The sequence below is a fragment of the Hyla sarda genome, chromosome 2 (assembly GCF_029499605.1).
Source record: "Hyla sarda isolate aHylSar1 chromosome 2, aHylSar1.hap1, whole genome shotgun sequence".
Lineage (NCBI taxonomy): Eukaryota > Metazoa > Chordata > Amphibia > Anura > Hylidae > Hyla > Hyla sarda.
The window spans coordinates 274642354-274714442 of record NC_079190.1 but is presented as its reverse complement, the minus strand read 5'-3'; the positions used below and the strand labels follow the sequence as shown (position 1 = coordinate 274714442).

At 42.7% G+C, this 72089-nt stretch overlaps 1 protein-coding gene across 1 annotated transcript; it reads left to right on the top strand.

Annotated features, from left to right (window-relative positions):
• The first annotated feature begins 24041 nt into the window (after positions 1-24041).
• Positions 24042-69683, top strand: STK40 (serine/threonine kinase 40). The gene is made up of 11 exons (XM_056557138.1): positions 24042-24249; positions 42237-42355; positions 45104-45189; positions 47086-47229; positions 53967-54194; positions 54373-54425; positions 57048-57163; positions 59252-59396; positions 64041-64160; positions 65077-65158; positions 66185-69683. Exons 2-11 carry the CDS (start codon positions 42244-42246, stop codon positions 66428-66430), a joined length of 1332 nt encoding a protein of 443 aa, XP_056413113.1. The 5' UTR covers positions 24042-24249; positions 42237-42243; the 3' UTR covers positions 66431-69683.
• The last annotated feature ends 2406 nt before the right edge of the window (positions 69684-72089 follow it).

The window sequence follows — 72089 nt, the reverse complement described above, 5'->3', positions numbered from 1 at the left end:
GGCCGAATACTTTCACTATGCACTGTGTGTGTGTGTGTGTGTGTGTGTGTGTGTGTGTGTGTATGTATATATATATATATATATATATATATATATATATATATATATATATATATGTGTGTGTGTGTGTGTGTGTATGTGTGTGTATGTATGTGTGTGTGTGTGTGTGTGTGTGTATATGTATATAATTTATTATATAATATAGCTCTGCTGCATCTGTACTTGCAGAAAATGATAATATGAGTGAATAGTATGAGATTTGAGCCCACTATCTGTGTGGGCATAAACAGGATCTCCAAAACCTATGAGCTGACATTTTGGTGTCAGGCTCAGTCGACACATAAAATGACAGCGGCTCTTTGGTAAAGAATGTTTGAACATTGACAGTCAGTGTTGTGTTTGGAAAGTGAGTCATCTTGCTGACTTGCAGGCCAGGCCACGTCAGCGCTTGCAAATACCACACAGAGAAAAGACCTGTGACGCATAAACTCCTAAGTGCCTGCTGAAGTAGTGCACATGGCTCAGAGGGCAAGCCTTTGTATGTCGAAAGGCTTTCCCAACCAGCGTGCCTCCAGCTGTTGCTGGGGATAGCTGGTCTATACTGTGTAGACCAGTGCTTTTCAACCAGCGTGACTCCAGCTGTTTCAAAACTACAACTCCCAGCATGCTCGGTCAGCCGAAGGCTATCCGCATGCTGGGAGTTGTAGTTTTGCAACAGCTGGAGGCACGCTGGTTGAAAAGCACTGGTCTACACAGTATGGACCAGCTGTCCCCAACCTGTGGTTATCCAATATGCTGGGAGTTGTAGTTTCACCACAGATTAAGACCACTAGCATATACTAGCTATTTATACCAACATATCATCTTCCTCTTTCTCCTCATATTTTTGCATTCCATGAACACATTCCAGGTATGTAACCTAAGGTATGCAGTAAAATGGCTGCTGTTCCTTTTCATTTCTTAAAATGAACCAAAAAGAAAAAATAGGAGTCGCTTAAATATAATAAAACTAGTACAGTGGTCCCTCAACATACGATGGTAATCCGTTCCAAATGAACGATCGTTTGTTGAAACCATCGTATGTTGGGGGATCCGTGCAATGTAAAGTATAGGACAGTGGTCTCCAACCTGCGGACCTCCAGCTGTTGCAAAACAACACCCAGCATGCCCGGACTGCCAACGGCTGTCCGGGCATGATGGGAGTTGTAGTTTTGCAACATCTGGAGGTCCGCAGGTTGAAGACCACTGGTATTGGAGGATATACTCACGTGTCCCCGCCGCTCCGGACTGCCACCGCTGCCCTGGATGTCGTCTTCCATCGATGTCACCGCGTCCCCGGGGTGTCCCCAATGATCCGGCAAGGCCTCTGCTTCCCCGGCATCCTCGCTCTCCGTCGCTATGCACGCCGCTCCTATTGGATGACGTGATGACGTGCGCAGCGACGTGATGACGATGGAGAGCGCCGACGATGCAGGGAATCCCGAAGAGGACACACCGGAGCCCCGAGGACAGGTAAGTGATTGTCAGCGGACCACACAGGGCACCTAAACGGCTATCCGGCGGTAGCTGAAGCAGTCTGCACTGCTGGATAGCCATTTATGCGATGGCCCCGACATACAAAAGCATCGTATGTTGATGCTGCCTTCAACATGCGATGGCCTCTGAGAGGCCATTGTATGTTGAAATGATCGTATGTTGGGGCCATCGTAGGGTCACTGTATATTTTATTGATATACATTAAAAACGGGTATTGCATGAAATAAAAAAGGGGAGAAACAGCATCACAGAAATTACAGCGACATCACCGGTACATCTGCCAGAAACTGGATTGGTAGTATGTGGGTAAGCGTAACACTAATGCACACTAATGTACAAGAAATGCATCAAATGGCACAATATAAATAAATGTTCACATAACTACACAGTGCAATAATGTAAAGTGCCATATGCATTAGGTGCCAAATTGCGTAGAAGACATCAACTGTTATATGTAAGTATACAGGATGCAGTAAATGATACTCACTAGGTTTAGCAGCAAACAATTGCGTGGCAGAGACCAGGAAGGCGCCACTCCAAGGTGCGTTTCGGCACGCAAACCTTCGTCCAGGAGTCCACTTGTGTTTTTGTCTCTGTGGCTTATTTCTTAAAATCCACAAGGCCGCTCCTAAAAGAGCTCCCCGGTGGGACCCCCTTCCCATAATCTTCTATGGCACCCGACTCTACTCCTGAATGGGGTGTGTCAATCACCACACAAAGTTGTGGGCGACACGCTGCCTGCATGCATCTCTATGGAGAGCTGAAACAATGCACTCTGGTATCTCCCATAGAGCTGCAAGGAGGGGGCGTGTCGGCAACAGCTTCATGTGGTCGACACACCTCATTCAGGGAAGAAAAAAAACGGGCCTTCATGGAGGGGGTCCCAGCAGTTGTACACCCAACCCCCCCCCCCCCCCCGATCTGATATTAGGGGATACATTTCGGAGTACTTCTTTCAGTTATACACTTCATTGACTTATCATCAAGTTCACATAGGCATGTGCCCTGCAAGACCATATGTTTTTTTGTAATTTGTTATAGCTTTTTGTTGTATCTATTACAAAAAAAAATATTTTTTTGTCACTAAAATGTATAGCTTCTACAAGGGAGTGTGTAAGGCCTTAGGCTAGGTTCACACTACTGAATTTCCGGCCGCACGTACATTACTGTCCCCACAGACTGCAATGTATTCCAGACGGATACTGCCAGAAGAATGAGCAAGATCATTCTTTTGACAGTGGAACTGCCGCTGTAATTCCGTAGTGTGCGCTGTGCAGCGGAATCCCATGGCTGAATTCTGCTGCAGAGGAATTTCAAAGTGGTATTACACTTGGAAATTCCATAGTGTGAACCTAGCCTTATAGTATCAGAAATCAAATAAGCGTTATATATTGTCTCATGACCTAAACTGAAATTATATTAGGATCTATGGCGCTTTTAGTTCAGATCATTAGAACTGCGGCCGTGACTTGTGGCAGTATTACACTTGTTCGAATGCAGTCTATGTAGATCCTGAGGTACAGACTACTATGCTATGTACTTAAATGATATCCAGCAATATTGTTTACTACACGGCCATGCATCTAGAGAATTGTTTAGGTATCCCCATTAGAGGGGGAAAAATTAAATACAATAAGAAATAAAACAAGACAATCCGATTACATTTTTTTTATATTAAAGATTGGTAAAAATGCCTTTTTCTCAGTTCTATTTTTTTTATTTGAGTTTTCTCAGTTTATTTTTACAATGTGGTGACAAGAGAATGTGGTGGTTATCGCAGTATATGGCTGAGCAGGTAGTTCCTACAAGACATCATAGGAACCAGTAGGCGCCCAAGAGCACAGCGGGGGATCGGTGCTGAATTTACAAGAGCCGTGCGACTTTTGATAAATTAGGCGCACAATAGATCGGCCTAACGCTCTGTAGTTTGGTCTATATTGATGTGGGACATAGACAGCTTTGATAAATCCCCCCAGAGAGTCACTGGCCACTTCAGAGCAGGAAAGAGAGGGGATTTAAGTGACTGCACATGGCATGATTTTTGGTGTCAGATGGGTTGGTCTGAGCATTTCAGACTGGTTCCAGATGACAAAAAGGGAACAGTAAGGCTAGGTTCAGACTACGGAATCTCCGGGCAGAAAATTTCCGCCCAGAGATTCCGAGTGTGGCCAGCGATGACTGAATCTGTCGGCGCTTGGATCGCGCGGACACTGCAGTCTCCAATAGACTGCAATGTGTTCCGCGAGTATTTCTGCCTGAAGAAAGAGCAACCCCTTTATTCAGGCGGAAATTTCCAAGCGGATTTTCTGTTCACAAATTCCGCTTCAAAAATTCCAAAGTGTGAAATTGCGAACGGAAACCCATTCACTACACTATACATTTTAGCAAGCGGAATTTCCACCTGCAATTTCAAAGCAATTGCAGGCGGAAATTCCGTAGTCTGAACCTAGCCTAACTCAATTTACTACTCATTACAACTAACGTATGGAGAATACCATCTCTGAACGCAGACCACGTCGGATCTACAACATGATTCAGATGGGCTCGGTAGCAGACCACAGTCAAATGACATCCAGATTTATCTGCTATAATTTGGCAAACTAAAGATACCATAGCATGCACAGTAACATCACCACATAGCAAATACCATACAGTGCACAATATATCAAAGTCTACCACACAACCTGCAATAAAATGCATGTAACGTAAATCATGTCAGAACTTTACCCTTTTGCAGGGAGTAGTTCTTGAGCAGATCATTGACTCCCCTTCTCACCATCTTTACATGCACAATAAAAACACTTAGCTTAAGATGGACTTGATTTTTACAGAGCACGTTGTAGTCTTTGGGTATGTATGACTATTCTTTGCAGCTGGAATGAATAAAAAACAGCAATGCTTATTACCTTTCTTTCTCTCTTGATGTATTGGTTGGGGGGAGAGTTATCAAAACCTGTACAGAGGAAAGGTGAAGTTACCACACCACATAGATATAGAAATTAACAACATAGCTCAAATTTCATATGCTTAATAAAGCCTTCAGTCTTTCATAGCTATGGATTAACATTGGTAATTTATATGTTAAACATTTAGTATCTTTAGGCTAAGTGATGTTATGGCATAAACGATCATAAATTTATATATAATGCAACGTTTTCACAACACATACATTATTAATAACAATGTCTTTATATGGACGAAGCATACTTATTTGTTATATACTATATTGCAACCTCATTGTTATACTGTTCCTTTTAATTAACTCCTTAAAAAAACAAAAATCACGTTAAACTGAAAGGTGAAGCAGTTATAACTAATCAGATTGCGTCTGTAATTTTTAAAAGGTCTCTAAAAATGTAAAGAATCTGGTTGCTATGGGCAACTGGTCAATGTTTCCTCTGCACAGGTTTTGATACATCTCCCCCTAATTATTTTTTGGTTATTTCTTATAGGAGATTTTACTATGCAATATCAGGATCCCTTTACTGGTACATTGCAAGACTAGATTTTGTGTATGATGCCTGCCAGTGAAAACCTCAAATGCAGCCGGGTTCACACTACGGAATATCTGCCCCCGCAGGAAGTCCAGGCAGACATTCCGTGCACAGCAGGCGCTGACTGAATCAGTCAGCACAAGGACTGCTCGGAGAAGCACCCTTTCCATAGACTGCAATGCATTGTCAAGCGGATCCCGTTGAAAGAATGAACATGATCATTTTGGCTAAGTCTGGAAATTCTGCAGTGTGCATGGTGCAGCAACATAGAATCCCATTGAAGGCTGCTGCACCTGAAATTCCCCACTTGGAAATTTCAAAGTGTGAATGTAGCCTAATGGCATGTACAGGAGGAAGACCTGGGAAGCCTTCTTTAGGCATCCAGTTGCCCCATAAGCACCTGCTGTGGCACTGTTGAAATGATAAATGGTGTCTCTTTCCTGTGTCCTTGCCACAGTCTGTATTGACTGCAGAATTCAATGGCTAAAATAGCTGGAATCAGTCATCTCCACTCACAGCCACAACTATGATGTACTTTTATGTTATAGGAAAAACTTATAGTATGTCACAGAGCTTAAGGGGGCTAAACACTAAAATAATAGTACATTTAAAGAGGTTCCATCTTACTGATTTTAATGTACTTCTGAGAAAACAACTATTAGGGTGCATTAACACTACGATTGTGCAATTCAGGGCGGTAATGTGAAAACCGGCTGCTGTATCCCTGCCATTCCCGTCAGACCAGCGGCAGCACAGACACACACAGGACCTCTACCCAGCTCTACAGTACCACAACAAGCATTATCTTGGGCACTGTAAGTGGACCTGAGGAAGGCATGAGTTCATGCCGAAACGCGTTGTCCCCGTTATACCAATAAAGGCATTTTATTGTCCTGTGCTGCTCGAGTCCTCGCTTCATGTTCTTGTTGTGCAGCGGCTCCGCCAAACCGGCTTTTTTCTGCCTTATCTGTCTACCATTACTATCAGCCCCCATTATTGGGGCCCGATACCGGTAGGAGCGCAGCAGCCAACTAACGCCATTGACCCAGCCCGTGCTTATCGCCGCACCAACCAATCCACGGTTGTACAAGGTGGGTATCTCACTGTGGTGTGGTGAAGGGCACACACCAGCAGATACCCCTCATCAGGCAGCGCCCCCTGTGTTTTTTATCCTTCTCCAAGCATGTTGGTACATGAGGAGGGACTCTATACTGGAGTCATGATAAAGCTTTCCAGAAAGTGTTTGTCAATCAGTAGTAAGACCTGCTTCCCAATGAATAATAGACGCCAGCCCCTGGTCCTGGATGAAGTCAGTTTGGCCTGCAGATGTTTGATGTGGGCTGACTCATGCTGGGTGTTGTCTGTGGTAACAATATCAGAATTCAGCCCACACACACATGTAGCTTGAAAAACTGTGCTTATGCTTTACTAGATAAAAGCTTGTTGTACAACCATAGTAAAATCATGTGCTTTCGAAATCACATCTGTGTTATTAGGATTTTTTTTAGAAAGAAAACATACAAAATGTACCCAACCTCTCTTATTGATAGATATGATTATATAAGCATTAGTATCTCCAGATGGATAGGCATACAATGGCACATGTCGCCAATTTGGTCCAATGATAGAAAAAAATTTCTATTAATAATCTAAATAAGCGCTGTAATTTCGAAAAAATGTTAACATGTCAAAAGTTTTGATCGGCAGGGTAATGAGTGTTCAGACCTCCACCTATCAGGAGAATGAGGCGGTAGAAGTTTGCGCTGAGTGCGTTCTCTCCTGGCTCCGTTTCATGTGATCGAGACACACTCGCAAATAAACTAGGGAGCAATCACATGACACAGAGCAGGGAGGGGAGAATGTGGCAAGCGCGGTTTTCTCGCTTATTCTCATTTAAACTTTTGAAATGTCACTAGGATTGCCGCAGTGTTTCCCAACCAGGGTGCCTCCAGCTCCTCTAGCACATCTTTCACACTACCTAATAAGTAATCTGTCGACCATGTTAGCAGTTTGTATTGACCATCTGTATGTCATGTTTATATACAGTGGAGAAGAGATGGCCTGGGGGGGGGGGGGGGGGGGATAAATATGGGGGAAGCCCATTGAGCGATTACTTGATTAAAAAGAACACAATGAGATTTCCAATCTGAAAATAGAGAAATAAACTACATAAACAACACCCTGTGATTCATTTTGGAGTAAAGACGCACAATAAAACCCTCCCCATAGCAATCATGTTATCTAGGACACAAGATTTCATCACAGGTAATTTCATGTAGTTTTCTCTTTTTCACACCCAAGGTAATGTATTTGCATATTAAACTATATTGTATATATAGTCTTTCTAAGCTTTTCAAATAAATCTCCCTATATGCGATAAGATGAATAAACATTGCCTTATTTGCTTACTATCTCTCTCTGGATAGTAAATATATGTTTTGGAATATATAATCCAATCTTAAAGAAAATGTATAGGGACGGCACTAGTGATACAGTTTATCAGTCTATTGTGAGTGTTCTCAATGCACTCCGCTTGCAGGTGGATATATGACCTCCACTCTGGAGGTATAATTATGAGGGAAACCTTTGTGTCTGGAGGTGCTCAACATATATCAGAAGATAGCAATTGAACATAATAACTGTAGTAGAAAAACAGATACGGGGCACTCACACTGTGACACTTGAGCGAAGGCTGTCGGCTGAAGGTGTTCTCAGTCCCGGATTTCCATGGCGGGGAGGCGGCAGATGCCAGCCACGGACCGTATCATGCCCACTGGCGCTTTGTCAGGCCGTGGGCGTGATACGGTCCGTGGCTGGCATCTGAGGCTCCCCTCGTTACATCTGCCGCCTCCCCGCCATGGAAATCCGGGACTGAGACTACCTTCAGCCGACAGCCTTCGCTCAAGTGTCACAGTGTGAGTGCCCCGTATCTGTTTTTCTACTACAGTTATTATGTTTTGGAATGTTGTAACAATATGTGCAAAGTTATGAAATTATTGAAATCACAGGATTGATAGACATGTTGCAGATGGAAACAAAACCCCATAGAGATTGACTAAAGTGCTGGCTACTGGAGGAGGTATTCTCCCGGGTACACGTTTATGGCTAATCCTATGGACATCCCATAAATTTCTGTCATCAGACTATTCCTTTATATGATCTTGTACTAAACCGGAGTCACTGTACTAGTCCACAGTGGCACAATCCTAGAGGCTTCTTCTCTTTTTTTTTTTTTTTTTTTCATTAATTCAACTTTTTGTGTGATTAAAAAAAAAAGTATAATTGTATAGTCATATGAGAATATAAAACAATGTGAAGATACAAGTACATGAATAAAAAAACAAATCCACAGATCTTGGCATAACAAGTACAAAAAGCACCCAACTGTTTTGGAACATTTTAACAATATGTGCAAAATAATGGAATTATGGAAATCACAGGATCGATAGATATGTTGCGCCCAAACAAGGCCGTTTTTTTCAGGTGCTCCTGACTCTTGAATTTATTAAAGAAAAGCCACAAGAATCTTCAAAGAGTCCTGAGTATGACTTATTAAAGGACAAATCTCATGCCCGATCAGTACAGAAAAACTTATCCCCTATCTGCAGGATAGAAGATAAGCTTTAGATCGCAGGGTCCGAGTGCTGTGGCCCCTGCGATCGTCTTCACGGAGCCCCGGCTCTCCCACAGAGTGGCACATCATGTCCCCTCCATATCTCTTTATGGGAGAGCCATTCGGCAATCTTCGGCTCTCCCATAGAGATATATGAAGGGGATGTGGCGGCCCCCGCTTTGGGCAGGGGTCATGATGCACCACTATGTGGAAGAGCCAGGGCTCCGTAAAGATGATCGCTGGGGGCCACACCGCTCAGATCCCCAGCGATCTAAAACTTATCCTCTATCCTGCGAATAAGGGATAGGTTTTTCTGTATTGATCGGGCATGAGACTTGTCCTTTAACCCCTTCCTGCCCCAGGACATATGCATATGTCCAAGTTGCTAGCTTGCTTGCACAAATGGACGTATGCATATGTCCTAGCAATTTCCTGTTCACCAACAGCCGTGCCGCGATACAATCGCGAGTCACTGTTGGTTGCTATGGCAGCAGGAGGTAAGATGATGATCTCCTGTATGCCTGCTACGGAAGCCTGTGAGATCCAGCCAAAGGCTGGATTACACAGGCTGTAGTGTCTGAAGCTCATCAGGTCATACTGTGCTGTAGTACAAATGTAAAAAGTTTAAAAAAAAAGATCAAAAGGTAACATGTTTTGCAAAAATGATACCATTAAAAAGTACAGCTTGTTCCACAAAAAATAAGACATCACTCAATGGCGTCGGATGAAAAATAAAAAAGTTACGGCTGTCGGAATATGATAAAACAAAAAAGGGGAAAAAATAATTTTGCTCAGAAAAAGAACATAAACAGGTTATCGCCATAATCGTACCGACCCACAGAATAAATATAACATCACTTTTACCACACAATGAACACCATTAAAAAAAAAATAATTTAAACGCTAGAAATTTTCCAGTTTTTAACAATATTTGGGAGTTTTTCAAAAAATGCTGCATGTGTCCACAAAAATGCACCACTTATATAAAGTACAATGGAGGACATTTATCAATGTTTGCTATGGTAAGCAAGATGTGTATGCATTTTTTTTTTTTGCTTTAGTTTTGCATTTGTATTGCATATTTATCAAACTGTCCAAGGGGCTTGATAAATTTGGCACAGATAATCAAAAATCAATAAATTACGTATGTATAGCATTTTTTATTGCACAGATAAACAAAACTTAAAGAATGACTTCTGAACATCACTTATAAAAAACACCTTGTCACGTGTTATTATTCTGCCCAAAATGTTTGTAAATGTAGAAAATATATAAAGGGGTGTCGTTAAAATATAACATTTATTCATACAGGAATATAAAAGCCACCAGATGGAACAGTGAAGTTTCCCAAAGGTGCTATAGAGACAGAGAAAAAGGAGATCCTCAATACTCCAATATTCCAGAGTTGGCGTAATGAAGAAATTGTTAGAATAAAGAATTATTACTATACACTCCTGATAAATATGCAGTGTGCATTTATTCTGGAGAGCACTATATACTTTTTTTACAAGATGAATTACACCGTTCCCAACGCGTTTCTGTCCGCATGCTATAATGCAAGGCGCATGGAGACATCCTCAGGGGAACCTGGTGAAGTCAGAATAATAGTTCCATAATAATTCTTAAAACAAGGGTGGATCTATATAGTTTAAATGTAAATGTGCACTCCTTAAATGTGTATACAATAACATCGCACTGCTGTCAAATCATCCACGCAGGATCATCCCGATGCCAGGAAGAATAACCCATAGTTTGCATAGGGAACCAATTCACATCGCTTGAGCAAGGTATGCGATGCAAACCCGCAGTGGCAGGATGCCAGGGAGGTCTCCCGGCGTTCTGGTCAGGCTTGTGGTGATATCTATCAGGAGTGTATAATAATAGTTCTTTATTTTAACAATTTCTTCATTACGCCAACTCTGGAATATTGGAGGATTGAGGATCTCCTTTTTCTCTGTCTCTATAGCACCTTTTGGTAACTACACTGTTCCATCTGGTGGCTTTTATATTCCTGTATGAATAAATGTTATATTTTAACAACACCCCTTTATATATTTTCTACATTAATGTTTTGTCACGCCGAGCGCTCCGGGTCCCGCTGCTCCCCCGGAGTGCTCGCGGCATGCCTCTGTATGCAGCGCTCCGGTCGGCACTGCTGCTTCATGTCTCCGGAGGGGAAGCGATCCGAGATACAGGACGTTCCCGCTCTCTAGAGCGCGCGCGCGCCGGGTCTCTCAGATTTGTTCCTAACACTCCCTACACTATATAAACCCACTTCCCCTTCCTGTCCCTGCCGGATCTTGTTGCCTTGTGCCCTGAGAAAGCGTTTCTGTGTGTACCATTGCCAGTGTATCCAGACCCTTGCCGTTGCCCCTGACTACGAACCGTTGCTGCCTGCCCTGACCTTCTGCTACGTCTGACCTTGCCTTTTGCCTGGTCCTTCTGTACCGTGCCTGACTCAGCAGTCAGTGAGGTTGAGTCGCTATCGGGTGGAACAACCTGGGGGTTACCTGCCGCAGCAAGTCCATCCCGCTTTGCGGTGGGCTCTGGTGAAAACCAGTAACCCCTTAGATTCCGTTCCCCTGGTACGGCCCACACCATCACCTCACTGACACAGAGGATCCACCACCCTTGTCCTCCCCGCGTACCAGTCCGGATCCTGACATGTTTTACACTGCTCAGAAAAATAAAAGGAACACTAAGATAACACATCCTAGATTTGAATGAATGAACTAATCGTATGAAATACTTTCGTCTTTACATTGTTGAATGTGCTGACAACAAAATCACACAAAAATGATCAATGGAAATCAAATTTATCAACCCATGGAGGTCTGGATATGGAGTCACACTCAAAATCAAAGTGGAAAACCACACTACAGGCTGATCCAACTTTGATGTAATGTCCTTAAAACAAGTCAAAATGAGGCTCACTAGTGTATGTGGCCTCCACATGCCCGTATGACCACCCTACAACGCCTGGGCATGCTCCTGATGAGGTGGTGGATGGTCTCCTGAGGGATGTCCTTCCAGACCTGGACTAAAGCATTCGCCAACTCCTGGACAGTCTGTGGTGCAACGTGGTGTTGGTGGATGGAAAGAGACATGATGTCCCAGATGTACTCAATCGGATTCAGGTCTGGGGAACGGGTGGGCCAGTCCATAGCATCAATGCCTTCCTCTTGCAAGAGCCGGTGGTGATGATGGTATGGGGCCGGCCGCCGCACCCAGTGGTTCTGGCATAGGGGCACAACTTCAGACTCTGTCCCAGGCTCTTTAACCTGAATAGCCAGTATTTTAAAGGAAGAGGAGGACAGATGGGGTTCTGCTTTGTTCCATTTGTTATGAGCCCCATCAATGAACCTGTCCAACAAGACTTTGTTACCCTGATCGGGAGTGATACCGTCTAACTTTTGAACAATCTCTAGGGCATTTTGTAAGGCTACCACATAAGCTCTTAGTGTCTCACCTGGCTTTTGTCGCCTCTCGTACTACCGGAGGCATACTTCTGAGGGAAAATGTGATTCAAATAACTGGTATAACCCCTCGAAGATCTGCTCTACCGTTGCCTTTTCAGGGACGGGCCAGGTGCGGACTTCCTTAAGTGCTGGTCCTTGTAGTTGTCCTGTGAGCAGCGGCACCTGTTGATTAGGGGGAAGAGAGTAAAAGACAAACAAGCTCTGAATATTCTCCTTGAAATCCCTCAGGGTGAAGGGGTCTCCGCTGTAGGTAGGAAGGACAGGCTTTTCCAGGAATACTGGTGCGGGTGCTGAGGCACCCACGTGATTGACATGGACTGCAAGCGGGACCGGCAGGACTCCTACCGCTGGTGAAGCAGATGTTGGTGATGAAGGAGTACTTTTGCTTGAGAGCTGGGTGCTGACATGTTTACAAACCCTTGAGTGTGCTGTCGCTTTAAGAAGACTTGAGTGCGCTGCCTCTGCAAGAAGAATTTAGTGTGCTGTTCCTTTAAGAAGAATTGAGTGTGTTGTCTCAGCAAGAATTGAGTGCGCTGTTTCTTTAAGCTGTCTGGCAATGTACTGTAACAAGTACCTGCAAACTTTACTGGGCACCGAGGGGTTAATGCTGAGGGCCACCGATGCTGAAAACTTTTTGCAGCAAATTATGGATTTATGCAGAGTCTGTGCTGCAGTCGGTACTTGCCGGTATTCTGTAGAGACTGATGCAGCCGCCGGGATCCTCACTATGGCTGCGCCCAGGGAGCTTCCTGTTTGGTCCGGTTGGTAAATGCTTCACTGGACGGATTCTTAGTTCCGGCTCGCACGCCGAAGAGGCGTGACCGCTGGGGACTGACTGGCCGGAGCTGCGACCGCTCCCGCGCGTGGGAAACACCGGACTCTAACCCCTTCAGGTACGGACTTGACACACTTAGCAATGGCAATTAATAAACTTTCTTTCACCTTCCCCACTATTTTTATCCGCACCACAATAAAAACAAACTTCAGTAACACAGTCCAGTACACTTTGCTGGCGCACACTTTTCCGCGACTCGATGCGGTTTTGAATTAGACACAGTTCAGACATAGGGGGAAGGACTTGCGGCCACTTGTATATGGCGCACACCCGTATACTGTTAATGGGTGGCCTGACTTCACTTGGCTTGGTGGCTAAGTGGTTAAGGCACACACCCGTATCCTGTTCGTGACGCCAAGATTGTGGTGACCCACGGGTGTATGGCGGGACCACAAGTGTAGCGGTGTGAGTGGTGGGATCAGATGGTATTAACAGCGGGGCTGGATGGTATTAACCCCTAGTGTTCATGACGCCAGTGTGGTTTTCGGGTTCCGGAACAACACACGCCCGGATTGTCCGCTATCCCAGTAGTAGCTAGTAGTGAAATGAGAGTCCACAACCAGTTATGGTCAAACGGAGGCTTTACTGAGTATAAGACAGATGGAATTATCTTCACAGCTAAGTCCATATTTCCCAGAGAGGTAGCCAGGACCCAGAAGGACCTTGCAGCTTGCTGTAGCAATATACTTTTAATTAACTTGACTTGAGATTGGACTCGACTTGACTATATGCAGGACGTGACTACTTGTAGTGACACCAGACATAGACTTGAGACTTACTGGAATGATTGAAGTTTTTGTTGGGGTCTTCCAGATGCTGATGAATTGCACTGAGATCTATGGTGGTTGCTGTGCTCACCAAAGACTTGATGCTTGCAGCAGCAGAGCTATTAGCAAAGAGACAGAATTATAATGGCCGCCCCTTTATATAGTGGGGGGGGGCTGGACTAAAGCCCATTGGTCAAGTTGCGGGTCATAGGTTAAGCTGGTGCGCTCCAGGAGAACATGTGACAACAAATCATGTGACTGCATAACATAACATGTGACAGACTTACACAGGTCCCTTGTACTAACTATACATAAGGATCCTGTCTAGGCATTAAAAAACCAACAGGGGGAGTCCCTGCAGGGAAGTCCAAGGTCACTGAGGGACTCAACTTGACAGGGCCTAAGGGTAGTAGAGGACCATGTCCTGTACTGGGACATCACAGTATACTCTAAAAACCGATCGAAAAGTCCCATCAAAACAAACATGGTACTGATGAAAACTTCAGATCATTGCGCAAAAAATGAGCCCTATACTGCCCCATATATGGAAAAATAAAAAGAATTATAGGGGCCAGAATAGGAAATTTTAAACCTACTAATTTTCGTGCATACAATAAATTTTTTTTAACAGAAGTAAAATAAAATCAAACCTATATAAGTTGGGTATTATTTTTATCGTATGGATCTACAAAATAAAGATAAGGTGTCATTTTTACGAAAAGTGCGCTGCGTAGAAACGAAAGCCACCAAAGGTACAAAATGAAGTTATTTTTTTTCAATTTAGCCCCACAAATATTTTTTTTCTGTTTCCCCATAGATTTTGTGGTAAAATTATTTATGTCATTACAAAGTAAAATTGTAGGTGGAAAATGGAAAGCGTTATGATTTTTAGAAGGTGAGGAGGAAATAACGAAGGTGCAAAAATGTAAAAACCTGTGGTCATTAAGGGGTTAACAGATTATGAAAAACTACAACTCACATCATGCCCAGACAGAAAAGGGCTGAATGCGCATGCTGGGAGTTGTTGTTTGGCAAGATCAGGAAGAAAAAAAAAAAAAAAAAAACATGTGCAGAAAGGAAAAAAAATGTGACCCTACAAGACTGTGGTCCTCCAGACTCATCCCCGGCACTAATAAAAGCAAATGTCCGGCAGTGAGAAATTTCATTTACAGCTTGTGTAAGTTGTTTTCCTGAGCCAGGTCTGACATTGCTTATATAGTTTTTTAAGCGTGAAGTGACTTTTGTGCGAAAGTCGTCCTTGATAAATTCAGGAACACTGCATGTTCCAAAATGAAAATAGCATACCAATGCAAGATTTGTGGATTTTGCTTTTCTCACTTCTCTGTTAGTCTCCCATAAATGCAAAATGTCTCACATGCAAAACTTTGTGAGACAAATATAAGCAAAAAATATAATCAATTAAAAAATAAATAAAAAAAATGCATAAATCCTTTGATAAATGTCCCCCAATATGTCACAAAAAAACAATATCAGAATCGCTCTGCTCAGAAAAAGCATTCTAAAGTTATTACCATTTAAAGAGACACATGTCAAATAAAAAAAAAAAGCCTGGTCATTAGGGTAAAAAAATGGGTCCATCCTTAACCTCTTAAGGACGTAGGACGTATGCATACGCCCTGCATCCCGAGTCCTTAAGGACGTGGGGTGTATGCATACGCCCGTGGGAATTGCGGTCCCCGCCACTAGCCGGCTGGGGACCGGATCGGGATGACTGCTGATATCTATCAGCAGGCATCCCGTGCATATGCCCAGGGGGGTCCTGAGACCCCCCCATGCCGGAAATCGACGGTCAATTCAGACCGTTCAATTCAGATTTTCGGCGGATCCGGGTCATACAGATATCCGGTGACCCGGTAAATCAGGGGGATCGGGGGTGTCCAAGTCACCCCCGGTCCCCCTGAAGGGATAGGAGTTAGGTGGCAGGGGTGCCAGCCCTCCTATCTCTGCTATTGGTCGTCAAGACGCGACGACCAATAGCAGATCGGGGGCGGGGGGTTAAAATTCGGTTCCCTCGTCCTGCCCACCGACGGTACTCCAGGCAGAACAGGGGAACTGTAGCGTGACCGGCGGCAGCAGCAGTGGAGGTCCCTTACCTGATCGGCGGCGGCGGGCGGCGTGCGGCTCCCTCGTGGCTTCCTGATGAAGACTACGGAAGCCGGTGAGTAGTTGCCTAGCAGCATCTGGGGGGGGGGGCGCTAAACTTTGGAGACCACATACAGTGCTCTCTAAACTGTAGCCCCCCCCCCCAGATGTTGCAAAACTACAACTCCCAGCATGCCCAGACAGCCGTTTGGGCATCCTGGGATTTGTAGTTTTGCAAGATTTAGAGGGCTGCAGTTTGGAGATGACTTTGCAGTGATCTATAAACTGTAGTCCTCCAGACCTTGCAAAACTACAACTCCCAGCATGCCCACACAGCAGTTTGCTGTCTGGGCATGCTGTAATTTGTAGTTTTGCAACATCTGGAGGGGCACAGTTTGGAGATCACGCTGCAGTGGTTTCTGAACTGTGGCCCTGCAGATGTTGCAAAAGTGCAAATCCCAGCATGCCCAAACAACAAACAGCTGTCTCGCCATGCTGGGAGTTGTAGTTGCGCACCTCGAACTGTTGCATAACTACATCTCCCAGCATGCACTTCGGTGATCAGTACATGCTTGAAGTTGTAGTTTTGCCACAGCTGGAGGCACCCTGGTTGGAAAATACTGAGTTAGGTAACAGAACCTAACTGAAGGTTTTCCAACTAGTGTGACTCCAGCTGTTGCAAAGTACAACTCCCATCATGCACGTTCTATCAGTACATGCTGGGAGTTGTAGTTTTGCAACAGCTGGAGGTTTGCCCCCCCCCCATGTGAATGTACAGGGTACATTCACACAGGTAAGTTTACAGTAAGTTTGCTGCTTCAAGTTTGGGCTGCGGCAAATTTTCTGCCGCAGCGCAAACTCCTAGCGGTAAACTCACTGTAAGCCTGCGCCAGTGTGAATGTACCCTAAAAACAATACACAACACTACACAAACACAAAATAAAGGGTAAAACACTATATATACACCCCCTTACACTGTCCCCCTGTCCCCCCCCCCCCCCTCCCGCCCAAGAAAAATAAAAAACATTGCACGGCAGTGTCTCCAAAACGGAGCCTCCAGCTGTTGCAAAACAACAACTCCCAGCATTTCCGGACAGCCACTGACTGTCCAGGCATGCTGGGAGTTTAGCAACAGCTGGAGGCACCCTGTTTGGGAATCACTGGCGTAGAATACCCCTATGTCCACCCCTATGCAATCCCTATGTAGTCCTCAAATGCGCATGGCGCTCTCTCACTTCGGAGCCCTGTCGTATTTCAAGGAAACAGTTTAGGGCCACATATGGGGTATCTCCGTACTCAGGAGAAATTGCACTACAAATTTTGGGGGGCTTTTTCTCCTTTTACCCCTTATGAAAAGGAAAAGTTGGGGTCTACATCAACCGGTTAGTGTAAAAAAAAAAATTTTTTTTACACTAACATGCTGGTGTTGGCCCATACTCTTTATTTTCCCAAGAGGTAAAAGGAAAAAAAGACCCCCAAAATTAGTAACGCAATTTCTCCTGAGTACGGAAATACCCCATATGTGGGCGTAAAATGCTCTGCGGGCACACAACAAGGCTCAGGAGTGAGAGCGCACTATGTACATTTGAGGCCTATATTGGTGATTTGCACACGGGTGGCTGATTTTACAGCGGTTCTGACACAAACGCAAAAAAATAAATACCCACATGTGACCCCATTTTGGAAACTACACCCCTCACGGAATGTAATAAGGGGTGCAGTGAGCATTTACCCCCCACAGGTGTCTGACAGATTTTTGGAACAGTGGTCTGTGAAAATGAAAAATTTAATTTTTCATTTGCACAGCCCACTGTTCCAACGATCTGTCAAATGCCAGTGGGGTGTAAATACTAACTGCACCCCTTATTAAATTCTGTGAGGGGTGTAGTTTCCAAAATGGGGTCACATGTGGGGGGGGGGGGGGTCCACTGTTCTGGCACCACAAGGGGCTTTATAAATGCACAAGGCCCCCGACTTCTATTCCAACCAAATTCTCTCTCCATAATCTCAATGGCGCTCCTTCTCTTCTGAGCATTGTAGTTCACCAGCAGAGCACTTGATGTCCACACATGGGGTATTTCCATACTCAGAAGAAATGGGGCTACAAATTTTGGGGGGCATTTTCTCCTATTAACCCTTGTAGAAATGTAAAATTTGGGGGAAAACCAGCATTTTGGTGAAAAAAAAAATTCTTTACACGTCCAACTTTAACGAAGTCGTCAAACACCTGTGGGGTGTTAAGGCTCACTGTACCTCTTGTTACATTCCCTGAGGGGTGTAGTTTCCAAAATAGTATGCCATGTGGGGGTTTTCTTCTGTTCTGGAACCATAGGGGCTTCCTAAATGTGACATGCCGCCCAAAAACCATTTCAGAAAAACTCACTCTCATTGTCGCTCCTTCCCTTCTGAGCCCTCTACTGCGCCCGCCGAACAATTAACATAAACATTGTAAAAATTGAAAAACTGGGTCTACAAGAACATGCGAGTGTAAAAAATGAAGATTTTGAATTTTCTCCTTCACTTTGCTGCTATTCCTGTGAAACACCTAAAGGGTTAACACACTTACTGAATGTCATTTTGAATACTTTGAGGGGTGCAGTTTTTATAATGGGGTCATTTGTGGGGTATTTCTAATATGAAGGACCCTCAAATCCACTTCAAAACTGAACTGGTCCCTGAAAAATTCAGATTTTGAAACTTTTGTGAAAAATGTGAAAATTGCTGCTGAACTTTGAAGCCCTCTGATGTCTTCCAAAAGTAAAAACTCATCAATTTTATGATGCAAATATAAAGTAGACATATTGTACATTTGAATCAATATAAAATTTATTTGGGATGTCAATTTTCCTTATAAGCAGAGAGTTTCAAAGTAAAAAAAATGCAACATTTTCAAATTTTCCATCAAATTTGGGAATTTTTCACAAAGAAATGATGCAAGTATCGACGAAATTTTACCACTACCATAAAGTAGAATATGTCACGGAAAAACAATCTCGGACTCAGAATGAAAGGTAAAAGCATCCCAGAGTTATTAATGCTTAAAGTGACAGTGGGATTTGCAAAAAAGGCCTGCGTCCTTAAGGTGAAAATGAGCTGCGTCCTTAAGGGGTTAAGGAGTTAACGAAAACAATAAAAAGCAAACAATAACATGTTTCTGGGGTTATCTCCCACTTCAACAGAGAGAGACAGAAAAGTTATAGGCGTCAGAGGAAAGAATTTTTAAGCATAGTTTTTTTTTTTTTTTTTAGTTTTTTTTTTTAAAACTAGTAAATAAAAAAAAATAAATAAAAAAAAACTATGGTAAAAGGGTATTGCTGTAATCGTACTGACCTGAAGAATTAAGAAGTCAGTTTTACCCCTACCCCCAATTAAGCTTTTTTTTTTTTTTTCCAATTTCACCTCATAAACCTTTACAAAGTAAAATTGGTCCTGCAAAAAACAACCCTTTACATGGCTCTGTAAATGGAGAAATAAAAGAGTAAGTGCTATGAAAATGTGAGGAGGAAAAAAATAAACCACGAAAACAAAAACTGTCTGTTCCATAAGGGGTTATCCAAGATTAGAAAAACATAGCTTTCTCTGAAAAATAGCGACACGCCTGTCCTCAGGTTGTATAGGGGTATTACAAATCTGCTCCATTCACTTCTATAGAACCGAACACTCACAAACTGAAGACAAGAGTGGCGCTGTTTTCTGTAAAATATGTTCTTCTAATCCTGCATAACCTTTTAAGTTATTTAACCCCTTAAGGACCATGGACGTAGGTGTATGTCCAAGCGCCCTGGTAGTTAAAGACAAAGGACGTACGCCTACGTCCGTGGGAATTTTGGTCCCTACCGAATAGCAGATTGGGGGTGGGGTTAACTTTTGGTTTCCCCGTTCTGCCCACCCACAATAGGCGGGGCAGAATGGGGAAACCGAAGCGGACCGGCACCGAAGTCCACTTACAGCGGCGGAGGCGACGATCAGCGACGGGGATCAGTGGCAGCAGAGGAGGGCGATGCGGCTCCCTGACCGGTGAGTTGCCTAGCAACACCTGGAGGGCTACAGTTTGAGACCACTATACAGTGGTCTCTAAACTGTAGCCCTCCAGATGTTGCAAAACTGCAAATCCCAGCATGCCCTTCGGCGATTAGTACATGCTGGGAGTTGTACTTTTGCAACAGCTGGAGGCACACTGGTTGGAAAATACTGAGTTAAGTAACAGAACCTAACTGAAGGTTTTCCAACCAGTGTGCCTCCAGCTGTTGCAAAAGTCCAACTCCCAGCATGCTGGGAGTTGTAGTTTTGAAACAGCTGGAGGTTTGCCCCCCCCCCTCCATGTGAATGTACAGGGTAAATTCACACGGGCAGGTTTACAGTGAGGCTGCGGCAAATTTTTTCCCGCAGCACAAACGTCTAGCGGGGAACTCACCGTAAACGCCCGCCAGTGCGAATGTACCCTAAAAACACTACACTGTCCCTTACACTGTCCCCCCCTATAAAAATGAAAAAGTATTGTACGGCAGTGTTTCCAAAACGGAGCCTCCAGCTGTTGCAAAACAACAACTCCCAGCATTTCCGGACAGCCACTGACTGTCCAGGCATGCTGGGAGTTTAGCAACAGCTGGAGGCACCCTGTTTGGGAATCACTGGCGTTGAATACCCCTATTTCCACCCCTATGCAATCCCTAATTTAGTCCTCAAAAGCGCATGGCGCTCTCTCACTTCAGAGCCCTGTCGTATTTCAAGGAAACAGTTTAGGGCCACATATGGGGTATTTCTGTACTCGAAAGAAATTGCACTACAAATTTTGGGGGGCTTTTTCTCCTTTTACCCCTTATGAAAAGGAAAAGTTGGGGGCTACACCAGCTTGTTACTGTACAAAAATAAAACATTTTACACTAACATGCTGGTGTTGCCCCATACTTTTATTTTCACAAGCGGTAAAAGGAAAAAAAGATCCCCAAAATTTGTAACACAATTTCTTCTGAGTACAGAAATACCCCATATGTGGGCGTAAAATGCTCTGCGGGCACACAACACGGCTCAGGAGTGAGAGCGCACTATGTACATTTGAAGTCTAAATTGGTGTTTTGCACAGGGGTGGCTGATTGTACAGCGGTTCATAAACGCAAAAAAATAAATAAATACCCACATGTGACCCCATTCTGGAAACTATACCCCTCCCGGAATGTAACAAGGGGTATAGTGAGACTTAACACCCCACAGGTGTTTGACAAATTTTCGTTAAAGTTGGAAGGGAAAATGAAAACAAAATTGTTCACTAAAATGCTGGTGTTACCCTAAATTTTTCATTTTCACAAGGGAAAATAGGAAAAAAGCCCCCCAAAATTTTTAACCCCATTTCTTCTGAGTAAGAACATGTAAAGTGCTCTGCGGGCGAACTACAATGCTCAGAAGAGAAGGAGCGCCATTGGGCTTTTGAAGAGAAAATTTGTATGGAATTAAAGGCCACGTGTGTTTACAAAGCCCCCATGGTGCCAGAACAATGGATCCTCCCCCCCACATGTGACCCCATTTTGGAAACTACACCCCTCACGGAATGTAATAAGGGGTACAGTGATCATTTACGCCCAACAGGTGACTGACAGATTTTTGGAACAGTGGTCCGTGAAAATGAAAAATGTAGTTTTTAATTTGCTCAGCCCACTGTTCCAAAGATCTGTCAAACGCCAGTGGGGTGTAAATGCTCACTGCACCCCTTATTAAATTCTGTGAGGGGTGTAGTTTCCAAAATGGGGTCACATGTGGGGGGGGGGGGGGGTCCACTGTGCTTGCACCATGGGGGCTTTGTAAACACACATGGCCTCTGACTTTCATTCCCCTGACTGACCATTTCCAAAAGCTCAATGGCGCTCCTCCTCTTCTGAGCAGTGTAGTTTGCCAGCAGAGCACTTGACGTCCACACATTGGGTATTTCCATACTCAGAAGAAATGGGGTTACAAATTTTGGAGATCATTTTCTCCTATTACCCCTTGTAAAAATGAAAAATTTTGGGGGAAAAAAAGCATTTTAGAGAAAAACATTTTTTTTTTCATTTACACATTCAAATTTAACAAAAAGTCGTCAAACACCTGTGGGGTGTTAAAGCTCCCTGTACCCCTTGTTACGTTCCTTGAGGTGTGTAGTTTCCAAAATAGTATGCCATGTGTTTTTTTTTTGCTGTTCTGGCACCATAGGTGCTTCCTAAATGCAACATGCCCCCCCCCCCCCCAAAAAAAAAACAACAACATTTCAGCAAAATTTGCTTTCCAAAACTCAAATGTGACTCCTTCTCTTCTGAGCATTTTAGTTCGCCCACAGAGCATTTTTTCATCCTAACATGGGGTTTCCATACTTAGAAGAGATGGGGTTACAAATTTTGGGGGGCATTTTCTCCCATTACCCTTTGTAGAAATTGTAAATTTGGGGAAAAAAATGCACTTTAGTGAAAAATCTTTTTTCTCATTTACACATCTGACTTTAACAAAAAGTCGTCAAACACCTGTGGGGTGTTAAGGCTCACTGTACCCCTTGTTATGTGCCTTGAGGGGTGTATTTTCCAAAATGGTATGCCATGTGGGGGTTTTCTGATGTTCTGGCATCATAAGGGCTTCCTAAATGTGACATACCCCCCCAAAAAAACATTTCAGAAAAACTCACTCTCCAAAATTCCATTGTCCCTCCTTCCCTTCTGAGCCCTCTACTGCGCCCGCCAAACACTTGACATACACATATGAGGTATTTCCTTACTCGAGAGAAATTGGGTTACAAATTTTGAGAGGATTTTTCTCCTTTTACCCCTTGTAAAAATTCAAAACCTAGGTCTATAAGAACATACGCGTGTAAAAAATAAAGATTTTGAATTTTCTCCTTCACTTTGCTGCTATTCCTGTGAAACACTTAAAGGGTTAACACACTTTCTGAATGTCATTTTGAATACTTTGAGGGGTGCAGTTTTTATAATGGGGTCATTTGTGTGGTATTTCTAATATGAAGGCCCCTCAAATCCACTTCAAAACTGAACTGGTGTGTGAAAAATTCAGATTTAGAAAATTTTGTGAAAAATTAGAAAATTGCTGCTATACTTTGAAGCCCTCTGATGTCTTCCAAAAGTAAAAACATGTCAACTTTATGATGCAAACATAAAGTAGACATATTGGGGGAGATTTATCAAAACCTGTGCAGAGGAAGAGTGGTGCAGTTGCCCATAGCAACCAATCAGATTGCTTCTTTCATTTTCCACAGGCCTCTAAAGAGGCCTGTGGAAAATGAAAGAAGCGATCTGATTGGTTGCTATGGGCAACTGCACCACTCTTCCTCTGCACAGGTTTTGATAAATCTCCCCCATTGTATTTGTGAATCAATATATAATTTATTTGGAATGTCTATTTTCCTTAGAGAGCTTCAAAGTTAGAAAAATACAACATTTTCTATTTTTTCATCAAATTTGGGAATTTTTCACCAAGAAATGATGCAAGTATCGACAAAATTTTACCACTAACATAAATTAGAATATGTCACGAAAAAACAATCTCGGAATCAGAATGAAAAGTAAAAGCATCCCAGAGTTATTACTGTTTAAAGTGACAGTGGTCAGATGTGCAAAAAACACTCTGGTCCTACAGTGAAAATTGGCCTGGTCCTTAAGGGGTTAAAGGGGTACTCCAATGGAAAACATTTTTATTAATTAAACTGGTGCCAGAAAGTTAAACACATTTGTAAATTACTTCTATTTAAAAATCTTATCCCTTCCAGTACTCATCAGCTGCTGTATGTTCCTGAGGAAGTTCTTTTTGAATTCCCTTTCTGCTCTGGACAGTTCCTGATATGGACAGAGGTGTCAATAGAGAGCACTGTGGTCAGACAGAAAGGACATTAAAAATAAAAGAACTTCCTGTGGATCCTAGCATACAGCAGCTGATAAGATTTTAAATAGAATTAATGTAAAAATCTCCAGATAATTGTTTTTTGCCACAAATAATATACCTATTTATGATTTCACACTCCTCTCTCTCGTATTAGTTATGGACTAACAATAATAGTAAACAGGGACGACGTCTTCTCATTCACACGAGGGCGCCCCCATTTAAAGCACGGCATTCAGCAGCCAATCACAGGCGCCTCCATTCACAACACAAAACAACGCCGCTCCACGATGACGTCACTACTCCGGGGAGTGTGGGTGTGGCTTCCATAGGTAACAAATGCACCGCTAATAACCAATAGGAGGAGCTTTCCCATGGTCAGGCGGCGGGCTGGGCGATGGTACAGGCAATCTGATTGGTTACGGCGGAGACTGCGTAATTTCCGTTGTCAAGTGCGCAGCGATGGAGAGCCGGGCTTGATGGTCGGCGGAGGCCTGCCTGTGTGTCTCGCATTCCGCGCTTATCACTGAGCATGAGTCCGGTGTGAGGTGGAGCGAGTGCCGCGTACCAGGTGAGCGCAGAGCGGCCTGTGCAATGCTCGGGCAGAGGGAAGGTGGTACACGGCTGCAGGTAGAGGGGAGTGGGTTCGTCCGGGTGTGCAGGTGAGAGAAAAGAGCGGCTATGCCCCCGGGGGATCCTCTAATGCAGCCCACACTACGTGCTTTGTACTGGGCATGTGTGGGGGACGCCGGGCTGGAGAGGTGATAGGGCTCTCTGTATGTGATCTGGTGCAGTCTTTACAGGAGGTGATCTTCCTGCAGACCAGTGCACTGTATAGAGATCTGATCCCTCACTATATGTGATCTGGTGCAGTCTATACAGAAGGTGATCTTCCTGCAGACCGGTGCACTGTATAGAGATCTGATCCCTCACTATATGTAATCTGGTGCAGTCTATACAGGAGGTGATCTTCCTGCAGACCAGTGCACTGTATAGAGATCTGATCCCTCACTATATGTAATCTGGTGCAGTCTATACAGGAGGTGATCTTCCTGCAGACCAGTGCACTGTATAGAGATCTGATCCCTCACTATATGTAATCTGGTGCAGTCTATACAGGAGGTGATCTTCCTGCAGACCAGTGCACTGTATAGAGATCTGATCCCTCACTATATGTGATCTGGTGCAGTCTATACAGAAGGTGATCTTCCTGCAGACCGGTGCACTGTATAGAGATCTGATCCCTCACTATATGTGATCTGGTGCAGTCTTTACAGAAGGTGATCTTCCTGCAGACCAGTGCACTGTATAGAGATCTGATCCCTCACTATATGTGATCTGGTGCAGTCTTTACAGGAGGTGATCTTCCTGCAGACCTGTGTACTATATGTAATCTGGTGCAGTCTATACAGAAGGTGATCTTCCTGCAGACCGGTGCACTGTATAGAGATCTGATCCCTCACTATATGTGATCTGGTGCAGTCTATACAGGAGGTGATCTTCCTGCAGACCTGTGTACTATATGTAATCTGGTGCAGTCTATACAGGAGGTGATCTTCCTGCAGACCAGTGCACTGTATAGAGATCTGATCCCTCACTATATGTGATCTGGTGCAGTCTATACGGAAGGTGATCTTCCTGCAGACCGGTGCACTGTATAGAGATCTGATCCCTCACTATATGTGATCTGGTGCAGTCTTTACAGAAGGTGATCTTCCTGCAGACCAGTGCACTATATAGAGATCTGATCCCTCACTATATGTGATCTGGTGCAGTCTTTACAGGAGGTGATCTTCCTGCAGACCTGTGTACTATATGTGATCTAGTGCAGCCTATACAGAAGGTGATCTTCCTGCAGACCGGTGCACTGTATAGAGATCTGATCCCTCTCTATATGTGATCTGGTGCAGTCTATACAGGAGGTGATCTTCCTGCAGACCTGTGTACTATATGTGATCTGGTGCAGTCTATACAGAAGGTGATCTTCCTGCAGACCGGTGCACTGTATAGAGATCTGATCCCTCACTATATGTGATCTGGTGCAGTCTTTACAGAAGGTGATCTTCCTGCAGATCAGTGCACTGTATAGAGATCTGATCCCTCACTATATGTGATCTGGTGCAGTCTTTACAGGAGGTGATCTTCCTGCAGACCGGTGCATTGTATAGAGATCTGATCCCTCACTATATGTCATCTGGTGCAGTCTATACAGGTGGTGATCTTCCTGCAGACCTGTGTACTATATGTAATCTGGTGCAGTCTATACAGAAGGTGATCTTCCTGCAGACCGGTGCACTGTATAGAGATCTGATCCCTCACTATATGTGATCTGGTGCAGTCTATACAGGAGGTGATCTTCCTGCAGACCTGTGTACTATATGTAATCTGGTGCAGTCTATACAGGAGGTGATCTTCCTGCAGACCAGTGCACTGTATAGAGATCTGATCCCTCACTATATGTGATCTGGTGCAGTCTATACAGGAGGTGATCTTCCTGCAGACCTGTGTACTATATGTGATCTAGTGCAGCCTATACAGAAGGTGATCTTCCTGCAGACCGGTGCACTGTATAGAGATCTGATCCCTCACTATATGTGATCTGGTGCAGTCTATACAGGAGGTGATCTTCCTGCAGACCTGTGTACTATATGTGATCTGGTGCAGTCTATACAGAAGGTGATCTTCCTGCAGACCAGTGCACTGTATATAGATCTGATCCCTCACTATATGTGATCTGGTGCAGTCTTTACAGAAGGTGATCTTCCTGCAGATCAGTGCACTGTATAGAGATCTGATCCCTCACTATATGTGATCTGGTGCTGTCTATACAGGAGGTGATCTTCCTGCAGACCGGTGCACTGTATAGAGATCTGATCCCTCACTATATGTGATCTGGTGGAGTCTATACAGGAGGTGATCTTCCTGCAGACCTGTGTACTATATGTGATCTGGTGCAGTCTATACAGGAGGTAATCTTCCTGCAGACCAGTACACTGTATAGAGATCTGATCCCTCACTATATGTGATCTGGTGCTGTCTATACAGGAGGTGATCTTCCTGCAGACCAGTACACTGTATAGAGATCTGATCCCTCACTATATGTGATCTGGTGCTGTCTATACAGGAGGTGATCTTCTTGCAGACCTGTGTACTGTATGTGATCTCTTACAGTCTATTCAGGAGGTGATTTTCCTGCTGACCAGTGCACAGTACAGTGGTCTGATCCCTGTACATAGCAGCTGCAGGCTCTTAGTGCTGTGTGTAGGAGCAGCTTAAAGGGGTACTCCAGTGGAAAACTTCTTCTTTTTTTTCTTTTTTATCAACTGGTGCCAGAAAGTTAAACAGATTTGTGAATTACTTCTATTAAAAAAAATCTTAATCCTTCCACTACTTATTAGCTGCTGGATACCACTACAGAGGAAATTCTCTTCTTTTTGGAACACAGTGCTCTCTGCTGGCATCACGAGCACAGTGCTCTCTGCTGACATCTCTGTCTATTTTAGGAACAGCATATGTTTGCTATGGGGATTTTCTCCTACTATGGACAGAGATGTCAGCAGAGAGCACTGTGCTCGTGATTCAGAAGAGAGCTCTGTGTTCCAAAAAGAAAATAATTTCCTTTTGTAGTATTCAGCAGCTATTAAGTACTGGAAGGATTAAGATTTTTTTAATAGAAGTAATTTACAAATCTGTTTTAACTTTCTGGCACCAGTTGATTTAAAAAAATAAAATAAATTCCACTGGAGTACCCCTTTAAGGCTGCAGATTTTCTCCATTGACTACAAAAGGAAAGTCAAAGTCAGCAATAAATCTGCAGCTGCTATGTTTTAAATCCTATGTACTCCAATAATACAATCTGCTATGGATTCAATTCTGTGGTTTGGAGAAATGCTGCAGAAAATCCGCAGTATTGTACATTTCCTCTCGTCCATAGTAGCAGGCCTAAGGTGTGGGAATTGCTGATCATTGTAGTCTTCTAGATGTCAGGCAGACTGTTTGGATCAATGTGCTTCAATAAAAATGGCGCGGTAAGCACTCTTCATTGTCGCTCATTGCCTTTACTGAACTATACACTTAATTGTATTCTACATGGCTGCTAATGGTTCTGTGCAGTTTCATTGGAAGCAGGGGGAACAAAGAATGGTCCTTGGCGTCACCAACACTCCAAGCTTTTTTTATTGTAGCTGTTCAGTGCTGTACTACAAGTCTCAGCACACCACTCATTACCCATTGCTTGTGCAGGCTAGGAATCTGGAATGTTCTACCAGCCTTGGCTTCATCTACTTTCACCTACAGGGAAGACATTTGACATTTCAGAGGAATGAGACACGGAAAGTCTCTGCAATCTTGTTCTTGTCACCACAGACCAAATGACCCAGTCACTTATTAAAGGGGTACTACCGTAGAAAACTTATTATTATAATTTTTTTTTTTTTTACAAATCAACTGGTGCCAGAAATGTAAACAGATTTGTAAATGACTTCTATTTAACAATCTTAATCCTTCCAGTACCTTTTCGGGGCTAAATGCTACAGAGGAAATGCTTATCTTTTTAGATTTCTCTGATGTCATGACCACAGTGCTCTCTGCTGACCTCTGCTGTCTGTTTGCTATGAGGATTTTCTCCTGTTCTTAAAATGGACAGCAGAGGTCAGCAGAGAGCACTGTGGTCATGACATCAGAGAAATCTAAAAAGATAAGCATTTCCTCTGTAGCATTTAGCCCCTAAAAGGTACTGGAAGGATTAAGATTATTAAATAGAAGTAATTTACTAATCTGTTTAACTTTCTGGCACAAGTTGATAAAATAAATAAATAAAAAGTTTTCCACGGTAGTACCCCTTTAACTATAGTAAGGGCCGTATCATGTACACAGTCTCCTTATTAGGCCTATCCGACCCATGATTGTAATAGAAAGGTTTGCCATATATTGTCATTTAGGTGAGAAATATTCAGTGTTTTCCTCAGACAAACCTGTAATGTATAGGCCAACTAGTCTATGGAGACTACAGTAAAATGGCTGACGGTGAGTGGAGCAATCCCTCTGAATGCATTGTAATACAAATGTGGAGAGAGACTATCCACACAGGAATGAGTCTGTAAGGGTCTGTTCACATGGCGGAATTTGGCCTCAAATTAAAGCCCATAGACTTCTCTGGGATTCCGCACTCCCATTCAACCTTCTGAAATTCTGCAAGCGGAATCCCAGAGAAGTCTATGGCCCAGATTTATCAAACTATGTGAGAGTAAAACTGGAGTGATTTTTTTTCACAACAACCAATCACAGCTCAGCTTTCACTTTACCACAGCTCATTAGCTGAGATGTGATTGGCTGCTGTGGAAACATTTCTACAGTTTTACTCTCACATAGTTTGATAAATCTGGGCCTATGGGCTTTAATTTGAGGTGGAAGTTCCGCCGTGTGAATTGACCCTGACTCCCCAGCTGTTGCAGAGCTGCAACTCTTATGCGCTGATATGACATGCTGGGACCTTTTAGTTGTGCCACAGTTTGGGGAACATTAACCCCTTAAGGACCCAGCCATTTTACACCTCAGGACCCGGCCATTTTTTGCACATCTGACCACTGTCACTTTAAACATTAATAACTCTGGGATGCTTTTAGTTATCATTCTGATTCCGAGATTGTTTTTTCGTGACATATTCTACTTTAACATAGTGGTAAAATTTTGTGGTAACTTGCATCCTTTCTTGGTGAAAAATCCCCAAATTTTATGAAAAATTTGAAAATTTTGCATTTTTCTAACTTTGAAGCTCTCTGCTTGTAAGGAAAATGGATATTCCGAATAATTTTTTTTTTTATTCACATATACAATATGTCTACTTTATATTTGCATCATAAAATTGACGTGTTTTTACTTTTGGAAGACATCAGAGGGCTTCAAAGTTCAGCAGCAATTTTCCAATTTTTCACAAAATTTCCAAACTCACAATTTTTCATGGACCAGTTCAGGTTTGAAGTGGATTTGAAGGGTCTTCATTTTAGAAATACCCCACAAATGACCCCATTATAAAAACTGCACCCCCCAAAGTATTCAAAATGACATTCAGTCCGCGTTTTAACCCTTTAGGTGTTTCACAGGAATAACAGCAAAGTGAAGGAGAAAATTCACAATCTCCATTTTTTACACTTGCATGTTCTTGTAGACCCAATTTTTGAATTTTTACAAGGGGAAAAAGGAGAAAATGTATACTTATATTTGTAGCCCAATTTCTCTCGAGTAAGCACATACCTCATATGTCTATGTAAAGTGTTCGGCGGGCGCAGTAGAGGGCTCAGAAGCGAAGGAGCGACAAGGGGATTTTGGAGAGTACGTTTTTTTGAAATGGTTTTTGGGGGGCATGTTGCATTTAGGAATCCCCTATGGTGCCAGAACAGCAAAAATCCCCCACATGGCATACCATTTTGGAAACTAGACCCCTTGAGGTACGTAACAAGGAATAAAGTGAGCCTTAATACCCCACAGGTGTTTCACGACTTTTGCATATGTAAAAAAATTTAAAAAAAATTTCACTAAAATGTGTGTTTCCCCCCAAATTTCACATTTTTGCAAGGGTTAATAGCAGAAAATACCCCCCAAACATTGTAACCCCATCTCTTCTGAGTATGGAGGTACCCCATAAGTTGACCTGAGGTGTACTATGGGTGAACTACAATGCTCAGAAGAGAAGGAGTCATATTTGGCTTTTTGAGAGCAAATTTTGCTCGGGGGCATGTCGCATTTAGGAAGCCCCTATGGTGCCAGGACAGCAAAAAAAAAACACATGGCATACCATTTTGGAAACTAGACCCCTCGGGGAACGTAACAAGAAATAAAGTGAGCCTTAATACCCCACAGGGGTTTCACGACTTTTGCATACGTAAAAAAAAAATAAAAAAAAATCACTAAAAGGTGTGTTTCCCCCCCAAATTTCACATTTTTGCAAGGGTTAATAGCAGAAAATACCCCCCAAAATTTGTAACCACATCTCTTCTGAGTATGGAGGTACCCCAAAAGTTGACCTGAAGTGCACTACGGGCAAACTACAATGCTCAGAAGAGAAGGAGTCATATTTGGCTTTTTGAGAGCAAATTTTGCTCGGGGGGCATGTCGCATTTAGGAAGCCCCTATGGTGCCAGGACAGCAAAATAACCCCCACATGGCATACCATTTTGGAAACTAGACCCCTTGAGGAACGTAAGAAGGCGTAAAGTGAGCATTTACCCCCCACTGGTGTCTGTCATATCTTTGGAACAGTGGGCTGTACAACATTTTTTATTTGCACAGCCCACTGTTCCAAAGATCCGTCAGACACCTGTGGGGGGTAAATTCTCACTGCACCCCTTATTACATTACGTGAGGGGTGTAGTTTCCGAAATGGGGTCACATGTGGGGTTTTTTTTTTTTTGCATTTGTCAAAACCGCTGTAACAATCAGCCACCCCTGTGCAAATCACCTCAAATGTACATGGCGCACTCTCCCTTCTGGGCCTTGTTGTGCGCCCCCAGAGCACTTTGCGCCTACATATGGGGTATCTCCGTACTCGGGAGAAATTGCGTTACAAATTTTGGGGGGCTTTTTTCCCCTTTACCTCTTGTCAAAATGAAAAGTATAGGGCAACACCAGCATGTTAGTGTAAAAAGTTTATTTTTTTTACACTAACATGCTGGTGTAGACCCCAACTTCACCTTTTCATAAGGGGTGAAAGGAGAAAAAGCCCCCCAAGATTTGTTAGTCAATTTCTCCCGAGTACGGCGATACCCCATATGTGACCCTAAACTGTTGCCTTGAAATACGACAGGGCTCCGAAGTGAGAGCGCCATGCGCATTTGAGGCCTGAATTAGGGATTTGCATAGGGGTGGACATAGGGGAATTCTACGCCAGTGATTCCCAAACAGGGTGCCTCCAGCTGTTGCAAAACTCCCAGCATGCCTGGACAGTCAACGGCTGTCCGGCAATACTGGGAGTTGTTGTTTTGCAACAGCTGGAGGCTCCATTTTGGAAAGAGTGGCGTACCAGGTGTTTTTCATTTTTATTGGGGAGGGAGGGGGCTGTGTAGGGGTATGTGTATATGTAGTGTTTTTTACTTTTTATTTTATTTTGTGTTAGTGTAGTGTTTTTAGGGTACAGTCGCACGGGCGGGGGGGTTACAGAGAGTTTGAGCTGCCGCGCAAAATTTGCTGCATTGCAAACTTGCAGCCCGATACTCACTGTAAGCCGCCTGCCCATGTGAGTGTACCCTGTACATTCACAGGGGGGGGACCTCCAGCTGTTGCAAAACTACTACTCCCAGCATGCCTGAGAATGTTTGGGAGTTGTGGTTTTGCAACAGCTGGAGGCACATGGGTTGGGAAACACTGAGTTAGGAAACAATGTTTCCCAACCAGTGTGCCTCCAGCTGTTGCAAAACCACAACTCCCAAACATTCTCAGGCATGCTGGGAGTAGTAGTTCGGCAACATCTTTAGAGCCAGATGTTGCCGAACTACAACTCCCAGCATGCTTGGAGTTGTAGTTTTGCAACATCTGGAGGACTAGTTTGCAGACCACTAATACAGTGGTTCCCAATCTGTGCCCTTCCAGATGTTGCAAAACTACAACTCCCAGTATGCCAAAACTGTCCAGGCATGCTGGGAGTTGTAGTTCTGCAACATCTGAAGGGCCAGATGTTACAGAACTACAACTCCCAGCATGCCTGGACAGTAAGGGCATGCTGAGGATGTGTAGTTTTGCAACATCTGGAAGGGCACAGTGGTCCAAAAACTGTGGACCTCCAGATGTTGCAAAACTGCAACTCCCAGCATGCCCAGACGCCAAGGGCTGTCTGGGCATGCTGGGAGTTGTAGTTTACAGGGTCCTATTATAGCAATGCATGTCGCTTTACGGCGACGTGCATTGCTGTAAAGGGCCCGACCGCGGCTGAAGATCTACTCACCTGTCGCCGCCGCCGCCATCTTCCTCGCCGGGATCCGGGTCTTCAGGGACGAGGTAAGTACCGGGGCCGGTCCCTAGCACTCCCCCGTCCCCCGCCTCGTCCTCCGGTCTTCCTCCCGTCCTCTCCGGACTTTCAGGGGCCGGGCAGGACGGGAGGAAGTAACCGCCCCCCCTCCTGCGATTGGTCGGTTCACTAACCGACAGATCGCAGGGGATCGGAGGAGGTGGCCGGCTTGCCACCTCGCTCCGATACTTCAGCATGGTCCTGGCTGTCTGTGACAGCCGGGATCATGCGAAATTACCGGGCGGTCGGGTCCCAGAGACCCGATCAGCCCGGTATCGCCGCAGATCGCAAGGGCGATTTCCCTTGCGATTTGCGGCGATCGCCGACATGGGGGGCCTACATGGCCCCCCTCGGCGTTTGCCCTGGATGCCTGCTGAAGGATTTCAGCAGGCATCCAGTTCCGATCTCTGCCCGGCGAGCGGCAGAGACCGGAAAACGCCAGGACGTACGGGGACGTCCTTGGTCCTTAAGGCCCAGGGTGCGGGGACGTCCCCGTACGTCCTGGGTCCTTAAGAGGTTAAAGGAGTACTTCCGTGGAAAACTTTATTATTTTTTTTAAATCAACTGGTGCCAGAAAGTTAAACAGATTTGTAAATCACTTCTATAAAAATTTTGTAATCCTTCCAGTACTTTTTAGGAGCTGTATACTAAAGAGAAATTCAAAAAAGAAATGCCACTCCTCTGATGTCATGACCACTGTGCTCTCTGCTGACCTCTGCTGTCCATTTCAGGAACTGTCCAGAGCAGCATATGTGGCCGGCACGCCTCCTCCATACATCTCTCTACATCGAGGGGGGGGGGGTCCCTGCGATCAAACCCCCCTGCGATCAAACACTATCCCGTGTGGATAGGGGATAAGTGTAATTCCGCTGCAGTTGTCCTTTAAGGTAGTGACCGTGGCCCCGATTCATCAAACTGTGTGAGAGAACAGAGAGTAATTTTCCCACAGCAACCAATCACAGCTCAGCTAACAAGCTGAGGTAAAGTGAAAGCTGAGCTGTGATTGGTTGTTGTGGGAAAATCACTCTATTTTTTTCTCTCACACAGTTTGATGAATCTGGGCCCTTCACAATTCCAAGGCTGCGTTCACATGGGCGTCTAGACCCGTCCCATTCTTCTCCCGTCAGAAATAAAAATGGACTTTAAAAAAAATAACGGATCCGTTATTGTTCAGTTAGTAAGCCAAAATGCTCAGAAGTAAAACGGATCAAAAAACGGATGCAAACATGATATTTAAGGCTCATCCGTTGTCCATAGACTTCAATTTTAAATTAACTTTTTTGGCGGAAGAAAAAATACTGCATGCGCCGTTTTTTCTGCCATCAACGAAATGGAAATGAGTGCAGAAAGGGTACAATGGGATATAAACGGATTGTAAAAAAATCCCATTAACAAGGATGGGATTTTTTTTAAACAGTGTTTAATCAGTTAACAGCCTGCAAGAACAGAATCGAAACGTGGATAAAAAAAAACGGACAGACGGCCGTGTGAAAACACCCTAATAGACAAAACTGGTGACAAGTTCAGTCTACTGTATTGATGTAACGAGTACGTGCGACAGTAGTCTCCTAACACATGAAGCTTCTGGAATGGTGGTGCGACCAGTTTAAAGGGGGCAGGTCCTCTGACAGTGGTTATTCCAGAACTGTTTACTCAGGTGTCATTTGGTAAACTGTACATTATGACAACTAGGTTACAATAGGGGCCATCTGGAGGGAGGTGGCTGTATCCTCACAACACAGCAGAAATGAGCCAATATATCTGTATATAGTTTTCTCATGGAAATCCATGACACATGGGTATTCATTGCTGCCTTAGTGGGTTGATGTGTGGTGACAGTCCAGCTTCCTATCTTTACTCATCTGTACCAGAAACACAGTGAACTTAGTTTCAGTTTTACTGTGGTGTCCGTGGGTGTTGTAGGTCTGTCTTCAATGATCCCCTTTTATCTTTTTTTTTTCTTCTCATATTGAAAATAGAAAAATAAAACTGACATTTTATTAGGAAACCTAGATATGTGTAATATTCTGGGCATTCATATGACATTTAGTTTGTACTTACATCAGAATACCATCAATAAGTGTTCTGGTATATACCGCAGCAGGACTATAGGCTTTGATAAGCTGTCATTGGTCTGCTTTTGGTCAGTATAGTTTATATCTATTTACTATGCTTCTATGCCCTTGATGTAGCTCTGATATTGAGTAACACCTGACTGAACTGTGGACGCAGTGCTTTGTTGTTGGTAACGTGGACATACGGAACAATTCCAGTATATGCAATAACATGATGATTCACTGAATCACGTTGCATGTCAGTAAACTGCCTTAAAGGGGTACTCCGGTGAAAACTTTTTTTTTTTTTTTTTAAATCAACTGGTGGCAGAAAGTTCAACAGACTTGTAAATTACTTCTATTAAAAAATCTTAATCCTTCCAGTACTTATTAGCGGCTGTATACTACAGAGTAAATTATTTTATTTTGGGTAGGGATGTCCTGATACCAGTATCGGTATCGGGGCCGATACCCGGTATTTGCATGGTATCGGGGACTGGTCTAATGTCCCCGATACCATAGCAGATACCTGGTGGAGTGCTCCGCTGCTTCTCTGATCCGCATCATGCTGCAGCCCTGTTCCGCCGTCCCCTTTACTGCCGCTGCTCTATTCTGCCGTCTGAATCATGTGGTCTTATGGAGGAGCATGTGACACTCACGTCACTCCACCTCCTCCCCTGCGCCCAGCGTAACACAACGGAGGAAGGAGTGATGTGTATGTCACATGCTCCTCCATAAGACCACATGATTCAGACGGTAGAACGGAGCAGCGGCAGTAAAGGGAACGGGACAGCGGAGCGGCGACAGGCAAGTAAGCAACTACAAGTGGGTTCCTCCTGGCTAAAAGGGGGGTCTTGCTGGCTAAAAGGGGGGTCTTGCTGGCTGCAAGGGGGGGCGGGGTCTTGCTGGCTGCAAGGGGGGGCGGGGTCTTGCTGGCTGCAAGGGGGGGCGGGGTCTTGCTGGCTGCAAGGGGGCGGGGTCTTGCTGGCTGCAAGGGGGAGAAGATGCCTGACTGCAGGGGTCCCCCCCGCTGGGGAACCCCGTGATCTTGCACGCCGCACCCCGATTTAAATCAGTCCCCGGAACGTGTTTGCTCTGGGTCTGATTACTGTCGATCACGCCCCCGCCCATAGGGAGGGGGAGTCACGCTGTCATGCCCCCTCCCATAGGCTTGCATTGAGGGGGCGGAGCGTGACATCACACGGGGCGGAGCCTTGACGTCACAATGCTCCGGCCCTGTGATGGACAGTAATCAGACCAGGAGCGTCTGATTTTAAACGGGGTGCGGCGTGCAAGATCACGGGGGTCCCCAGCGGCGGGACCCCCGCGATCAGGCATCTTATCCCCTATCCTTTGGATAGAGATAAGATGTCTAGGGGCGGAGTACCATTTAAATGCACTGCGTAAAAATCAATTGTTCCAAAAAAAAAAAACTGCCAAATTATTATTATTTTTTTTGTGACTGTACATTTTATTGTAAAATGAAAGGGGTCATTACAAAATACAATTGGCTGCGAAAAAAACAAACCCTCATATGGCTATGTGGGTGGAAAGCTAAGAGTTATGTGAAGAGGGAAAAAGAAATTTGGCGGTCTCCTGGTAAAATGAAAGCTGAACCGTGATTGGTTGTTACGGGTAAAACCAGACAGTTTCGGTCTAGGTCAAAATGTTACTTTTAAGTCCAATTGATCACATACAAAGAAAAGTATTGAGTATAATGCACATTCCAAATATATTGGTTGTGGTAGAAGTGTTTAGTGTCTTCCAATTCACCAGAAGAAGCCATTTTCCATATGAAGTACAGTATTCTAGGCAGACTTGGGCATTTTGCCTTCCGCCTGCCTGGAATTTGGTTTGCATGGAATAAAAGTGTTCCCACGCACCTCTGTGAGGAAATGTAAGAGGAGCTTTGTTCTACAATTACGCTCCTATAAACACAGCCGGCTTGGCTTTCCACACACTTCATTCATTAGGCAGGCAGTCATTATGTTGATGTATTGTTGGGTAGCACTTTAACCTCTTCACTGCTGTAATAACTTTATTATCAGACTGTAAAGTTCTAAGAATACTTTACAAGTGAGAATGTAGGCCGCTGACAAACGAAAAGCCTCAAAATATTTCATTGCCTGGGTTAGTTTCTTCATCAGTTTATAAAGGTAGCTTGCGTTTTATTATGATTGATGTGTTTTTTATGTAAATTCTTCCCGGCTGGAAGCTCTGCCCAAAGCTTTTGGATCTGCGACTCTTGTCATGACTGACAGCAGAATTGTCAGATGCCACCCTGCCCTCTTGTTGGCAAATAGAACGTTGTCTTGGGAGTAAAGATGAATTTAAAGTGTAACTACTGTTTAGAAAGTATATCTCAGCCAGTCAAACTTTCTTTTTAAAGAAAGCCGCTGGAATCTGATTGGTTGATCTAAGCTCAAGGTGTGATAAATCCCCTACATGTCAGACATTGTTATTTAAAGGGGTACTCAGGAAGTAAAAAAAAAGTTTTCAAATCAGCTGGTGCCAGAAAATTATTCAGATTTGTAAATTACTTCTATATAAAAATCTTAATCCTTTTAGTACTTATCAGCTGCTGTATACTCCACAGGAAGTTGTATAGTTCTTTCTAGTCTGACCACAGTGCTCTCTGCCGACACCTCTGAACATGTCAGGAACTGTCCAGAGCAGGTTTGCTATAGGGATTTGCTCCTACTCTGGACAATTCCTGGCACGGAGAGGTCTCCTCATAGACTCACCGAGCTCCAGCACAAATGTAAACAAGGCCTAAAGAACCACATTGGTTAACCCCTTAAGGACTCAGCCCATTTTCAGCTTAAGGACTCAAAAAAATCTTTGTTTTTGCACTTTTGCTTTTACCTCATTTTCTAAAAATCATTACGCGTTCAATTTTGCACCTGCAGACACTTATAAGGGTTTATTTTTTGCGTCACCAATTGTACTTGGTAATTACATTACTTATTTTATAACATAATCTGCAGCAAAACAAAACTATTTGTGGGTTAAAATGAAAAAAAAAAACAAAAAACGCCGGCTTCCATTTCTACGCAGTGCACTTTTCGGTAAAAATAACACATTATTTTTATTCTGTAGGTCCAGGCTGCAAGTGGAATTTTGCCTGCTAAATTTTGGCAGTATGGGTGGGCCCTTAAAGGGGTACTCCGCCCCTAGACATCTTATCCCCTATCTGGGGTCCCGCTGCTGGGGACCCACGGGGATCACTGCTGCAGCACCCCGCTATCATTACTGCGCAGAGCGAGATCGCTCTGCACGTAATGACGGGCAATACAGGGTCCGGAGCATCGTTACGTCACGGCCCCGCCCCTCGTGACGTCACGGCCCGCCCCGTCAATACAAGTCTATGGGAAGGGGGATGTCATGAGGGGCGGAGCCATGACATCACGCTGCTCCGGCCCCTGTATCACCCATCGTTACGCACAGAGCGAACTCTCTCTGTGCAGTAATGATGGTGGGGTGCCGCAGCAGCGATCCAGGGGGCCCCAGCAGCGGGACCGTGGTGATCTAACATCCCCTATCCTTTGGCTAGGGGATAAGATGCCAGGGGCGGAGTACCCCTTTAAGGTTCATTCACACTATGCAATCCTGAGAAATATTCCGTGCAGAATTTCCGCCTGGAGCAGGCAATGGTGAAACAAGCAAGTGCAAGGACCACTTAGAAATGCGCCGTCTCAATAGACTGCAATGACTTTCAAAACTGATTCCGCTGTAAGAATTAACATATTCATTCTTTTGGTGAGTTTGGGATCTGGAATTTCAGCAGCAGAAGTTCCGTAGTGTGAATGGTGCAGTAGAATTCCACTGGGAACAATTGGAGGCTGCTGTAGTGGCATTTTGCTGAGAAAATACATAGGTTGAATAAGCCCTTAACTCGTTTAACCCCTTAACGACCACAGACGTAAATGTACGTTTACATTTACGTCCTGTGTATGACTGTGAGCATCGGAGTGGTGCTCGCGTCATACTCTGCAGGTCTCGGCTATGAGCAGCCGGGGACCCGCCGGTAATGGCCGACATCCGCAATCGCGTGGCTGTCCGCCTTTAACCCATCAGATGCCGTGATCAATACAGATCACGGCATCTGCCGCAATTGCATGTTAAAATAGATGATCGGATCGCCCGCAGCGCTGCTGTGGGGGTCCGATCATCTGTAATGGCGGCCGGAGGTCCCCTCACCTGCCTCCGGCCGTCTCCTGGCGTCTTCTGCTCTGGTGTGAGATTGAGCAGAGCAGATCACAGATAATACTGATCAGTGCTATGTCCTATGCATATTCCCCTATGGGGACATAAGAAGTGTTAAAAAATAAAAAAAATTGAAAAATGTAAAAATAAAAAGTAAAAAAAATTTGAAAAATCCCCTCCCCCAATAAAAACGAAAATTGTCCCTTTTCCCCATTTTACCCCCCAAAAAGCATTTTTTTTTTTTTTATAAACATATTTGGTATCGCCGCATGTGTAAATGTCCAAACTATCAAAATATACTGTTAATGATCCCATACGGTGAACGGTGTAAACATAAAAAAAAGACCAAAAATGCTGCTTTTTTTTGTCACGTTTTAAAAAAAAATAAAAATAAGCGATCTAAAAGTTTTATTTATGTAACTGTGATATCATTCAAAAGTATGGTGCGAATAAGGAGCCCTCATACCGCCCCATATACGGAAGAATGGAAAAGTTTTAGGTTGTCAAAATAGGGCGATTTTAGATTACTGATTTTGTACAAAAAGTTTTTAAATTTTTTTAAGCGGTACAAAAATATAAAAGTATCTAGCCATGGTGGGTATCATTTTAATCGTTTTGACCCACAGAATAAAGAACACATGTCATTTTTACCATAAAGTTATATTTATATGTGAAAACAAAACCCTCCAAAATGTGCAAAATTGTGGTTTTCATTTAAGTTTCCTCTTTAAAAAAAATAATTCTTTGGGTTCGCCGTCCATTTTAAGGTAAAATGAGAGGTTTCATTACAAAGTATAATTGGTCACGCAAAAAACAAGCCCTTATATGGGTCTGTGGATGGAAATATAAAAGAGTTATGGATTTTAGAAGGCGGCGAGGAAAAAAACGAAAAACGCTAAAATAAAATTGGCCTGGTCCTTAAGGTCAAATTGGGTCCTTAAGGGGTTAAGGTCTCCAATAAATAGCCAGTTTAATTTGGCTTCATGGTGAAAAGTGAAATAAATAGATATAATATATAGAAAGGATAAAAAACAATGATGATTCAGCACGATGACATGATGATGATGAACACATCAGCCTGAAGAACAAACATACTGACAGGGCATTGACATTGCAGTTCTGCTGTAACTTTGTCTAGAATTACACTCACCCAAAATGAAGAAATCCTTTGGGGACATGTAATAATGTACATATGACTGTATTGTGCTCTTTAGTTTACCGCGGCTATGATGCAACATGTGGGACCGGATTATGCTGTGCCGGCGGTAATGAATAACTCTTCTATGGATGTCCTCTGTGGTAAATTCTCTTGGTAACATTATCACTTGCCGTATAATAGCACCGGTGGGTTATGTAAGAATGGCGTCATTGTCACTGACGGGACCACTGTTCTTACAATGCATGGCAGCATTCCTGTATTGCAGCTTATTTACAGTCCAATGACTGAGAAATAGTGTGCACTTCCTTGTAGACAAAATATGTGTATCACGGTATTTTTGTAACTTATGGCGGTTCCATGGTATATAACGGTATTTCTCCCCCCCCCCCCCCCCCAAATTCATGTTACCCGCCAGCGCTGTTCTGCTCCCCCCAATTAATTATCAGCCCAGCGGGGTACTACTCACGTATGTCACCCGCAAGCACTGCCCTCCTCCTCTTTGTTGCGGGCCACCGGCGCTGGCTGTAACTCTATACTGTACGCCAATGGTCTTCAACCTGCGGACCTCCAGATGTTGCAAAACTACAACTCCGGGCATGCTGGCAGTTGTAGTTTTGCAACAGCTGGAGGTCCGCAGGTTGGAGACCACTGCTGTACGCTGTATCCCTATGCTCGGGCTGCAAAAGATAAACAAAATAAACTTTAACTTACCTACGTTGGCTTACGCTGGGGACTGGAATGTCGGACAGCCGTCAGCTTATCACCGGCCAGAGCTATGTCCCGCCCGGCCAGTGATAGGCTGAGCCCACTGTCATTAAGAAGCCGGCCAGAGCTCCTTACATGACAGTGGGCTCAGCCTATCACTGGCCGGGTCGGGACATCGCTCTGGCCGGTGATAGGCTGGCGGCTGTCCGACATTCCCGTCCCCAGGAACAGCGTGAGGCCGACGTAGGTAAGTTAAAGTTTATTTTCTTTATCTTTTGCAGCCCGGGCATAGGGATACAGTGTACAGCAGTGGTCTCAAACCTGCGGACCTCCAGCTGTTGCAAAACTACAACTCCCAGCACGCCCGGACAGCCGTTGGCTGTCCGGGCGTGCTGGGAGTTGTCGTTTTGCAACAGCTGGAGGTCCGCAGTTGGAGACCACTGGCGTACAGTGAGGTCTAGCGCCAGCTGCTCCCAACAAAGGAAGAGGGCAGTGCTTGCTGGTGACATGTGAGTAGCACCCCGCTGGGCTGATAATTAATTGGGGGGGGGAGCAGAACAGCGCTGGCTGGTAACATGATTTGGTAATGGTGGGGGGGGAGCAGAACAGCGCTGGCAGGTCACATATGATTAGTTCCCCGATGTGGGGACAGCGCAGCGCAGCGCTGGGCTGATAATTCATTAATTCCCAAGGGGGAGGGGCCAAACCGGTATTGCGGTATGGGGAAAAATTAATATCGTGCAGCACAAAAATTTCGGTATGAACCGGTATACCGCCCAGCTCTACGTGAATGGCACTTCTACTTTAATGGTTTCCATTTTGAGGGTAGCAGCAGGTGGTCTGGCAATAATTTGGTGACCTCAGTAGTCATTTTTAATGTTGAAAGATTTAAAGGCTGTTATTAGCCAAATGAAATAGACGTTCCTGTTATTTTGTTTTGTTAAACACTAGAGATGAGCGAACTTACAGTAAATTCGATTTGTCACAAACTTCTCGGCTCGGCAGTTGATGACTTATCCTGCATAAATTGAGTTCAGCTTTCCGGTGCTCCGGTGGGCTGGAAAAGGTGGATACAGTCCTAGGAAAGAGTCTCCAAGGACTGTATCCATCTTTTCCAGGCCACGGGAGCACCTGAAAGCTGAGCTAATTTATGCAGGATAAGACATCAACTGCTGAGCCGAGAAGTTCGTGACGAATCAAATTTACTGTAAATTCGCTCATCTCTATTAAACACTTCTGACCTATTTTATGTGGAAGACCTGTTAATTTCTCCGATGTGTATGGTATCCGACTGTAAACTGAGCAGATGGAGATTTGTCTGCTCAGGAACTGACTGTAAAATCAGTAGGTGGAGAAAGTATGCAGGGAAAAGGCATGGAAGTGAGCAAGCAGCATTTCACCCCATCCATCCCTTTCTTCTCGCTTCTCTCTTCCAGATAGAGGATGAAGAGAAGAGCATCTGAAAGGGATTCTGGAGAGACATCTGCCAGATCAAAGGCACTGTGCAGCAGTATCTCTGGAAGTAATGCCAAGAGGGCTGGGCCATTCATTCTCGGTGAGTGGAAACTACTTGGTTTTGGATATATTTTTTTCTTTCTTTCTTTTTTTTTTGGAAGTTGTAGTTTATTTAGGTGTGTACTGCAGCACTAGCGTGTTGGCATACAGATGGACAGCCAAAAAGTATCATTCCTCAAGTGTGTTTTTCATGATTCAGATAACTAGGATTCAGAATTATTGAAATGTTGTCTACCTGGCATCTTGGGACTGTGGAAATCGTGCTGTTGTCAGTTACCTTTGTAGAAAACTAGCCAGCATAGAAGAATTGTCAAGATCTACACCTTTTAGTTATATTCATCAAGTAGTGTGAGAGTCAGGTATTTACTAGGGGGCTTATATTGTGACAAAGGTATCATTTACTAACAGGATCCCGACACTTTTTGTCGGGTTTTGCGCCAGAATCTGGCGCACAACCCAACAAAATCAAAATCACTCAGAGTGAGAAAAAAACAACAACAAAAGGGGCGTGTTCCCAACAAAAAGAGAAAACCTGTGAATTTTGCTTCACAGAAAACAGACAGCTCAGAGCTGTCGGTAAATTCCTCAAAATGGAGTGACTCCTGCTACCCCCAGCATGGAACAGAGTCTGTTCCATGTTGGGGGTAGTAGTAGAGGGGCTGAGGGATTGATCGCACCAGGTCTCACTTCTGAGACCCGATCCGATCAGATGTTATTAAGCAGGGGAGCGGGGGGCATGTTCCGATCCCCTGCAATGTACAGTAAACTTTCATTTTTAAATTCCCCACCAGGAGCCCTGAATGGGGGGGGTATATATCTGGCCCCTCCAGCGTTTCTATATATCTTTCCCCCTGCTGCGCTATATCAAACTTAGTGCCCGCTGTGCTTTAATAAATGTACTGCCCCCCCCCCCAGCGCTATTATATATCTATACTGACCCCCACTGCGCATATACTGACCCCCGCTGCACATATATATATATATATATATATATATATATATATATATGACCCCCCCCCCCCAGCTGCACATATTAATATTCATATTTTCTCCCTCCCCTGGCTGCCAATGAACGAAAACTCTATTAGCGGCGGAGCGGAAGGCTGCTGCCCGCTCACGCTGCTAAGAGTTTGTCATTCATAGCGGGCAGCAGCTGCATATCATGATGTGGGAGTCAGACATATGGATATATGTCTGACCCTCACAGCATACATATACAAATGCCGGCTCACCGCTATGAATGACAAGTAAGCTATTGGGAGCAGCAGCGCGAGCCTCCCTGCACTGCTTTACTTGTCATTCATAGCGGTGAGCCGGCATTTGTATATGTATGATGTAAGGGTCAGACATATATCCATATGTCTGACCCCCACAGCATGATATGCAGCTGCTGCCCGCTATGAATGACAAACTCTTAGCAGCGTGAGCAGCCTTCCTCTCCGCCGCTAATAGAGTTTTCATTCATTGGCAGCCAGGGGAGGGAGAAAATATGAATATTAATATGTTCAGCTCGGGGGGGTCAGTATATATATATATATATATATATATGCGCAGCGGGGGTCAGTATAGATAAATAATAGGGCTGGGGGGGGCAGTACATTTATTCAAGCACAGTGGGCACGAAGTTTGATATAGCGCAGCAGGGGGAAAGATCTATAGAAACGCTGGAGGGGCCAGCGATTCTATAAATCTTTGCCCACCACAGCGCTTCTATATTAAAACCCTGCCAGGAGCCCTGATTGGCTCCTCGGTCCCGGCCATTCAGGGCTCCTTGTGGGGAATTTAAAAATGAAAGTTTACTGTACATTGCAGAGGATCGGAACATGCCGCCCGCTCCCCTGCTTAATAACATCTGATCGGATCGGGTCTCAGAAGTGAGACCTGGTGAGATGAATACCTCAGCCCCTCTACTACTACCCCCAACATGGAACAGACCTTGTTCCATGATGGGGTAGTAGTACAAGCTCTAATGTAGTCAGAATTTGCAGAGACTTTTTTCTGTCGCACAGAATACAGAAAGAAAGGGAAATTGGGCGACAGATTAGTAAATAGCATCAGTAAAAAAAGGAGCAAAGGACTTGCAAAAGCACAAACCGACACTCCACTCTTAGTAAATGAGGGCCAATGTGTGCTGTATAATATGTGGGCTGCAATTCATTTAGCTCCTTGTTATATAAAGCATACATATGCCAGTATCTTGGACCAATAGGTGGTGAACATCTGTGACGAATATGCTACGTTTTCTTGACTTTTTCGTTGGCGTCAAGGTGAATATAAAAGTGTCATAACGACAACTTTGATTTTGACTATGAAAACATTTTGGATGTGCAAACAGTAACACAATGGCAATCCAATAGAATTGATTGGGGAATATGCCAGTCACAGGATTGTGGCTTTTGGTAAGGATCAAAAGAAGTTGATGTACATAAGTTCACACATCCGTTGTGCTCTGGTAAATGGAGTGCCTCCGTTCAGTCAGTCGAAAAGGACAGGAGTTGGGCGGAGAAGTAAAAAATACTGCATGTCCAGTCTCAACACTCAACTCCCCTAAAATACCAGACACCCGACAGACCCCATTCAAGTCAATAGGACCTGGCAGTGTTGGGATCCATTCAGAGCGCAAAAAAAAAACAGAACGGACCCTAAATGTGTCAAGAGCACAATGACATTTCTAGTTTTTTTACTAAATACATTCTACTATGTATACTATATGCTGTGTATATATTTTGGATTTTATTTTACTGCCCCCTTTCTCATATATATATATATCTTTTTTAATTTTATAAAGGTCCACGATTAGGCAACTCTCCTGTGCCTAGCATTGTGCAGTGCTTGGCACGGAAGGATGGCACAGACGACTTCTATCAGCTTAAGGTGAGCGCTTTCTCCGCTTTTGTTGGCACATCTGACCACTCTGAAATAGTAAGATGGTGGACAAACTAAACAGGTTGCCATAAGCCAGCAAAATCCTCTGTCTCAGCCAGGAGACACATACATGTTAGGACCTATTAATAACCTATCAGTATGTTAATGAAGCGTAGGAGGAACCAGAGTACCCAGAAGAAAGCCATGCAAACACATGAGAACATAAATAGATAATGTCCGGTTACAGACATACTTCTTAAATGGAAAACAAGAAGTTAGTGTAGGTTCTCCAGATGTGCTCCTACCTTTATATGACTGTAAAACTTAGGCTGTTAGTTGTCATGAGATTACAGCATTAAAATGTAAAACAATACAACCTTCTTGCAGTGACCTTGGAAGATATTGATATTCTATGTATTGTATCCTTCGAGTTCAGCATGTCTCTGACTCTGCCCCAGCAGTATGCTGGATCCCCATCTGCTTGTCATAGCACATGCTAATAATTTCTTGGAAATTATTAGAGGTGTGTAATATCTGTGTCTTCCCACGAAGCATGACAGAGCATAGTGAGAACCCTTTTATACCCCCCAGTTCCTCATGCAGACAATTTTATTTTTACGTTTTCGTTTTTTCCTCCTCGCCTTCAAAAAATCATAACTCTTCTATATTTTCATCCACAGACTAGTATGAGGGCTTGTTTTTTGCGCGACCAGTTGTCCGTTGTAAAGCCATCACTCACTTTACCATAAAATGTATGGCGCAACCAAAAAAATACTATTTGTGTGGGGAAATTAAAAAGAAAAATGCAATTTTGCTAATTTTGGAAGGTTTCGTTTTCACGCCGTACAATTTATGGTAAAAATGACATGTGTTCTTTATTCTTTGGGTCAATATGATTAAAATGATACCCGTGATTACATACTTTTCTATTACTGTTGTGCTTAAAAAAAATCACAAACTTTTTTTAACCAAATTAGTGCGTTTAAAGTCCCCCTATTTTGAAGACCTATAACTTTTTTAATTTTTCCGTATAAGCAGTGGCATGAGGGCTCATTTTTTGCGCCGTGATCTGTACTTTTTATAGATACCATATTTGCTTATATAAAACTTTTAACACACTTTTTATAAATTTTTTTTGGGAATAAAATGTTATTAAAAAAAGCAGCTATTTTGGATTTTTTTTTACGTTCACGCCGTTCACCGTACAGTATCATTAACATTTTATTTTAATAGTTCAGATATTTACGCACGCGGCGATACCAAATATGTGTATATAAAAAAAAGTAACACTTTTTGGGGGTGAAATAGGGAAAATGGGATAATTTACGTTTTTATTGGGGGAGGGTTTTTTCATTTTTTTTTAACTTTTTTTAACTTTTATTTTTACACTTTAATAGTCCCCATGGGGGACTATTTATAGCAATCATTCGATTGCTAATCCTGTTCAGTGCTATCGGTCATCTTCTGCTCTGGTCTGCGGGAAGTCAGATCAGAGCAGAAGACAGCGGAGGCAGGTGAGGGGACCTCCGGCTGCCGTGCAGGATGATTGGATCGCCGCGGCAGCGCTGTGAGCGATCCGATCATCCATTTTAGTGACCGCAATGCTGCAGATGCCGTGATCTGTATTGATCACGGCATCTGAGGGGTTAATGTCGGACATCCGCGTGATCGCGGGTGTCCGCCATTACCGGCTGGTCCCTGGCTGCGATCAACAGCCGGGACCTGTCGTGCATGATCCGAGCATCGCTCCGATACCCGCGGTTATGCTTAGGACGTAAATGTACGTCCTGGTGCGTTAAGTACCACGTCGCCAGGACGTACATTTACGTCCTTCGTCGTTAAGGGGTTAAAGGCCTACCCTATCAATATATTGTCGTCTAACTTCCTATTTTCTCAATCCTTTAGATACTGAGTTTGGAAGAACGACCAGACAAATTGGGAGAGACCCAGGAGGAGAGACAAGGCAAAATGTTGTTACATACTGAATATTCCCTGTTATCTCTACTGCACAATCAGGATGGAGTGGTCCACCATCATGGCCTCTTTCAGGTAGTACAAATCATAGTACCTTATTATTTCTACTCTTTCACATTGTCTTTATTTGGTGCTGCTTTATAAACTGTGGACACTCTTTTTGTATGTATAATGTATGTAGGAATCTGCTGCCATAAATAGATTTTCATGTACTATCACAGCTGCATATCTGTACTAATTTCTCTTTCTAGTGATCTCTTCTCCCTTATGCTGAGATGTAGATGTTAAATGTTGTGTGATTTTTACCCCCACCCCCGGCAGAGGCTGCTTTCTGTGCTTCTCAATAAACAGATGCACACCCTGTTTGATTGTATGTTCTCGGTCTACAGCTTGTGTGGCCTGTCCTTTGTGGTCTGTCATGTGTGTCGTCTTCACCTTCCACTCGAAAATTCTGCTGCACAATGCAAAATTTCCACGGCAGAATTTTCCACTGTGGAAATTCTAATTCTGCACGGAAAGTATAAACATGTTCATTTATTCGGCGCCTGCTGTTCATGGAATGTCCACTCAGAATTCCTCCAGGTGGACATTCTGTGGTGTGAATTGCCTCCAAATTCTACAGGACAAAAAAATGGGTTTATATTATTTTGTATCTTTTAAACGCTTGCTTCTAATATGTTTCATAACATATAATGTGAACGCCAGAATGAGAGAAGATGGTATTCTTTAGGGTCAGGCGATAAATTTGATTATTTCATGATTTTAATTATACAATATTTTGCTTTTGTTCAAAATAAATTTTAGGCATTGCCCCTTTAGTCAAGGCTAGTATTATTATGAATCAGGGCTAGCAACACCACCCCTTAACGACCACGGACGAATATTTACGTCCGTGGCCGGCTCCTGATCTGTGAAGTGTTCTCAGAAGCTGAGTGCGCTTCGTATCTGCGGGGTCCCGGTTGCAATCAGCAACCAGGACCCGCGGCTAATAACGGACATCGCCGATCGGGCTGAAGTCTGGTATTAACCCTTTAGACGCCACGATCAAAGTTGATTGCGGCATCTAAAACGGCCGAAATCCATACTGACTGGCTCAGCGGAGCTGTTCAAGACTGCTGCGGTGAAATCGCAGCATCCCGAACAGCTGAAAGGACAGCGGGAGGTGCCTTACCTTTTTCCCGGCTGAAATCCAGGCTTGAGCAATCAAGCGCAGAAAACACTGATCAATGCATTCCAATGGCAATGCATTGAACAGTGCCTGCATTCAGTGTATGAAATGTTGCAGTCCCTAGAGGGGGCTATAACACTGCAAAAAAAAAAATTCATAAATGTGATTTAACTCCTTCCCTAACAAAAATCTGTATCACCCCCCTTTCCCCATTTAAAAAAAAGTGTGTAAATAAAAACAAACATGTGGTATCGCCGCATGCGTAAATGTTCGAACCATAAAAATATTTAGTTAATTGAACCGCACGGTCAATTGCGTATGTGCAAAAAAATTCAAAAGTCCAGAATAGCGTATTTTTGGTCACTCTTTATACCATAAAAAGCGTTCAAAAAGTCTGATCAAAACAAAAATGGTACTGATTAAAACTTCAGATAACCACGCACAAAAATTAGCCCTCATACCGCCCTGTACGCGGAAAAATTACTTATAGGGGTCAGAACATGACAAATTTAAACGTACTAATTTTCGTGCATGTAGTTATGATTTTTTCCAGAAGTACGACAAAATTAAACCTATATAAGTAGGGAATCATTTTAACACCTTAAGGACCATGGACGTGTATACACATCTAGGCTGAATGCACGTTCAGCCATTAGGACGTGTATGCCCAGTGCACCCACGAGATCGCAGCAGGGACTCTGCTGTAACACACAGCCGGGACCCTGCCGCAATGCCGGGACTGAAGTAAACTTCAGTCCCGGCATCTTAACCCTTACAGCCGCGGTCGGAAGTGACTGCTGGCTGTAAGTGTTATGACAGAGGGAGGGAGCTCCCTCTGTCACCCCTGCAGCACCCCGCAGCGCGATCGCGGGGTGCTGTGTGTAATCCCCGGCGGGTGGGGACCTGCGTTACTGCCGGGACAGAAGAAAACTTCGGTCCTGGCAGTTTAACCCTTACAGCCGCGGTCGGAAGCGACCGCGAGCTGTAAGGAGTTTTGACAGAGGGAGGGGGCTCCCTCTGTCTCTCTCCTGAAGCACCCCGCAACTATCGCGGGGTGCTGCTGCTTACCTGGGCAGCCGGGGGTCTTTACTAGGACCCCCAGGTTTGCCCCGGTTATTGCCTGATAGGACGTGCCTGAGGCACGTCCTGATATGCTGCCTGCTAGTGTAAAACTGGCAGACAGCATATAACTGCAATACTTTGGAATACTAAGTATTCCAAAGTATTAAAAAAGTGTAAAATAATATAAAATAAATAAAAGTGTCAAAAAGAAAGTGTAATGACAAATGTAAAAAAAAAAAAAAAGTGTAAAAAGTGTAAAAAATAAATATAATCAAAAATAAAAATGCATAATGTGTAGGATCACGCGCACATCCGCAGCATATTACATGCTGCGGATGCCTGCCAGCAGTCACGATAATGAGCTCCCTGCTGCGGCTAGGTAGCTTTGTGTGTCCACTCATAGCGGCGGATTTCCCACCGGCAGTCATGAGTGGATACACTGAGCTACCCAGCCACAACAGTGATCTCGCCCCTTGTGACTGCTGGGGGGCATCCGCTGTGTGAAATAAGCCGCGGATGTGCTCTGTGCCCCTACACTGCGTCCCGTTCATACTGCGTTTGTGCAGTGTTAGAGGTATCCGTCAGCATCACGTCAAAAAGAGTGATGCTGACGTATACTGTAGCAGCTCCATCCATTTCTGAATGAGACGGGTACAGTATACATTGGCTTCCCTTTTTTGACATGACAACGGACACCTATACTGCAGAAATGCAGTATGAATGGGGACTATTCATATAATGATGCCCTGAAAGCCAAAGGGGGCTCCTCTCCTTCTTAGTCCTACCAGGCGGTCAGGCAACCAGATATAGCCTAAGTAGGGGTACTGCCCAGCCCTGGACAAACAGCGTGATAAAATATGGGAGTGTTTCCTCCATTTCAAAAGCAACTAACCAAAATGATGGCCTACAAATAAAGAATTTGCTATTTTTTTCCACTGACTTTGAAATAATTCTAGCCACACAATAATGGCTCAATGTACTCACTTTTGCCCTAGGTGAATACTTTAGGGGGCGTAGTTTCGAAAATGGGGTCACTTCTGGGGGTGCAGTATTGTCCTGACAGATAGAATGCTTTGCAAGATGAAGTGCGGCCCATAATTTGTGTAATGATATCCTGAAAGCCAAATGGGGCTCCTCTCCTTTTGGGTCCCACCATGTGGCCATGCAACCAAATATGGTCTAAGCGGGGGTATTACTGAACATGGGACAAACGGTGTAATAAAATATGGGGTGCATTTTCTACTTTTCAGATGCAATGCACAAAAAATATGTCCCACAAATGATGCAATTGTGAAAAAGAAAATTTTAATTTTTCCACTGATTTTGCATCCATTCCAGCCACACAAAAAGGACTCAAAGTACTCACTTTTGGTCTAGATTAATACTTTAGGGGGTGTAGTTTCCAAAATGGGGACACTTGTGGGGGTTCTTTATGGTTCTGGCAGCTAAAACAGGCATGAAGTGCGGCCTATAATACATTCGGCCTAAAATGATGCCCTGAAAGCCAAATGGCGCTCCTCTCCTTCAGAGTCCTACCACGTGGCCAAGGAACCAAATATGGCCTAAGTGGGGATATTGCCAAACACGGGCCGAGCAGCTTAATAAAATATAGGGTGCATTTCTTGCAATATCAGAAGTGATGTACAAAAAATATGTCCCACAAATGATGCATTTGTGAAAAAATGCAAATTTTGAATTTTTAACACTGACTTTGTAATAATTCCTGCCAAAAAACTATGGTGTTAAAATACTCACTGTACCCCCCAAGCGAATACCTTGAAGGGGCTAGTTCTTAAAATGGGGTCATTTGGGGGGGGGGGGGGGAGTGTTCCTATGTTCTACCACCTTCAAATTTCTGCAAACCTTGCATAGCACATAAAAAAAATTTACCTTTCAAATTTTCTAAATTTTCAAGATTTCAAGTTAAATTGTTAGGCTTCTAATTAATTTAAAATGTGAATTATAAACAAAAAAAATTCTGTTAAAATAAAGTAGACATCTAAAAGTATAAGTTTCATAAACTATTTGGGCAGTAAGTAGAAATATATGCAACCTATTAGTGTTAAAATAGCAAAAAATCTTAATTTTCTTTTTAAATTTCATGATTTTTTGCATTGTAAAAAAAAAATAAAAATAAAAAAATACAAATGATATCGGCTTACTTTTACTATGAACATGAAGGACAACTTGTGACGCAAAAACAATGTCAGAATTATCGTGATTGGCAAAACGTTACCAGAGTTATTCTCTAATAAAGTCAGACATCCCTGATTTGAAAAAACAGGCCTGGTCTTTCAGGGGCGTACAGGTTTACTTGTGTTGGTCCTTAAGGGGTTAATCGTATGGACCTACAAAATAAAGATAAGGTGTCATTTTTACCGAAAAATGTACTGCGTAGAAACGGAAGAGAGGTCACCAAGAACTCAATGGTCCCTCTGATGGAGCTCCAAAGGTCCTGTGTATAGATGTTAGAAACTTTCCAAAAATATCAGCCAGCAGTGCAGCGCTCCACCAATGTGGACTTTGTAGCTAGAAGGAAGTCTTTCCTCAGCAGAAGACACATGAGTGCATGCCCACCTGGAGTTTTGCAGAAAAGCTCCTGAAGGACTCTGAGACTGTAAGATACAAGATTCTCTGGTCTGATGAAACCAAAATCAACATTTTTAAATTAGATTCTAAGTGTCATGTCTGGAGGAAACCAGGCACTCCTTACCTGCCTAATACAATCTCTACAGTGAAGCATGGTGGTGGCAGCATCATGCTGTGGAGGTATTTTTCAGCGGCTGTACCAGGAAGACTGGTCAAGGTTAATGAAAATCTAAATAGAGCAAATTACAGAAATATTCTTAATGAAAATTTTAGCCTGTAGTGGCTTAGGAATAACTGTAAATCTCCTTGAGTAGCCCAGCAAAATCCCTGATCTGAACCCAGTCAAGCATCACTAGAGATACCTAAAAATATCTGTCCACCGATGTCTCATCCAACCTGTCAGAGCTTGAAAGAGTCTGCAGAGAATGGTATAATATCACATAATCCTGGTGTGCAATCCTTCAGTGGCTTAGTTAGAGCCCTCACTTGAACCCAATTGAACATCTCTGAAGAGGCCTGAAAATGGCTTCCTCCGTTGGTCCCCATGCAACCTTACAGAGCTTTTGAGGATCTGCAGAGAAGAATGGCAGAAAATCAACAAATCCAGGAGTACAAACCATGTGGAATCATATCCAAGAAGACTCGAGGATGTAATCGGTGCCAAAGGTGCTCAACAAAGTACTGAGTAAAAGGTCTGAATACGGTGCATTGTAGCTTCAGTCCTTTATTTTAATCTAGGCTAAACATATTGGCAACAGTGAAATGTATTATTTGTGTGTATGTGTAGATTATTTTTTTATATATATTATATATTTTTAATATGTTAAAATATATTTATTTTTAACACCTATATATGTTTAATATAACATTTCATACTATCGGAGATGCCATTGTTGTAAGCCTGGTGAATGGCATAACTTGTGGCTAGGTGTAGAAACATTTGCAATTGCCTCATTCTGCCAGCCTTCTTCTTGCTCACTCCAGAGTACAATTACAGTCCTCAGGGGAGCTCATAAAATCCCCTACCTCCTAGAGTCTACGCTTCAATATTTTCAGACAGAAATAGATTTTATATTTCAACATCTGCTTTTGAGAGATCTGCCATCATTGTATTGTTTGGAGCACTAGGGCACTACTCTTGGACCAGAGCACCCTTTTACCATAGACTGCAGTAAAGCTGTCATTAAACTGAAAAATAATACTTTGTATCTTACGCTTTAGATGGAAATGCAAAAAGAGAAACGGCTTCCTTTTATCCCCACAAACATATAGATGTGCCAAATGGCAATGTGTACTTTGTGCTTTGACATCAGTGCAGGAAAATTGATGGTTCATAATTCCATAAACTACATAGATTGAAGGATTTAAAGGGTGCCTGTCACACACCCTTTAATCTGCCAAGTGAGGCGGGCAATCTAGAGAGATTGTTTTACTTGGATTGGTTACTTTTTTTTTTTTTCTTTCTGCTAAAACGCATTACAGCAAATAGCTCTCTTTTTTATGTAGTTATTTTAAAACCCTGAGCCCTAAATGTGGGTTATGGTTAAAGGGGTTGTCTGGCCAAAACACTCTTATTTAAAATATGGATAGGGAGGTTGTAAGTAAAGCAAAATAAACAAACCCCTCTTTGACTTTTCTTGTTCTCACGCGCCACCAGCATAACTGAACTCTGCTGTCTGGTGCCTACGAGTTTGAGGACATGATGTCAACCCAGTCAGTGCCTGAGGCAGGACACCACTTTGGCCTCTAAGTGAATAAGCAAGCGTGTTACATCACATCAACAAACCCGGAAACCCCAGGCAGAGAAGTTCCGTTGTACTTGTGGTAACAGTTTTTGGAATTCTGTATAGAATATGAACCACCTTCTTTGGTTCTTTAGTGGTCCTCATGCAGCTTAGGTTTTTGGAGGACATAGCTAGAACAGTTGTCTTGTTTTTGAATCCAGTTTAACTGCTACAATGTGCTTAACTCTTTTGTCACGTTTTCTCCTTAGGATCGAACATGTGAAATTGCTGAAGACATGGATGCCAACAAGTTAGTAAGAAAAATGCGGAAGCGCATATGCCTTGTCCTGGATTGCCTTTGTGCCCATGACTTCAGTGACAAGACTGCGGACCTAATTAATTTACAGCATTACGTTATTAAAGAGAAGAGGTTAGGGGAGAGAGAGACTGTGGTCATTTTCTACGACGTGGTGCGAGTAGTGGAAGCTTTACATAAGGTACATATATAAAGACCTTTCTCCACTGCATTGTGTAGTGAACTTTTTAAAAATTAGCATTGTGTAGTATATGATGGACACTTATAAGCTATGTTATTTGAGAAGCTGTATTTACTACCACCTATTGTTTTTGTATATTGTGGACAATAACCAAAAGAATTATCTTTTATTTCTACAGAAGAACATTGTGCACAGAGACTTGAAGCTGGGTAATATGGTGCTGAACAAAAGGTAAGATTATTCACTATTGGGCTAATTGTTCAAGTATATTGCAAGCTATTACATCAAGGCCAGATTTTCTGACCATTCTCATATCTTAAAGGGTTATTCCCAGCTGCTTCTGGTTTGGCCTGAGATGTGAGGGTGACCCCAGAGGGTTTAGGGCAGTGACATATACACTCACAGACAGATACACACACTCAGATAGATATACATACATACACACACACCAATCACTTACTAGTTTTTATCTTTCCCACATGCTTTCAAAGATCCTTCTCTTACTGAGAAAATAAGACTGATGGCTAAGCTATATATAGGGCTGAGACCATTGTTACTAGTAATGTAAACACAAAAATAAGATGACAGGCCAGGGCTCCTGCAATCTCACAGCCTGCCAGGTCATGGGGGGAGAAAGGCCTTGGTAAGAGAGGTCACCAGGAACTCAATGGTCATTCTGATGGAGCTCCAAAGGTCCTGTGTGTAGATGTTCGAAACTTCCAAAAAATCAACCAGCAGTGCAGCGGTCCACCAGTTTGGACTTTGTAGCTAGAAGGAAGTGAGAGAATGTCACCATCCCTACCGGTCACTACTTCTAGACACACAGGTGGTCTCTAACCTTGACAATAAGCGGTCAAGGGAAGGTGAAAAAAGACCATGGGGGGAGATTTATCAAAAACTGTCCAGAGAAAAAGTTGCCCAGTTGTCCATAGCAACCAATCAGCTTACTACTTTAATTTTTAACAAGGCCTCTGCAAAATGAAAGAAGCAATCTGATTGGTTACTGTGGGCAACTGGGCAACGTTTCCTTTGCACAGCTTTTGATAACTTCCCCCCCCATATCTTTAAAAGGATGCCAGAAAGAAAACTAGAACTATTTGTAAAAATGTGTATTTTGAAGTGAACAACAAGGTTAAATAGTATCTTAGAGATGGGGATACCCCTTTTTTAAGGCTTAATTGTTTTAAAACTTGACAACTGTATCGTCACTTTACTTTGTCTCCATTGGATTTCTGAACATGACCATGTACAATATTCTCAGAAATCCCAAAGAAAGTGAGTGGCGGGCCGGCCATCTAGCATGGGTATTTCTCTTCCATTTACCTTGGAGATAAGAGACTTCTGTTCTTGAGATTAGTTGGGGTCTCACTGGTCAGACCTCCACTGATCAGCTAGTAATTGAATGCTAGTATCCTATGGATAGATGACAACATTTATTCTTGGTTAACTCAGCTGTAATTGCCCCATTTGGACAACACCTTTTTAACATGCCCTTTAGGGCATATGGACAGCAGAGAGGGGGGGGGGGGGGTGCGGGGAGCCCTGGTATCCCATCTATTTGAACATGCTACAGGGGAAATGAGCAACTGCTTTCAGTAACCTCTGTTCAGTGGGAGATAGACTGCATATATAAGGCAGAGCCATGTGCACAGACCATGCATGTAGCTTTTTCCTGCCGTGTAGATTGTCTTTTTGAGGGAAATAAATGTAGTTCCAACATTGTGCTCTTGTAAATACTCAGTATATTATATTTTCACAACACACAGACGAAGTCTGAAAAGCATTGAAAAGAAGGTGTTTGTGGCTCTTTGGAGCGGTCCCCCCCCCGTAGATTAGCGTGGGCTTATGTAGAAAACTATTGGCTTAATGAGGATGATTCATCTCCAAGAGTACAGCCTGTTCAGTCTTGGATAATAGAGATTCCTGTGTGTTTATAATACGGTCCAGTGCATCACCCACATAGATGTACACAGGAGAGTTTATTAAGAATGCATTTAGCAGAATCTTGTTCATCTATATTTCTTGCTTTAATGTAAAATAATAAGAATAACATTTTCGGGCTCCTGAAAGTTCATTTGAAGCAGTTTGCAGTGAATGGAATGTAGCAGTCAGGAATATAAGCTGATATTAGATGTATATCAATTTGTAATTTAATATATATATTCATTTTTACAACCATAATTTTAATTAATGATGCGAAGTTGGCGGGAATAAATGAAGCAAGAGTTGTATTTCAGTGTGTTGTGCAGGCGCTGAGTGCAAAATCCTTGTCTATGGGTGGAAGATTTAATTGATGTAGGAATAGACATTGCGGTTCTGTGAATGGTTCTGGTTAGTTAAAGGGGTATTCCCATGATTTGCCATGATTATGTGGTAAAATAGGTGATGCAATTAAAAAAGTACAATTGTTCCCGCAAAAAAAAAAAAAAATGCTTTTCTTTGGGTCTGTAGGTGGGTAATTGAAACACTTATGGCTTAAATGGCTTTAAAAGGCAAGAAGGAAAAATGAAAAAATTGCCTAGTCCTTTAGGTGGTTTAAATAGTTATCTTAAAATTAAACGTTATGACCTATTCCAGCGGTTATTGCGTTTTTTGTGTGTGAGCATGCCCTTATACCGGCGTGCCCTGACACCGTCCGTGTGGGCGTGCCCTGACACCGGCGTGCCCTGACACCGTCCGTGTGGGCATACTCTTACAATTGTATTGACAAAGACTTAACCTTATTGACAGTGGGTTTTCCTCTGCATAAATGTAATTACACAAAAATGTAAATTCAACCTTTTATCAGATGGATTTGTATGTTCTGAGCAGTCTACTGTCCAAATTTATACTTTTGCGTCCCTTTATTTTTAGGACACATAGGATAACCATCACTAACTTTTGCTTGGGTAAGCACTTGGTGAGTGAAGATGATCTGTTGAAGGATCAGCGAGGAAGTCCAGCATATATCAGTCCTGATGTACTTAGTGGTGAGTAACTGACATTGTCTGGGGAAAGGCTTCTGCTGTTTAAGGGCATGTATATAAAATTATAAATATACCGGTATACCGTCATGGCCTTAAATGTTGGCACTAAAATTAAGTATTTCTCACAGAAAAGGATTGCAGTAACACATGTTTTGCTATACACATGTTTATTCCCTTTGTTTGTGTATGGGAACTAAACCAAAAAAAGGAAGAAAATCAAATTGGACATAATGTCACACCAAACTCCAAAAATGGGCTGGACAAAATTATTGGCACCCTTTCAAAATTGTGGATAAATAAGATTGTTTCAAGCATGTGATGCTCCTTTAAACTCACCTGGGGCAAGTAACAGGTGCAGGCAGTATAAAAATCACATCTGAAAGCAGATAAAAAGGAGAGAAGTTCACTTGGTCTTTGCAGTGTGTGTGCCACTCTAAGCAATGGACAACAGAAAGAGGAGAAAAGAACTGTCTGAGGACTTGAGAACAACAATTGTGGAAAAATATCAACAATCTCAAGGTAACAAGTCCATCTCCAGAGATCTAGATTTGCCTTTGTCCACAGTGCGCAACATTATCAAAAAAGTTTGCAACCCATGGCCCTGTAGCTAATCTCCCTGGGCATGGACGGAAGAGAAAAATTGATGAAAGGTGTCAATGCAGGATAGTCCGGAACAAACAAGTTCCAAAGATATTCAGGCTGTCCTGCAGGCTCAGGGAGCATCAGTGTCAGCGCGAACTATCCGTTGACATTGAAATGAAATGAAACGCTATGCCAGGAGACCCAGGAGGACCCCACTGCTGACACAGAGACATAAAAAAGCAAGACTCCATTTTGGCAAAATGAACTTGAGTAAGCCAAAATCCTTCTGGGAAAATGTCTTGGGACAGATGAGACCAAGATAAAGCTTTTTGGTAAAGCACATCATTCTACTGTTTACCAAAAATGGAATGAGGCCTACAAAGAAGAGAACACAGTACCTACAGTGAAATATGGTGGAGGTTCAATGATGTTTTGGGGTTGTTTTGCTGCCTCTGGCACTGGGTACCTTGAATGTGTACAAGGCATCATGAAATCTGAGGATTTCCTACAGATTTTTGGGTCGCACTGTACAGCCCAGCAGGACAATGACCCCAAACGTCAAAAAGCTCCCAGAAATAGATGGCAACAAAGCACTGGAGAGTTCTGAAGTGGCCAGCAATGAGTCCAGATGTAAATCTCATTGAACATCTGTGGAGAGATCTTAAAATTGCTGTTGGGAAAAGGTGCCCTTCCAATAAGAGATCTGGAGCAGTTTGCAAAGGAAGAGTGGTCCAACATTCCGGCTGAGAGGTGTAAGAAGCTTATTGATGGTTATAGGAAGCCACTGATTTGTTATTTTTTCCAAAGGGTGTGCAACCCAATATTAAGTTATGGGTGGCAAAAATTTAGTCAAGCCCATTTTTGGAGTTTGGTGTGACATTATGTCCATTTTTTTTTCCCCCTTCGTTTTTTGGTTTAGTTCCAATACACACAAAGGGAATAAACATGTATAGAAAAATGTGTTAGGGCTGGATCACATCATGTTTTCTCCCATACGGGAGCGCATACGGCAGGGGGTAGCTAAAACTTCATGCTCCCGTATGCCTTTCTATGCGCTCCCGGATGTAATTAATTTTAGTGAGCTGGCCGGAGTGAAACATTCAGTCCGGTCAGCTCATTTTTGCGCTGTATGCGCTTTTACAATTGGACTGGAATGTTTCACTCCGGCCGGCTCATTGAAATGAATTACATACGGGAGCGCATACGGAAGCGTGAGATTTTAGCTCCCCTCTGCCGTATGCGTTCCCATGGGAGAAAACGTAATGTGAACCCAGCCTTGCTGTAATCCTTTTCTTCATTTTCTTTCTCTAAAAATTTCAGGGGTGCCAACATTTACGGCCTTGACTGTATGTGTACATGTTCTCTGATTCGATCTCAAAATACTGACTAATGATGCGTGTTAAAGTAGCCTAAATCCACAAATTTTCAAACTTTATTGTACTTGAACAGTAATTAGGGATAGCTCTGCTATTTTGTCCTTGTTTAACTCCTGTTTCCACTTGTATCAAGGTCGCCCCTACCGTGGAAAGCCAAGCGACATGTGGGCACTTGGTGTGGTTCTTTTTACTATGTTGTATGGCCAGTTCCCCTTCTATGACAGCATACCTCAGGAACTATTTCGCAAAATTAAAGCAGCAGAATATTCTATCCCAGAGTGAGTGGTTACAATCTTCCTTTTTATTTGACTTGACATCTGTAGCTTGTCTTCTGTCATGTATCAGAAGTGTACACTCAAATTTAGAAGTACATGATATAAGTAACATAATATTCAGATCATTGCATATGTCGTCAATGCTTTGCTTTATGTATAGTAAGTAAACTGATTCAAAACTTAATTCCTGTAAAGGAACCGCTGAAGAAAACTTCCACTGTTAAATGCCCCTTCTCATGTTCTAACCTTAAATAAACTTGGCATGAGGACAGATAAATCATTCTTTAATCCCTGTTCAGCACTCTATTCTGGCAGAGACTTGTCACATGCTTTGCCTGTCCTCATTCTAAGCATTTTGGAGGAAGGTAATATCCATTGCCAGTTGCTTACTATAAATGTGACTACTCTTAGTCATAATATCTTGTCGGCAAAAAAGAGTGGGATTCATTGTACATTGTACAAGAAAGGTGCAAAACCATCAAAAACCTACCCCAGCCCAGACTTAGCGTAGCTTTTTGGTGTATTTGAAGAGAGAAATTTCAGAAAATGTGACCTGCACAACATTTATCAAATGTTCTGCTACCATTTAATACATTTGGTGCTTCTACACATTACCAGCACACACAAAAAAGTGTAGGAAAATGCTTCACTTAGGCTAGGTTCAGACTACGGAATCTCCAGGCAGAATATTTCCGCCCAGAGATTCTGAGTGCGGCCAGCGCTGACTGAATCAGTCGGCACTAGGACCGCGCGGACACTCCAGTCTCCAATAGACTGCAGTGTGTTCCGCGCGGATTTCCGCCTGAAGAAAGAGCAACGCCATTCTTCAGGCAGAAATTTCCAAGCGGATTTTCCGTTCACAAATTCCAAAGTGCGAATTTGTGAACGGAAACTCGTTCACTATACAGTACATTTTAGCAAGTGGAATTTCCGTCTGCAATTTCAAAGCGGAATTGCAGGCGGAAATTCCGTAGTCTGAACCTAGCCTTACACCTACAATGATGAATTCCCCCCCCCCCCCCCCCCCCCCCCCAATTGTTTTTTCCCTCATTAACCTTTTAACTACCAAGGATGTGTATACACGTCCTTGTGCCGTAAACAGTGGCACGAGCACCTGATCAGGAGGCCCTCAGCTAATTCTTGTAGCAGAAGGCCGCCGTTAATAGCAGACATGCGGCGGCCGCCACAGCCGGCTATTAACCCTTTGACAGAGGCGTCTAAAGGGACCTTTAAACAGTCCCTGGTGGTCCAGTGGGGTGGATAGCCCCTCTGCAGCTCGGCTTACCTCTCCTCATGTCTCAGTCCCGGCTCTTTGATTGATAGAGCCAAGCTTAATCAATCGAGCACAGAGCACGCAGATCAATGTACTTTTATTGAACTACATTGATCTGTATAAGGAATCTAATAATTCCTTCTAAAATTCCCCTAAGGGGACTAATAAAGTTTTAAAAAATAAAATAAAAAGTTAAAAGTAAAAAAAAAACACTAACCCCTTCCATATTAAAAGTTTAAATCACCTCCCTTTTCCCAAATTCCATATAAAAAAAAATGTAAACATAATAAAAATATGTGGTATAGTCGCGTGTATAAATGTCTGAACTATAAGTTAATTAAACTGCACGTTAATGGCGTATACATAAAAACATAAATAGATAAATAAAAGAATACCAAAGTCTAAAATTGCGTATTTTTGGTCACTTTGTATATCATCAAAATAAAAACTGCAGATCATGGTGCAAAAAATGAGCCATCAAACATCCCTGTATACGTAAAAATAAAATAGATAGGGGTCAGAAAGGACGTTTTTAAACATACAAATTTTCGTGCAAAAAGTTATAATTTCTTAACAGAAGGAAAACCAAATCAAACTTAGTTGGATATCAATTTAATCGTATGGACCTACAGTATAAAGATAAGGTGTTATTTTGACTGAAAAGTGCTCTGTGTAGAATCTTAAGCCCCCAAAAGTGACAAAATGGCAGTTTTTTTTTTTTGAATTGTGCCCCACAAATATTTTTTTTTTTCTGGTTTCACCATAGATTGAGATGATATTTTTCATGTCATTATGAAGTAAAATTGGTGGCGCAAAAAACAAGCCCTCATATATGGGTTTGTAGGTGTAAAATTTAAAGCGTTATGGTTTTTAGAACGTAAGGAGGAAAAAACGAAAGTGCAAAAATTTAACCCCTTAAGGACTCAGCCCATTTTGGCCTTAAGGACTCAGACAATTTAATTTTTACGTTTTCATTTTTTCCTCCTCGCCTTCTAAAAATCATAACTCTCTTATATTTTCATCCACAGACTAGTATGAGGGCTTGTTTTTTGCGCGACCAGTTGTCCTTTGTAATGACATTACTCATTATATCATAAAATGTATGGCGCAACCAAAAAACACTATTTTTGTGGGGAAATTAAAACGAAAAACGCAATTTTGCTAATTTTGGAAGGTTTTGTTTTCACGCCGTACAATTTATGGTAAAAATGACATGTGTTCTTTATTCTGAGGGTCAATACGATTAAAATGATACCCATTATTACATACTTTTATATTATTGTTGCGCTTAAAAAAAATCACAAACTTTTTAACCAAATTAGTACGTTTATAATCCCTTTATTTTGATGACCTCTAACTTTTTTATTTTTCTGTATAAGTGGCGGTATGGGGGCTCATTTTTTGCGCCATGATCTGTACTTTTTTTTGATACCACATTTGCATATAAAAAACTTTTAATACATTTTTTATAATTTTTTTTTTAATAAAATGTATTAAAAAAGTAGGAATTTTGGACTTTTTTAATTTTTTTTCGTTCACGCCGTTCACCGTACGGGATCATTAACATTTTATTTTAATAGTTCGTACATTTACGCACGCGGCGATACCAAATATGTCTATAAAAAATGTTGTTTACGCTTTTTGGGGGTAAAATTGGAAAAAACGGACGTTTTACTTTTTTATTGGGGGAGGGGATTTTTCACTTTTTTACTTTTACTTTTAAATTTTTTTTACATTTTTTTTACACTTGAATAGTCCCCATAGGGGACTATTCATAGCAATACCATGATTGCTAATACTGATCTGTTCTATGTATAGGACATAGAACAGATCAGTATTATCGGTCATCTCCTGCTCTGGTCTGCTCGATCACAGACCAGAGCAGGAGACGCCGGGAGCCGCATGGAGGAAGGAGAGGGGACCTCCGTGCGGCGTTATGAATGATCGGATCCCCGCAGCAGCGATGCGGGCGATCCGATCGTTCATTTAAATGGCGAACTGCCGCAGATGCCGGGATCTGTATTGATCCCGGCACCTGAGGGGTTAATGGCGGACGCCCGCGAGATCGCGGGCGTCGGCCATTGCCGGCGGGTCCCTGGCTGCGATCAGCCAGGATCAGCCGCGCATGACACGGGCATCGCTCCGATGCCCGCGGTTATGCATAGGACGTAAATGTACGTCCTGGTGCGTTAAGTACCACCTCACCAGGACGTACATTTACGTCCTGCGTCCTTAAGGGGTTAAAAAACCCGTTAAGGGGTTAAGCCACATGGTATATTTTAACCTAGCCATGCAAAGCTTTTTGTAAAGCTATGCAGTGGTACCATGATCACGTGACCATGGTACGGAATGGTGCAGTACAAATTCATGCTACCACAACACCTTGAGGGGACCAAGATAGTTGTGCATTTAACCTGCCCCCTCTAGAAAATTTCTACTTTGAGAATATTTAACAGAACTGCTTCTATTGAAAGGCATGGCATGTCTTCACATCACTAGGGCACAAATGGTATTTACAGTGGCTTCCATCTGGGTGCAAGCTGCTGAAGAGCCATCTCTAGATCTAGAGAAATCAGACAGTGCTTTATATTGAACCACTTGGCACAATTATACTACCCTTAAAGGGCAGCATCCCCCCCCCTCAATCCTCGGCTGCTTTCCCTACCACATCCATTTCTCAGAGTAGTGTAAATGTGCTGACTGGTTACCTTTAAAGGGGTATTCCAGGAAAAAACATATATATATATATATATCAACTGGCTCCTGAAAGTTAAACAGATTTGTAAATTACTTCTATTAAAAAATCTTAATCCTTTCAGTACTTATGAGCTTCTGAAGTTAAGGTTGTTCTTTTCTGTCTAAGTGCTCTCTGATGACACCTGTCTCGGGAAACGCCCAGTTTAGAAGCAAATCCCCATGGCAAACCTCTTCTAAACTGGGCGTTTCCTGAGACAGGTGTCATCAGAGAGCACTTAAACAGATTTTTAAATTACTTCTATTAATAAATCTTAATCCTTTCAGTACGTATGAGCTTCTGAAGTTAAGGTTGTTCTTTTCTGTCTAACTGTCTGGAGCCAGTTGATAGATATAAAAAAGTTTTTTTCCTGAAATACCCCTTTAAGGGCCACTTTTGAGCATTAGCTTTTATATAGTAAGCTCTACAGATTATACAATTTCAGCCTGTTCACTTGGTTATATTGTGTAAGTATTTTTACGCAGTATCCAAATCCAGGCAAATTTGTTGTATTTTTAGTTTATACTGTTGTGATACACTTATCTGTGGTAGCCTTTAATATTTGCAATAAAAGCTATCCTTTAACTACCCCCCCCCCCCAATTGACCTTACATAAAATGTTTTCTATTTTTATTAACAGAGACGGAAGAGTGTCGGAGAGCACAGTCTGCCTCATTAGAAAGTTGTTGGTTTTGGACCCACAACAGCGTTTGACTGCTTCAGAAGTTCTAGAGTCTCTTGGAGGCATCATATCCTCATGGTTAGTTAGTCCTGTCCTGGTGATTCTAACATATGCATAGTTTTCTGGCATTTAAGGGGATAAACAGCTGATTTTGGACATCCTGATCCCAGTGTTTGTAGCAAGTTACAGGTGTATATTAACAATTTTCCTGCCCTTTTTTTCTATTAGTAGTGTTATCTTTCAGATCACTGTTTAAAGGGGTTATCCACCATAAGGTGATTTTAGTACGTACCTGGCAGACAGTAATGGACATGCTTAGGAAGGATCTGCGCTTGTCTTGGGGATAAATAGCTATGCTGTGAGATTACCATAACACTGTGGCTAACTTTTTATGAACTGGTATTTCCTGTTTGAATTTCCTTCTTTGCCTACAAATCCCATAATTCCATTTTCCTCCCTCCCACACATCAGCCACCCCACCCATTGAAACATAAGGGAGCTGCATCCATTCAAAAGACCTGTGGTTTTCAATCAGGGTGCCTACAGCTGTTGCATTAGTTGCAGATTGATCTCTCTCCCAACAAGCGATCTCTCCACCCATTGAAGCAGACAGGCTCCCTGTCATCAGCTGACTAGTGAGTCAGATCTCGGCCGCATTGCAACCTGGAAAAAATCTGAGACAACAGTCATTTTGTATGCTGGTAAAAATAAGTATTAGGGTGAAAATCACAGAAGAATTGTGAGAAAACCTTCACACACAGGTACAGACACTATATTATGAACTACACTAACTTTACAGCCCCTGTAGCATAGTCAAATAATAAACATTCCTGGAATACCCCTTTAATGTGTCTATTCAGGTTTATTGTTCTGGTCCTCGGCTGAAATCTTTTTGTCTAAACCCAACCACAGCAGTCTGTAACAAAGCTTCCATCTAGGCTTTTTCAGTAATAGTGGAAATAGGTTTCATAACAAAGCTTCTATTTACCCATAGGCAGTCTATGTCCTCTCTGAGTGGTCCACTGCAAGTTGTGCCTGACATTGATCATGTTACCAGTCCAGAGAACTCACAAGAGGTAAGAAATGGAGAAAGAGAATTTACCTTTTATCCCTGTCCTGAATGGTGAACACAGACTGTTTTATCTTATTCCTTTATATGATTGACTGATTTTCAGAATGACTTCCTTCCTGTTGTTTGCTGCAGCTAGGATAAGGTTCTTTGAACTTATATGGAACACACATACAGAAATTAGTTATTTTTTAATACTACAATATTATATATTAAGTTTTATAGAACATGCAATCCATGAAATTTTTTTCTTAGACAATAACCAGTAAAACCTCTTTGAGAAGACCACCCAAAATAGCATTAAAAAGTGATTTTCAATAGAGGGGGTCTTCTGAAAATAAATAGTGTAATCTTAGTGCCTTTAATAGCACCATCTAGTGTTAATCTCAGAAGATGCACCTAATATGGTCCGTGCTGTAGAGAAAAGTTGCTTTGATTTTATATTGTCTGGTCTGCATAATAGTGGAAAATATGCCAACGGCCAGGTATACCAGACTCCAAGCCTGAGACTGAGCTAATGTTATGCCTGTCTATTGGCCCTTGATACAGTTAAAGGCTAGGTTCACACTATATTTTATTTGGAAATTCCTGTGCGGTAGAATCCCATTGTTGGCAATGGGATTCCGCTATAAAGTGCACACTATGAAATTTCAGCAGCAGATATTCCGCCACTGAAATTCTTCCACCAAAAAACTATCGCCCTCATTTTTAAGGCTGAATCCATGCTGAAAACACTGCTCTCTCTGGGGATTTCCACTCGGAATCTCCAGACAGTCTGGAGCTTCATTAATGTGAATATATATTTTTTACGGTGGCACATCCACTTTATATCCCACATAGGATTGGGCATACCGTAGCTCAACATGAGCCAAATCGCAGAAAATCAATATGTAACAATTATGTAAAAGAGAAGATGTTTTTGTACAGATTAGTTGCTTTTTTTTTCAGCCCCTGAAACTTGTAAATTGAATATTTTAGACTAATTGAAATGATATCGGCCTAACAATTATGTGCAACTTTTTTCCCCTCTTAGGCAAAGGTGATGGAGGAGTCTTCACAGTACGAGTTTGAGAACTATATGCGGCAGCAGCTGCTTTTGGCAGAAGAGAAGAATACAATCCATGAAGCCAAGAACTTTCCTCAAAAACGTCATTTTGGCAATTTCCCCCCAATTCGAAGACTGGGGTATGATGCTCAGCCAATGAGCCCTTTGGACGCTGCAATATTGGCCCAGCGATACCTTCCCCCACCACACCTGTCTCTTCCCAATGCTCACTAACTTTTTTTTTTTTTTTCTCCCCTCCTTTTGGATTTCATTTTCTTTGGAAAAAAGAAACTTACAAGTGGATAAATCCTTTCAATTGTGAAAGGTCACATGGTGCTATAACCCCCTTTCATTTTGCTCCCTCCTATTCCAGTTTGAAAACTAACATTGCACATAAGTCTTGTTGTTCTCCCCTCCCCGTTATCCTATAGCAATACACTTTTCAGCACAAGAAATATCAACTAATGTAGCAATCTTCTGTTTGACAGGGTTTAGTCTTTTGGAAGTTCTTGGCTGCATACATAGCAGGCACAGCGCCGCAGCATTAAGTATCAATAACTAGATATTACCTTTTTTTATTTTCTCTTCTCTTCTTCGATATGTATTATCCCCACTGCATCCTACCATCTTATGGAGAGATTCTTTTGCAATCAACCTTTTTATATTTACATATATATATAGATCTATACATAGACATTAAATCTACCTCTTTTTTTAGTAGGGTTCCACAAAGTTAAAAGTGCAGCATTAGATGGGTTCTGCTGTGGAATAGATTTCTTTTATTTGCTGTTTGTTCATAAAGTCAGCCCCCCTTCTAAATAACAGGGTGGTTTAATCTAGATATTGTGTGTACATATATAAATATATATAAATATATATATCCTTATATAGAGATATATATTTGATATTGAATATCCGCGGGATTGCAATATCCGTGTAAAAAGAATAAGCTGTGTTATAACCATCAGGCTTATAACATCCCATATCCTTGATGTCTGCAAGCTGACGTATACCTTCCTTCCCCCTGGGTTTTCATATTTATTAGGTGTGTGTATTGTTCATATATTCCGTGGCTCCATTGTGAAGCACAGTAGGATTTATTCTGCATGCTTGTCTTGTGTGACAAACTGGAAGGATATAGAGGAGCATATTATGTATGGGATCTAGATTTACCGTAAGGAAGATACCATAGAAACAATAGCTTCTACTTGGTGATCCCACATAAGTTTCTATTCCTTCTGTAGTCACCTGAAGGAATGCTGAAGAGATGGTAGAGTACCTAAGATAATGCTTAGGACCCTATACAAACGCATCCCAGCTTTTTATTTTATTAAATGGTTGCAGTTATATTTTTGGGTTGACTGAAAATAGTGAAGTTCTCTAGCTCTACATAGGTATGACATAAAAGACTGACCGTTAGGCGTACACCACCTACTTATATGCTGACTCAAGATGTGGCCATTGACTTAAAGGATTAACATCTCTAAACATAAAGCATGTGCATATGATGCTTTCATAGGAATTTATTAGGTATGCACTAAACGTTAAGCTAATTCAGTATTTTGAAGGGGTTCTATTCTATTCTTATAAAAAACCTAATGTAGAAAGGATCCCTTGAATATTAGGTTATGGCGAAGTATACACCTGCTGGGACCCCTAGTATTTAGCTGTAATCTGTAGAGAAACGTGGCAGTATGTGTTCAGTTTCCCTGTGTGATGTGCCCATTATCGATGGATTGTTTGTGTAATGCCTGACAGGTCCATCTGAGTTAGAAGACACTCCTTGTAGCCATTTACCACCCCGGCCAAGAGTTGACTATCTTGAATGGGGGACCCCTCCATAATAACATAAAATTCGGCATATAAAAATGGAATTTCTAAACCAGAGAACCCCTTTCAAGAAAATTTTGTGACCAGGTATTGCAAATGAAAAGTTTTTATTAAACCTAAGGTGTCTTTCCCGGTGTCGGATTCATACAGGTCCAGGACATGATATGGGGAGCTGTGGCTGGGACTTTACAAAAGGCTTTCTTGGAAATGTTTTTATCGGTGGTGTTGGCTCTGCATGGTTCAGATAAAACCATATCCCAGCTGCTTAAATGACTACATTTTTTTTCTTCCTCTTAAAGGGGTTATCCAGGGATAGAAACACGCAGCTAATTTCTTCCAAAAACAGCACCACCTCTGTCCTCAGGTTGTGTGTGGTATTGCATCTCAGTTCCATTGAGGTGAAAAGGGCAAAGCTGGTAATACCACACACAACCTGTGGACAGGGATGCTGGTGTTTTTGGAAATAATTGAGCTCTTTTCTTGTTTCTCTTACTGGATAACACCTTTATTGTCAAAAACAGACCTAGAGATGGCTGCACGGTGTGAGGATCCAGCAAACAGCTACTCATATCTCTGTCTCCTCAGCCATGTTAATGTGACTTGTTGTTGGCTAAAAATGTGCTGACTGCTATACTGTGCACCTGTGTGTGCAGCACCCGGTTACGCATGTCATTCAGTGGAGTGTAAATTGTTAATAGTATAATTTAGGCTGGGGCCAAATGACTGAACAGTCAAAAGAAATCAGCCTTGTGTGGATTTTTTTTGGCCCCAGCCTTTCGGACAATAGCCAGTGGTTATACCTTAGTTTGTAAAAATTGCAGAACATTTCATTAGACATCATTTGTATCCTTTCCTTACATGTCCTACTATGTTTTACTGCATTGGATTGCGATCTTAAAGGAGTTCTATAGTGAAAAATAACTTATCCCCTATCCAAAAGATAGGGCATAAGTTATAGATCGTGCTAGGACCCCTGCAATCTCCTGAACGGGGCCCCAGCAGTCTGCTGGAAGGAGGCGTGCCGCCCCCACATGGAGTGCTGGCCGGCAAGCCCCCTCCATGTATCCCATAGAGATGCGGGGGTCGGAACGGCCGCTTCCGGCAGACTCCCGGGGCCTTGTTCAGGAGATCGTGGCACTACTCCTTTTAATAACTACATTGTTTGTACCATATCACAATGGAAGATATCTCTATACTGTGAATACAAAGCCTTGCTAACAATTGCTATCCCAACAGCATTTTTGTGTAGTAGGTGCCATTTACACCATATACAGTGTCATATACACCAAAGAGATCAGTACAGATCCTGTTGTGTGTACAGTCACATCATTGAAAGACTAAAGCTGGGTTCATACTGTATTTTGAAGAAATGAGTACTTTATTGGCCTATAGATGATGGATGTTACAGTATGGCATTCGTCACAGGCACACATTCAGTGAATACGTGTTAACCCTTTTCGTAACCTGTTATGATCTGTTAAATGAATACCGTTACAGCCTATGTGTGGCGGATGTGTTAAACTGATGCCTAACATTGGCATCTGCCACCCCTAGACTATAATGGCATCTGTTTATTGGATATGTCATGAAAAAGCTGACAATGTGTTCAGAAAATGGATTCCATATTAGAGTATTGATGTCAGTCTTAAAAGGGTACTAAAAAATATATTTCGAATCAACTGGTGCAAGAAAATTAAAACAGATTTGTAAATGTACTTCTATTTAAAAATCTTAATCCTTCTAGTACTTATCAGATGCTGTATGCTTCACTGGAAGTTCTCTTCTTTTTGAATTTCTTTTCAGTCTGACCACAGTGCTCTCAGCTGACACCTCTGTCCATGTCAGGAACTGTCCAGAGCAGGAGCAAATCCTCACAACAAACATATCCTGCTTGGACAGAGGTGTCAGCAGAGAGCACTGTGGTCAGACAGAAAATAAATTAAAAAAGAAAAGAACTTCCTGTGGAGCATAAAGCAGCTAAGTACTGGAAGGATTAAGATTTTTAAATAGAAGTAATTTGCAAATCTGTTTAATTTTCTGGCACCAGTTGATTTGAAATGTTTTTTCCACCGGAGTACCCCTTTAAGCTTCAGGCCAAAAACTGAGAATGAACCCATTATCGATTAGGAAATAATTGTTTGCTTTTCAAGCCCCTCCCCCTAGGGCTAAACTACTTTCAGAAACAGCACTGGACAACTGTTGCAGAGTAAGGCTATGTTCACATCTCGGAATGTGCGCACGGAAAATCCCTGTGTGGATATTTCACATACACATAGCCGGCGCTAGGACAGCTCGGGAATGCGCTCCATGCTGCGGAGTCTGCAGACACGGAAAAGGGAATTTCCGTGACAGAAACATCTGGCACGGAAATTCAGCCATGTACACAGCACAGCAGAATATCGTTTAATTCATTGGGACTCTACTGCAGCGGAATCTCTGTGCGGACATTTCAAGCAAAATTCCGCACCCAACTTCCGATGTGTGAACATAGCCTTATGGGTGAAGAGAGGGCAAGCAAGACCATTTTTTTCTTATCAAGCCTTATAGGATGTTTTGCCAGTAACCCCAATCGTTGTCAGTATTATACTCTGTCATCCATAATACTGCTATCAGACTGTTTCAGGAAAAATATTATTTTTTCCCCCAGACAAACAGAACTGAATTAATTGATATGGTTTACTGTTTCAGTAGGAACTATGTTAAAGCGTACCTCTAATCGTGGTCCTGGCAGCAAGATATGTGCCTAAATTTCGTGGCTGTTTCTGATCCAGTCACTTCCTCTCAGACCATTGCGATCTGAAGACTGATTTGCTTGAAGTCCTATAGACTTGCATGGGACTTCCAACAAGTGCATCTCCATATTGCAATAGTCTCAGAGCAAGTCAAGATGTCAGAAGTGGCTTCAAAATGTAAGCACACATCCTGTTGCCAGGACCACGATTAGAGGTATGCTTTAAAGGGGTTGTCCAGGATTCTAAAAAAGCTGCTTATTTCTTGTACAAGCAGCATCACTCCTGTCCACAGGTTGTGTGGTATTGCAGCTCCGCTTAAAGTAATTGGGACTAAGTTGCAGTACTACATACAACCTGTGGACAACAGTGGGGCTGTTTTTGCAAGAAAGAAGCAGGGTTTTCTACAACCTTTTAAAGTTCCTGAAATGTTCTTCCCCTGTAAAACCTCTTCCTACTGTAGTTTTTTTCTCTGTTCACTACACAAAGATCTTCATACAGCACAGTGTAATGCAGCCATGAATAAGGTTTATACAGCTGCATTGCTTTATTCCCACATGTATAGGCCTTGTGTATATGTAGACCTTGTGCCTCTGAACCAAGGTGAGGATATAACCTTTCACATCTTTCACCTTTTTTTATTTTTATTTGCAGACTGCTTAGATTTGGAAGTAGAAAGACATTTTCTATGATTTGAGCCATCACCGATGCCATTTTCTTGCCACCACATCTTGTTGGTCCCTGTTGTGCTATTCCTGTCACTTTGCATATGTGTCCTGACATTAGCACATAAGTGCTATATCTTGCCCTACAGCAGTGTTTCCCAACCGGGGTGCCTCCGGCTGTTGCAAAACGACAGCTCCTAGCATGCCCGGATGTCCAGGCATGCTGGGAGTTGTAGTTTTGCAACAGCTGGAGGTAACCTGGTTGGGAAACACTGCCGTACTGTCTATAACTATGAATGCTATATAGTACATTCAAAGTTGTGTGTGTTTTTTTTTTTTTTTTTATTTCCTTCTCAGTTATGTCTTAACATTTCATTGTGTGTATATCTGTGTATGTGTTTCTAGCTGTTTTAATATAATTGGGTCATGCAAACATGCCCCTCCGGTAGCTAAAAGGTTGAGCCTTATACATTTTTTTTTCTTTTTGAGCATTAAGAATTTTATAATATACCACAGGAATAAGTCTCCTTTTGGTCACTACATCTATGATTCCAAAGCAATATCGTACGCAGGCACCCTCTGAAAGTCACTGCTTTTTCCCAGAAATGTTTCACCCAACAATGATTCTACTTGTATTATATTGGGAATGCTACAATGCCCGCCATGCAT

Bases quoted from the DNA above. Each gene is read 5' to 3' on its own strand.
- STK40 (XM_056557138.1), top strand. From the start codon at position 42,244: ATGAAGAGAAGAGCATCTGAAAGGGATTCTGGAGAGACATCTGCCAGA. The intron at 42,356-45,103 runs GTGAGTGGAAAC...AATTTTATAAAG, and splicing joins GGCTGGGCCATTCATTCTCG to GTCCACGATTAGGCAACTCT. The intron at 65,159-66,184 runs GTAAGAAATGGA...TTCCCCTCTTAG, and splicing joins GTCCAGAGAACTCACAAGAG to GCAAAGGTGATGGAGGAGTC.